Genomic DNA, 62035 nt, shown 5'->3' with positions numbered 1-62035 from the left:
GTATATAGCTCCACATTGATCTGGTACCGGTACTCCCTGTATATAGCTCCACATTGATCTGGTACCGGTACTCCCTGTATATAGCTCCACATTGATCTGGTACTCCCTGTATATAGCTCCACATTGATCTGGTACTTCCTGTATATAGCTCCACATTGATCTGGTACTTCCTGTATATAGCTCCACATTGATCTGGTACTTCCTGTATATAGCTCCACATTGATCTGGTACTCCATGTATATAGCTCCACATTGATCTGGTACTGGTACTCCCTGTATATAGCTCCACATTGATCTGGTACTCCATGTATATAGCTCCACATTGATCTGGTACTGGTACTCCCTGTATATAGCTCCACATTGATCTGGTACTCCATGTATATAGCTCCACATTGATCTGGTACTGGTACTCCCTGTATATAGCTCCACATTGATCTGGTACTCCATGTATATAGCTCCACGTTGATCTGGTACTGGTACTCCCTGTATATAGCTCCATTGTGTATTTCATTCCTCTTGTTACTATTATTTTTAAACTGCGTTGTTGGGGGGGCTCGCAAGCATTTCACAGTAAAGTCTACACCAGGTGTATTTGGCGCATGTGGCAAATAAAATTTGATTTGAAATATATCTGTTTGGGCTTCTTACGGTCAAATTGCAGTCTACAAATATATATATTTTTATTATCAGCCCGCAACTGAATCTAGTTGATGATCCCTGGAATAGAAGGATGAAACCGAAGACGAGAAAGTCAAACTAACTGAAGGCGAGGCACCAGTTGTCTCATATCTCGCCTTGATATTGTTTGTATCCCAAACGGCACTCTAGTCCCTATTTAGTGCACTACTTTAGACCAGGACTGGCACCCTGTTCCCTATATAGTGCACTACGTCTGAACAGAGTCCATAGGATCCATAGTGCTCTGGTCAGAAGTAGGGCACAATATAGGGATTAGGGTGCCATTTGAAACACCGAAATAGTCAGCTGACCTCCCAGGGCGGTACTCTACCCTGACCTGGCTCCTCACATGGCTCAGTCTCACTGCCGTTCCTCTTTACTATAAGACACTGGCTACTGCTGTCTGCCGTTCCTCTTTACTATAAGACACTGACTACTGCTGTCTGCCTTTCCTCTTTACTATAAGACACTGGCTACTGCTGTCTGCCGTTCCTCTTTACTATAAGATATAAGACAATGGGCTTTATATATATCTCTCCACATAAATCACAGACAAGTTATAAAACATTAGCCACAATCCTTTATTTAACCAGACAGGTCACGTTGACATATTTTCCAAGTGAGCCACGACAGCAGTATACATAGTTAACGCAACATAAAACACATAAATCTAATAGATCATCAGTACTTGTTTTAGCTGACGTTTTCAAATATCCAGAACGAAATAACACATTCTATGATACAGTATTTTACAGTAGAAATCGGATTCTGATTTGAGCAGGGTTTGCCAGTAGTAGCAGAGTACTGAGTTGTGTCAGGGAGGGGAGGTGTCGGTCGCCATCGAGCTGTAATGTCGGGTGTCGCTGGCTGACTCACGTGACGGTGCTGGGTGGTTCTAAAGCTTGGTTCACGTGACTGGACGTTCCCTCCTCGTATTAAGGACATGAAAGGGAGCGATACTGTCCGACTTCTGCAACCTGCTCCGAAAACAGGACCACGAATATGAAAAAATATTAAATAACGGCCAAATAAAGGGGACAGAATAAGAGTTAAAGGAAGGTCGATCTTTACTTTTCGGGGCTGTTGTTGCACTGCCTGGACAGCTGCTTTGGACAAGCGGTTTGTGCTATCCATTAAACTGAACTCTGGACTTGAAACATGACTCGAACATGTCCATTCGTTGTCGGGATCGCCTGCTTTGCGATTCTTGGTAAGTGTTTACTATAGTGGTGGTCGATCGAGGACTGTTACTGAGACGGAGGGGGAAATGAAACGACGCCATAATCTCCGCTAGTGTTTTACTATCGTGTAGTATGGTGGCTTGTTAATTCGGCATAAGGAAGTTAGAAATACATATATACATCTATAGGAGCCTATAGCATAAAGAATATTCGTGTATTATGTTTTTGGATATACGTTATATTTATGGACGTTTCAGTGTTACGTGTTATTTTTTTTCTCTCTGTCGTATTTGTACACAACATGTTGATTTCGTCATGTTGTCTAGGACATGTTGTGTGACAGACGGTAGAAGGTCAAGTGAATCAAATGGGAACAGACAAACGGGCAGTTTGTTTTCCTAAAATCAACAGCGCGTTCTGTCTCTCTGTCAACCCATTGTTCCGGGAACGCTTCACGTGACCGTAGAGGTGCTTTGTGTGTTGAAACACTGGATTCTCTATGACCGACCATTAGCTGGCCGGTGGCCGCGCATACTGAGTGACACGAACACACAGATGTGTTGTCACAGCACTGTCAAGTCAACCGACTATAAGCTATAGGCCTCATGTAGTTGTGGTTAGGATTTGTTTCTACTGTTTTGTGGACAGTTTGTGTGCTGTGCTGCTATTCATGGGCCAGGTCACAGGTTCATTGACATTTGAAACATTGTCCCTTGCCTTTATTTTGTATTTAATATTGATAAGATCCAGGCCTACATAAGAAAGGGAATCGGGTTGGTAAGGTGTGTGTGGTAGTCAACCTGTGATTACAGTGTTGAGTCACATGTCTTCTCTCTACTGCTGTGGAAACAGTGTTATAGTGTGGTTGCTCTTTGTTTCAGTGTTGTCTGTTTTGCTATCTCTTTCTGTGTGTGTGTGTGTTATGGAGGATGTGAGGCAGGCAGGGTCATGTTCAACTACTGGAGTAAAACTCCCTGAGTCATCATCACACTGGTGCATGATGGAAGCACAGCAGGGCCTGTTGCTCTCTGCTCTCAACCAGGACAGATAGTTAATGGACCCAATAACCCAGTAAATTCAGTTTTCCTGGGACCCAAGCTTAGGAAAATATGCAACTATACATAAATAGGCTTTTTGATAGTGAAACCCTAAGTAACAGTACAGATGAAAAATTATCAGGCCTACGGTACATCTTACTGTAAAAATGATCAGACCTACGGTACATCTTACTGTAAAAGTGATCAGGCCTACGGTACATCTCACTGTAGAAATTATTGTTGAAAGTAAGTCTAGGTTGGAACTGTTGCTGTTAAAATACAAGTCATTTTTTATTCTGAACTGGAATAAACTGATTGATCACATCACACAGATTTAGACCAGAAAACACACACACAGTCCTTTTCTGGTCTATATCTGTGTGATGTGATCAATCGGTTTATTCCAGTTCAGAATATAAAATATGTATTTAACAGCAGCAGGTCTATTCTGGGCTCTGTTTTAGACAGTGTAACACTGAGGTCATTCTCAGCCTTGACTTTTTCTGGACTTGTTTTTTAAGTAATCCAGAGTTGAGAACCCTGACTCACATCGGTACGTGGTGCCAAACAGGACCAGAACATCTACTGCTATCTCAGTCAGGCAGGAGACCACTTCCTGCTGTAGATGAGCAACCCAGAACTGTGTGGGTTTGCCTCAAACAACATCTTGCTTCAATCAGTTTATTCCAGTAAAGAATAAAAATGATGACTAGTCTTTTAACAGCAACAGTTCCAACCTTAACTAGTTTTCAACAATCATTTCTACAGTAAGATGTACTGTAAGATTAAACATGTATTGTAAATGTTTATCAGCACAGCATTATGACAGTATTTTCTGAACTGCAGAGGGGGTTCTTGCTATTATTTTGTAGGTTTCCTATACCATTATCTTCTGTAGAATGCATTGATCATTTTCATCTTCATCTGTACTGTTACTACGGCTGCACTATCAGTAGCTAACTTGCTTTGGCGAATGTTAGCTATTAGCTGTGTACAAGGCCAGGGGATTGTTTGAAAGAGAAACTCACATCTACTACTATAAGAGTTAGTTAGTACTCCCTTATTTCTGCTTATCATCACCTGTTATAAAATGACAATGCCTTGCTAGCTGACTTACTTTTCCACTGTCGAAGTGATGTTTCCTGAAGCATTCCGCCCTGTTCTGAAAGAACTTCCTGGGTTTACCGTAATGCTGTGGATGTTTGGTCAGGACATGTCGGTTCATTAATTTGTTCCTTATGCGAGACTCATTACTAAGCACTTCCACACACAAAAGACATTGTTGGTGCTCCTCGTTATACGTTTGTATGAAAGAGAGAGAAACTCATCGCTGTATATGCGTTTCATGACAATTGAGCTCAGTCAGAACTTGTTGTGGCTAGCATGAGTCTATTTGATGACAGCGGCGAGTGAGAATAACAAGTCATTGGCTGACAGCGCATCATCTGCTGCTGAACGACAGCTCTGCATCGTGAGGGTCGCGGAGTGATCTTCAAGAAAACTGCAACCAGGGCCTATAGGGGATAGTGCACTACTTTTGACCAGGACCTATAGGGGATAGTGCACTACTTTTGACCAGGGCCTATAGGGGATAGTGCACTACTTTTGACCAGGGCCTATAGGGGATAGTGCACTACTTTTGACCAGGGCCTATAGGGGATAGTGCACTACCTTTAACCAGGGCCTATAGGGCTGCTCAAAAATAGTCCTGGTCAAAAGTAGTGCACTATATAGGGAATAGGGTGTAATTTAGAATGCACTCTTAGTTTATCTGACATTCATTCTGTCTGAACACTAGGGCTGGATTTGGATGAACTGATCCTCTGAGGAGAGAAAGGAAGCCAGTCTACACTATTGAGACACGCCCTCTGGTCAGGCACTCCTTAGCCACACACTAATAACCTGACCTTTAACAGTATGTCCCTAGACACATATTTAACCCCTCGACCTCTGTGTCTGTTGTGGTAGCCAGCAGGTGTAAATCAGTCTGAATAGTGCACTATATAGGGTGTGCCATTTTGAAACATAGCAGGTATTAATAGTCTGTCGTAGGCTGTGTGTGCCGACTAGAGGGTTGGTAATAAAGGGTTTGGTAATTGTACATGCGAAGGAGGTGGGAGGGACCTGCCAGTTTTACATCTGTACTGTCATTACATCATCACGGGAAACATTCTAGAACTCCTCCCATGCTTGGAACTGAACTGCTAGAACTTATTCTGGTCGTACGTACAGGTGGGGATGCTTCTCAGCTGTAGACGTGAGGGTTCTGGATTATGTTGTAGACGTGTGTTCAGGCTGTGAAATCACTTATCTGTCTATCTGGATTGATATGTGACCTGAGTCCCTGTCTCAACTCTAGATTGATATGTGACCTGAGTCCCTGTCTCAACTCTAGATTGATATGTGACCTGAGTCCCTGTCTCAACTCTAGATTGATATGTGACCTGAGTCCCTGTCTCAACTCTAGATTGATATGTGGGGCGGCAGGGTAGCCTAGTGGTTAGAGCGTTGGACTAGTAACCGAAAGGTTGCAAGTTCAAATCCCCGAGCTGACAAGGTACAAATCTGTCGTTCTGCCCCTGAACAGGCAGTTAACCCACTGTTCCTAGGCCGTCATTGAAAAATAAGAATTTGTTCTTAACTGACTTGCCTAGTTAAATATAAAAAAAAAAGGTAAATTTGTAAGTCGCTCTGGATAAGAGCGTCTGCTAAATGACTTAAATGTAAATGTAATATGTGACCTGAGTCCCTGTCTGAACTCTAGATTGATATGTGACCTGAGTCTCTGTCTCAACTCTAGATTGATATGTGACCTGAGTCTCTGTCTCAACTCTAGATTGATATGTGACCTGAGTCCCTGTCTCAACTCTAGATTGATATGTGACCTGAGTCCCTGTCTCAACTCTAGATTGATATGGGACCTGAGTCCCTGTCTCAACTCTAGCCCTCTACTACCCTCTGCTGGTCATTGCTTAGTACTGATATGTTTCCCTGCACTGGATGGAGTTTGCTTGTTGTTGTCTCTCAGGTTGTACAGCAGCTGTGAGATGAGACTAGCACCACAGAATTTCTAAACCAAGAGGCGCAAGACTGCTTACGATGTGCGTCACACAGGAATGCTTGCGAAACAGACCAGGCCGAGGTTTGGGGTTTGAGAAGTCAATAAGAGAAGTGAAGAATTCTTCCTTAGTAGTTGGTTTTCTCTAAATCTTGAGTCACAACCTAGATATCACTTATAAGCGTGATCGTGGATTTCTATTGGAGAAGCAATTTCTGCCTATCTTCATACTGTACTGTCTTTGATAATACTACTCAGGTTGTTGCTCAAGTGATGGTGCTGCTGATGGTGATGATGATGATGTCTCTCCCCAGGTTGTGTGACAGTAGTCCAGTCTCAGGTCACTCTGGAGGTGACAGAGGGAAACTCCACCTGTATAAAAGCTGAACTCTCCGCCTCCTTCTCCATCACCTATGACACCGCCAACGGCACGGTAAACTACATCCCCCACAATCCTCTCCGGCTTAGAGAAACACAGATTGTACTTTTGATAATGTCCTGAACATAAGTCTCTCTTCCCAGGACCACTGTGTGCATGAGTTTGGGCAAACGGTACTATCCTGAACATGTTTTAAATGTACAACTTCTTCTTCTCTCCAGCGTACGGTGATGGTGCCCCTCCCAGGGTCGGCGGTGGTGGGTGTGGCCAGCTCGTGTGGGGGTGACGGCCGCTCCCCCTGGCTCGTGGCGTTGTTCGGGGATGGCCACACCCTGGGCCTCAGCTTCTCATCCAATGACACTCTGTACAGCGTCGCTAACCTCACCCTGCAGTACAACCTCAGTGATGTCGCTACCTTCCCAGAGGCCAACGGCACCGGTTAGAAAGAGACAGACACACACACATATACACACACACACACACATACTAACACACTTTGCGCGTACACACACACGGAATGGATTATTATTTGATTTCTGACCAATGTGTCTTGTCTGTTTTTCTACAGATGTGGTAACTGTGGAGACGACCTCTGTAGGGATGGTTGCTAGGGTCAACACCACCTACAGATGTATCAGCGCCTCATCTGTCATAGTGGGAGGAGCCACCGTCACCTTCTCAAACGTCACGATGGAGGCCTACATGACAGGAGACGATCTGAGCCCCGACGGTACTGTCACCAACACCTGGGCTGAGCCCCCAATCCCACCCTCTTCCCTAGATAGTGCACTACTTTGGACCGGGGCTAATTTGGGACGCACTCTTATTGTTCACCACTGACCATCAACCATTAACAACTGTACACTGACCATCAACCATTAACAACTGTACACTGACCATCGACCATTAACAACTGTACACTGACCATTAACCATTAACAACTGTATACTGACCATAAACCATTAACAACTGTACACTGACCATCAACCATTAACAACTGTACACTGACCATCGACCATTAACAACTGTACACTGACCATCAACCATTAACAACTGTACACTGACCATCGACCATTAACAACTGTACACTGACCATCGACCATTAACAACTGTATACTGACCATTAACCATTAACAACTGTACACTGACCATCAACCATTAACAACTGTACACTGACCATCGACCATTAACAACTGTACACTGACTATCGACCATTAACAACTGTATACTGACCATCAACCATTAACAACTGTACACTGACCATCAACCATTAACAACTGTACACAGACCATCAACCATTAACAACTGTACACTGACTATCGACCATTAACAACTGTATACTGACCATAAACCATTAACAACTGTACACTGACCATCAACCATTAACAACTGTACACTGACCATCAACCATTAACAACTGTATACTGACCATCAACCATTAACAACTGTATACTGACCATCAACCATTAACAACTGTATACTGACCATCAACCATTAACAACTGTACACTGACCATCAACCATTAACAACTGTACACTGACCATCAACCATTAACAACTGTATACTGACCATCAACCATTAACAACTGTATACTGACCATCAACCATTAACAACTGTATACTGACCATCAACCATTAACAACTGTACACTGACCATCGACCATTAACAACTGTACACTGACCATTAACCATTAACAACTGTATACTGACCATCAACCATTAACAACTGTATACTGACCATCAACCATTAACAACTGTACACTGACCATCAACCATTAACAACTGTACACTGACCATCAACCATTAACAACTGTACACTGACCATCAACCATTAACAACTGTACACTGACCATCAACCATTAACAACTGTACACTGACCATCAACCATTAACAACTGTACGCTGACCATCAACCATTAACAACTGTACGCTGACCATCAACCATTAACAACTGTACACTGACCATCAACCATTAACAACTGTACACTGACCATCAACCATTAACAACTGTACACTGACCATCAACCATTAACAACTGTATACTGACCATCAACCATTAACAACTGTACACTGACCATTAACAACTGTACACTGACCATCAACCATTAACAACTGTACACTGACCATCAACCATTAACAACTGTACACTGACCATCAACCATTAACAACTGTACACTGACCATCAACCATTAACAACTGTACACTGACCATCAACCATTAACAACTGTACACTGACCATCAACCATTAACAACTGTACACTGACCATCAACCATTAACAACTGTACACTGACCATTAACAACTGTACACTGACCATCAACCATTAACAACTGTACACTGACCATCAACCATTAACAACTGTACACTGACCATCAACCATTAACAACTGTACACTGACCATTAACAACTGTACACTGACCATTAACAACTGTACACTGACCATCAACCATTAACAACTGTACACTGACCATCAACCATTAACAACTGTACACTGACCATTAACAACTGTACACTGACCATTAACAACTGTACACTGACCATTAACAACTGTACACTGACCATTAACAACTGTACACTGACCATCGACCATTAACAACTGTACACTGACCATCGACCATTAACAACTGTACACTGACCATCGACCATTAACAACTGTACACTGACCATCGACCATTAACAACTGTACACTGACCATCGACCATTAACAACTGTACACTGACCATCGACCATTAACAACTGTACACTGACCATCAACCATTAACAACTGTACACTGACCATCAACACTTTGGTTATTCCTTTACATGTTTGACTTTGACCACTTACCTTATGGTGTTTAAATGAACAGTATGAGGGTATTGACCCGTGTTGTGTTGTGTGATAGCTGGTCTGAACAGTATGAGGGTATTGACCCGTGTTGTGTGATAGCTGGTCTGAACAGTATGAGGGTATTGACCCGTGTTGTGTGATAGCTGGTCTGAACAGTATGAGGGTATTGACCCGTGTTGTGTTGTGTGATAGCTGGTCTGAACAGTATGAGGGTATTGACCCGTGTTGTGTGATAGCTGGTCTGAACAGTATGAGGGTATTGACCCGTGTTGTGTGATAGCTGGTCTGAACAGTATGAGGGTATTGACCCGTGTTGTGTGATAGCTGGTCTGAACAGTATGAGGGTATTGACCCGTGTTGTGTTGTGTGATAGCTGGTCTGAACAGTATGAGGGTATTGACCCGTGTTGTGTTGTGTGATAGCTGGTCTGAACAGTATGAGGGTATTGACCCGTGTTGTGTGATAGCTGGTCTGAACAGTCTGTTCTGTTCTTCCCAGAGAGTGTGTGTACTGCTGACCAGAGCTTCACCACAGCCCCGCCTCCACCCCCCTCCACCACCACAGCAGCCCCCGCCCCCGTCCCCACCCCCCCTGGAACCCCCAACCAGGGCAGCTACTCTGTCTCCAATAGCAACGGGACCGTCTGTCTGCTGGCCCGCATGGCACTGCAGCTCAACATCTCCCACTTCTCTGCCTCACAGAATAAGGTAACCCACACACACACTCATGTACACACACACACACACTCATGTACACACACACACACACACTCATGTACACACACTCATGTACACACACACACACACACACACACACACACACACACACACACACACAGACACACACACTCATGTACACACACACACACACACACACACACAGACACACACACTCATGTACACACACACACACACACACAGACACACACACTCATGTACACACACACACACACTCATGTACACACACACACAGACACACACACTCATGTACACACACACACACACACACACACACACACACACACACACACACACACACACACACACACATGTACACACACACACACACACACACAGACACACACACTCATGTACACACACACTCATGTACACACACACCCACACACACACACACACACACACACTCATGTACACACACACACACACACACACACACACACACACACACTCATGTACACACCCACACACACCCACACACACACACACACACACTCATGTACACACACACACACACACTCACACTCATGTACACACACTCATGTACACACACTCATGTACACACACTCATGTACACACACACACACACACACTCACACTCATACACTCATGTACACACACTCATGTACACACACACACACACACGTACACACACACACACACACACTCATGTACACATACACACACACACACTCATGTACACATACACACACACACTCATGTACGTATACACACACACACACACACACATGTACACATACACACACACACACACACACACACACACACACACACACACACACTCATGTACACGTGTGCACACACACACACATTGTCCCAGTAACACACCATAACCTGTCCCTCTCCTCCTCATTGACAGACTATCCAGGAAGTAGTAAACCTGCTGCCCAATCAGACGACCAGCTCAGGATCATGTGACCCCACCAGCGCCACCCTGGTGCTGACGCAGGGCAGTGCCACCAACCTCAGCTTCCTGTTTACTCTGGTGACATCATCACTCTACCGTTTACCTGTCTGTCAGTCTTTTACACTTTTGTCTGTCTGTCTGTCTGTCTGCCTCCCTGCCTGTCTGGTTATCAGTCTGTCTGTTTACCTATTTGTCTGTCTCCGTCTGTTTACCTGTCTGCCTGTCTGTCGGTCTCTTTACCTGTCTGCCTGACTGGTTATCAGTCTGTCTGTCAATTCTCTCTCCTCTGTGACTGATGTTCTTTCTTGTCTTTACAGAACACCACGTCTAACAGGTACCACCTGACTGGTCTGTCTGTGGTAGCAGCTTGGTCTGATATGACAGGTTAGTGTTTCCTCTGTTATCAATAGTGTCCATATAGACCTAACAGTAACAGTATGTTACACTGATGATCGGTCTCTTCAGGACTGAGATTATATATACTACCCCTCACCTTTACCACTTCTCTCTCTCTCTCTCTGTCTCTCTCTCTGTCTCTCTCTCTGTCTCTCTCTCTGTCTCTCTCTCTGTCTCTCTCTCTCTGTCTATCTCTCTGCTGGAGATTTACTGTTCCATAACAATGTCTGGATCTCTGTTCACCTCTACCTCTCTACACTTTCTCTCTCTCCCTCCGTCCTGTCTCTCCCTCCGTCCTGTCTCTCCCTCCGTCCTGTCTCTCCCTCCAGCCCCGTTCAACACCAGTAACAGTAGTCTGGACTACCTGCGTGGCTCCCTGGGGCGTAGCTACATGTGTATTTCAGAGCAGACTCTGGCTGTAGACCAGAACTTCTCCCTCAACACCTTCCAGCTGCAGGTCCAGCCCTTCGGCATCACCAGAGGACAGTTCACACAAGGTACTGGACACGATCTAATCTAGTGTTCTCTCTCTCTACCCTTTCATATGATCTATCCATCTCTCCTCTCTCTCTCTCTACCCTTTCATATGATCTATCCATCTCTCCTCTCTCTCTCTACCCTTTCATATGATCTATACATCTCTCCTCTCTCTCTCTACCCTTTCATATGATCTATACATCTCTCCTCTCTCTCTACCCTTTCATATGATCTATACATCTCTCCTCTCTCTCTCTACCCTTTCATATGATCTATCCATCTCTCCTCTCTCTCTACCCTTTCATATGATCTATACATCTCTCCTCTCTCTCTCTCTACCCTTTCATATGATCTATACATCTCTCCTCTCTCTCTCTCTACCCTTTCATATGATCTATACATCTCTCCTCTCTCTCTCTCTACCCTTTCATATGATCTTTTCATCTCTCCTCTCTCTCTCTCTCTCTACCCTTTCATATGATCTTTTCATCTCTCCTCTCTCTCTCTCTCTCTACCCTTTCATATGATCTTTTCATCTCTCCTCTCTCTCTCTCTCTCTACCCTTTCATATGATCTTTTCATCTCTCCTCTCTCTCTCTCTCTCTCTACCCTTTCATATGATCTATACATCTCTCCTCTCTCTCTCTCTCTCTACCCTTTCATATGATCTATACATCTCTCCTCTCTCTCTCTCTCTCTCTACCCTTTCATATGATCTATACATCTCTCCTCTCTCTCTCTCTCTCTACCCTTTCATATGATCTATACATCTCTCCTCTCTCTCTCTACCCTTTCATATGATCTATACATCTCTCCTCTCTCTCTCTACCCTTTCATATGATCTATACATCTCTCCTCTCTCTCTCTACCCTTTCATATGATCTATACATCTCTCCTCTCTCTCTCTCTCTACCCTTTCATATGATCTATACATCTCTCCTCTCTCTCTCTCTCTCTCTCTACCCTTTCATATGATCTATACATCTCTCCTCTCTCTCTCTCTCTCTCTCTACCCTTTCATATGATCTATACATCTCTCCTCTCTCTCTCTCTCTCTCTCTACCCTTTCATATGATCTATACATCTCTCCTCTCTCTCTCTCTCTCTCTCTCTCTACCCTTTCATATGATCTATACATCTCTCCTCTCTCTCTCTCTCTCTCTCTCTCTACCCTTTCATATGATCTATACATCTCTCCTCTCTCTCTCTCTCTCTCTCTCTCTCTACCCTTTCATATGATCTCTCCATCTCTCCTCTCTCTCTCTCTCTCTCTCTCTCTACCCTTTCATATGATCTCTCCTCTCTCTCTCTCTCTCTCTACCCTTTCATATGATCTATACATCTCTCCTCTCTCTCTCTCTCTCTCTACCCTTTCATATGATCTATACATCTCTCCTCTCTCTCTCTCTACCCTTTCATATGATCTATACATCTCTCCTCTCTCTCTCTCTCTCTCTCTACCCTTTCATATGATCTCTCCATCTCTCCTCTCTCTCTCTCTCTCTCTCTCTCTACCCTTTCATATGATCTCTCCATCTCTCCTCTCTCTCTCTACCCTTTCATATGATCTCTCCTCTCTCTCTCTCTCTCTCTCTCTCTACCCTTTCATATGATCTATACATCTCTCCTCTCTCTCTCTCTCTCTCTCTCTCTACCCTTTCATATGATCTATACATCTCTCCTCTCTCTCTCTCTCTCTACCCTTTCATATGATCTATACATCTCTTCTCTCTCTCTCTCTCTCTCTCTACCCTTTCATATGATCTATACATCTCTCCTCTCTCTCTCTCTCTCTCTCTACCCTTTCATATGATCTATACATCTCTCCTCTCTCTCTCTCTCTACCCTTTCATATGATCTATACATCTCTCCTCTCTCTCTCTCTCTACCCTTTCATATGATCTATACATCTCTCCTCTCTCTCTCTCTCTACCCTTTCATATGATCTATACATCTCTCCTCTCTCTCTCTCTCTACCCTTTCATATGATCTATACATCTCTCCTCTCTCTACACTTTGTCATTGTGTTCTATGGTTGTCCTTGATTAGAAGTTCTCTATTTGTATCAATGACCTTTACATAATTTTTTCTGTTTGTGTTTCTCTCTCCCTCCACATCCCTCCTCTCCCTCCCTCTAGCGGATGAGTGCCAGTTGGATCAGGACAACATGTTGATTCCCATCGTCGTGGGAGCCGCTCTGGCCGGCCTGGTTCTCATCGTTCTCATCGCTTACCTCATCGGCAGGAAGAAGAGCCATGCTGGATACCAGACTATCTGAGAACACTGACACACAACCTGTGTGTATCAAACGCCACCCTATTCCCTATGTAGTGCACTACTTTTGACCAGAGGTCTATGGGGTAGTGCACTACTTTTGACCAGAGGTCTATGTGGATTCTGGTCAAACTTAGTGCACAATATAGGGAGTCTTTTCAGACAAGACTGCAGAGAGACGGACGCTCCAACTGGACCATGTACAAACCAAGCCCTCTCTGCTGTGTGTGTGTGTGTGTGTGTGTGTGTGTGTGTGTGTGTGTGTGTGTGTGTGTGTGTGTGTGTGTGTGTGTGTGTGTGTGTGTGTGTGTGTGTGTGTGTGTGTGTGTGTCCTCTATATATTGTTATTCACAGCAGCTCATCCTCTGCTACCTACTAACAGACTACTGCCTGGTCAAACCTACCATCCCCCTCGTCTCTAGCCCATCTCTACTGCAGCTGGCTCAGTATACCTTTTTAGTTCTGATATCATTTCATGTTTGACTTGGGTGGATTCTCGCTTTAATAGGAATTGAAAGATTTTTTTTTTTTTTTTGCAGTTTTTGTGTAAATTTAAACTGATATTAAATGATATAGTATTCAACTCTTATGGAAGAGTGGGTCTTTCCTAGAACCACGTTTTGTGATGGACTCAACAAGCTTCCCTTCCTTCCTCATCTCCTTTCCTTCAGGACCACCATCTTTTCTATGACATCACCTAGGGAGGTCCGAAGACTCCTGTGGGGGAAAAAAAGGGAAACTTGAATGTCGAACAACTCCTCTGGTCAGAAATACTGACCGGATTATCTTGTAGGTCACAAGAACATTTGACAGGCCTTGTGGTGGTGGTGGGAGTTGTGTTTACTGCATTTCAAAACAAAGGCTTGTGGACGACGTTAGACTGAGGAACAAGGTTAAGGTTGTTACATGATGGATGTGTTGAACTGGTGTGAAATATAGTTCAACTCCTCCCATGAGATTGTGTTGATATCGATTGTAGCTAGTTAATCTTTTTATTTTTGTAGAGAATGCTTTGATCATTTTTCTATTATGCATCTTGCTAAGGTCAATAAAAGACATTTGAAACTTTCTTCTGCTTCCTGAGTTGAGAATAGATGGGGTTTGTAGTTCCCAGCACTAGAGATTACAGGGACTACAAAAGTATCAGAAAGAACAGACGGGGGGGGTCATGTCACATGATTGTGAAGGAGGAAAGAGTCAGTAGTTTATTTAATAGTGTCTGGTGTACAAAGAATCAGGCTCGTTTATAGTGCACTACAACGGACACTCGTTCATGTACGACAACGGACCATATGCTTCAAGTCTACTTCCCAACGTCATCAGTGATCTCATCACTCAGGAGAAAAGTGCAGAGTCATAGAATCCAAATCTTGTTCTTAAATAAATGTTTATTCCAGTTAAGATGAGCTTCAGTCAGCAACATGAATCTCACACGAGTTACATCTCAATTGGCACCCTATTCCCTATATATAGTGCACTACTTTTGTAGGACAAAATGGGATCCTCAGTTAGCAGAGTTAAGACATTACACTCCATCTATCTAGCTACATGTGTACATTCAGGTCTACATGAACCAATACGTCCAGGGCTGGTTAACACCAATGCTGGACTAAACCTCATGTTGGATTCCTGCATCTGTGCAGCCGCCATTTGATGAATGACACCCAGCGACGTCACTCATTAGTTCGACATCAGTCTGGTAACCTCACCGAGTCCACTGCTGTCCGCGCGTCTCGGCCAATCACCTTATTACCAAACCACACCACATTTGAGCGTATTCCATGTTTTCAAGTCCATTCACTAAATATATTTATTTCATGTGACTTTCATACAGTAATGATAATAGTGTAATAGCCAGAAGGTTTCAATGGCGTCTTTGTTGTTAATTATTGTGATGGGCTCATGTTTAACCAGTACAGCATACCCCCACAGGATAGTTACTAATTAATTTGTCGGTACTCGTAACACCTTCTTTTCACCCCTAGTAGTCTACATACATGGTAGTCATGCTAAAGAGTACAAAACAGTCTAGGGTACTGTCCCAACAGTGAGGGATAGGATCCGAGGAGACCATTAAGGAGTGTTGGGACCCAGCCCGGAATGTGCAGTGTGTTTGATTGACAGGTCAGGAGGATGGGGTCAGGACTCCTCAGCGATGATGCGTGCTCGACACGTCTCCCGGAGCTTGGTGATTGTTGCCATGGAGAGGCTTCCGGGTTCCGTGAAGATTTTCTAGGAAAGCGGAAAGACAAAGGATTACAGAGGGATGAACAGAGATCATTATGGTGTACACACACACAGTCTTGTACAGCTAACCTTGTGGGGACACACAATTTAGTCCCACTCAAAATCCTATTTTCCCTAACTGTAACCCGTACTCTTACACAAATATCTAATTCTAACCTTAACCCTAAACCCCCTAGAAATAGCATTTCACCTCGTGGGGACCAACAAAATGTCCACTTTTTGTTTCTTTGCTAATAGTTAAAACACATCCACACACACGTTCATTTCAGTGTGTGTGTGTGTATACCTGCATGAAGGTGTGGCAGTCCTCTACATAGGGGCCTCTGGTCATGTGTTTGAAGCTGTCACAGACGTCAGGCAGGGAACCGGCCTGTTGGACCTCAGCCTGCTGGTTCCTTATCAACGTCAGAGCCACACGGAACAGTATCTTAGAACCCTCGTAGAACAGACAGTCCCAGATACGCAGAACCGTCTAAGGACGAGAACCAAGGAGAGAGACGAGAGTCAGGTTTAATGGGCCGCAGGACAGTCAGGCTTAATGGGCCGCAGGACAGTCAGGCTTAATGGGCAGCAGGACAGTCAGGCTTAATGGGCAGCAGGACAGTCAGGCTTAATGGGCCGCAGGACAGTCAGGCTTAATGGGCCGCAGGACAGTCAGGTTTAATGGGCCGCAGGACAGTCAGGTTTAATGGGCAGCAGGACAGTCAGGCTTAATGGGCAGCAGGACAGTCAGGCTTAATGGGCAGCAGGACAGTCAGGCTTAATGGGCCGCAGGACAGTCAGGCTTAATGGGCCGCAGGACAGTCAGGCTTAATGGGCAGCAGGACAGTCAGGCTTAATGGGCAGCAGGACAGTCAGGCTTAATGGGCAGCAGGACAGTCAGGCTTAATGGGCAGCAGGACAGTCAGGCTTAATGGGCAGCAGGACAGTCAGGCTTAATGGGCCGCAGGACAGTCAGGCTTAATGGGCCGCAGGACAGTCAGGCTTAATGGGCCGCAGGACAGTCAGGCTTAATGGGCAGCAGGACAGTCAGGCTTAATGGGCAGCAGGACAGTCGGGCTTAATGGGCAGCAGGACAGTCGGGCTTAATGGGCCGCAGGACAGTCGGGCTTAATGGGCCGCAGGACAGTCAGGCTTAATGGGCAGCAGGACAGTCAGGCTTAATGGGCAGCAGGACAGTCAGGCTTAATGGGCCGCAGGACAGTCAGGCTTAATGGGCCGCAGGACAGTCAGGCTTAATGGGCCGCAGGACAGTCAGGCTTAATGGGCCGCAGGACAGTCAGGCTTAATGGGCAGCAGGACAGTCAGGTTTAATGGGCAGCAGGACAGTCAGGTTTAATGGGCAGCAGGACAGTCAGGTTTAATGTTGTGGGGCTGAGTACCCATTCTGCCCTGTAAACCTGATTCAGTCCTGTTGTGGGGCTGAGTTCCCATTCTGCCCTGTAAACCTGATTCAGTCCTGTTGTGGGGCTGAGTTCCCATTCTGCCCTGTAAACCTGATTCAGTCCTGTTGTGGGGCTGAGTTCCCATTCTGCCCTGTAAACCTGATTCAATCCTGTTGTGGGGCTGAGTTCCCATTCTGCCCTGTAAACCTGATTCAGTCCTGTTGTGGGGCTGAGTTCCCATTCTGCCCTGTAAACCTGATTCAGTCCTGTTGTGGGGCTGAGTTCCCATTCTGCCCTGTAAACCTGATTCAGTCCTGTTGTGGGGCTGAGTTCCCATTCTGCCCTGTAAACCTGATTCAGTCCTGTTGTGGGGCTGAGTTCCCATTCTGCCCTGTAAACCTGATTCAATCCTGTTGTGGGGCTGAGTTCCCATTCTGCCCTGTAAACCTGATTCAGTCCTGTTGTGGGGCTGAGTTCCCATTCTGCCCTGTAAACCTGATTCAGTCCTGTTGTGGGGCTGAGTTCCCATTCTGCCCTGTAAACCTGATTCAATCCTGTTGTGGGGCTGAGTACCCATTCTGCCCTATAAACCTGATTCAGTCCTGTTGTGGGGCTGAGTTCCCATTCTGCCCTGTAAACCTGATTCAGTCCTGTTGTGGGGCTGAGTTCCCATTCTGCCCTGTAAACCTGGTTCAGTCCTGTTGTGGGGCTGAGTTCCCATTCTGCCCTGTAAACCTGATTCAGTCCTGTTGTGGGGCCGTGCCCCATTCTGCCCTATAAACCTGATTCAGTCCTGTGGTGGGGCTGAGTCTCTGATAAAGCTCAGCACTGATAAAACATGAATAGCCCTTCTACAACAGATCACTGACCCAAACCTGACTGGGTGTTTACATGTTCAATAGTTACATCAACTTAGTATTAGTACTCAAACAACAACAAAGATTTGGCCAAAGTTCTCTCCTTGCTTTTCAACCCCCTAGTCCCCCGTCCCCCCCCCTCACCTCTACAGGCAGGACGTCTATGTAGAGACAGATGAACCACCTGGAGACCACCAGGGTCCACATGACGTTGTGTTGCCCCATGGCCTGCCACACAACTGGGGCTTTGGTCCTCACAAGCTCCCCTAAAACCTCCTGGTCCATCTTCAGACCCAGCATGGCCGGGGAGTAGTAGTCTGGACAGGAGACAGACAACTTAGTATCAACACTCCCTTTCATTACACTGTTGGTTTTTTACTGTCGTCAAGGGACAGTACACACACACCTCAAAGATATGAGCCCTGAACACAGTGACGAATGTGATCTCAGATCAAATCCACCTGTTTGTCAGAGTGGAGCCTGACTATGCCAGAACAGGAAGTGAGGTAGGTCTCCCGGGTGGCGCAGTGGTCTAGGGGCACTGCATCGCAGTGCTAGCTGCGCCACCAGAGTCTCTGGGTTCGCGCCCAGGCTCTGTCGCAGCCGGCCGCAACCGGGAGGTCCGTGGGGCGACGCACAATTGGCATAGCGTCGTCCGGGTTAGGGAGGGTTTGGCCGGTAGGGATATCCTTGTCTCGGTATGTAAAAAAAAAAAAAATTCATAAAATTTATGCACTCTACTGTAAGTCGCTCTGGATAAGAGCGTCTGCTAAATGACTAAAATGTAAATGTAAATGTAGTGAGCTGGGGCGTGATGTAATTTCCTGTGTGACATCATAGGATTACCCCCTCCCTCCCCTCCGTGTGACATGGGTCTTAAGGAGGCTCAAGACCATGTGACCTCCGCTGGGTTATACATAGACCCACGGCAGGGAGAGAGCTGCTGTACCTCACACACCTGGTAGTATCCTGCCTAGTAGAGCGTCCATCAGCCAGAATGATTTCTCCTCATCTTTAGTGATGATGATGAGGTACCCAGCGATGAAGTTCATGCCCTGAAAACAAGACAGTTATTAGATACATATGAATATTACATTTCAGCCACAATAAATTGCTAATAGTTTTGCAACAGTGTTTTCAAGATGTTGTTGTCTGTAGGTTGTAGACATCCTCTCCTTGACAGCTTAGTGAGGGGCACAACCCATTCTAATACTACAGCCCTCTCTCTCTCCCTTTGCCTGGCCAATACATTCTAATTCAACAGCCCTCTCTCTCTCCCTTTGCCTGGCCAACCCATTCTAATTCAACAGCCCTCTCTCTCCCTCTCCCTTTGCCTGGCCAACCCATTCTAATTCAACAGCCCTCTCTCTCTCTCTCCCTTTGCCTGGCCAATACATTCTAATTCAACAGCCCTCTCTCTCCCTCTCCCTTTGCCTGGCCAACCCATTCTAATTCAACAGCCCTCTCTCTCTCCCTCTCCCTTTGCCTGGCCAACCCATTCTAATTCAACAGCCCTCTCTCTCCCTCTCCCTTTGCCTGGCCAATACATTCTAATTCAACAGCCCTCTCTCTCTCTCTCTCTCTCTCTCTCTCCCTTTGCCTGGCCAATACATTCTAATTCAACAGCCCTCTCTCTCCCTCTCCCTTTGCCTGGCCAATACATTCTAATTCAACAGCCCTCTCTCTCTCTCTCTCTCTCCCTTTGCCTGGCCAATACATTCTAATTCAACAGCACTCTCTCTCTCTCCCTCTCCCTTTGCCTGGCCAACCCATTCTAATTCAACAGCCCTCTCTCTCCCTCTCCCTTTGCCTGGCCAATACATTCTAATTCAACAGCCCTCTCTCTCTCTCTCTCTCCCTTTGCCTGGCCAACCCATTCTAATTCAACAGCCCTCTCTCTCTCTCCCTCTCCCTTTGCCTGGCCAATACATTCTAATTCAACAGCCCTCTCTCTCCCTCTCCCTTTGCCTGACCGATACATTCTAATTCAACAGCCCTCTCTCCCTTTGCCTGACCGATACATTCTAATTCAACAGCCCTCTCTCCCTTTGCCTGCTAATACAGCCTGTTGCTAAGAGGGAGAGAGAACAGGTCTGTGTTCTGGTGAATGAGTTCAAAGAGAGGGAGAGATGAAAAGGTGGACAGAGATACACTAAGCGTCCCAAATGGCACCCTATTCCCTATATAGTGCACTACTTTTGACCAGGACCCATGGTAAAAATACATAGTCTCTAGTAAGTAACTATTGGAAATGATGTGATTAAATGTGTCTTTGATAGTCAAAAAGACAGACTAATAAACAGAAAAGCTGACAATACGAGAGGCAGACAGAGAGGACTGACTGTACACACACCAAACCTTCATCCATAATGCTGCTTCTTTGCATTGCAAAATACTGAAAATCTCCCTATCAAATCACACACAACCACACAGTAGCCTTGTCTATTCGACATGCCATTCCAACTATAGAATTCCCATTTAGGAACAAAAGCTGATTGAACGATCGAGGAAGGGTTGAGATTCCTGAAAAGGCTAGCAGGTAATGCCTGGACCAGCCACAGGGGGCACTGTGAACACGGTGCAGTAGCAGTGAGGGCTGAGAAACAATGGAACAGTGTTTCCCAACTCCAGTCTTCCAGGACCCCCTGATCCAACTCAATCAGGTGTGCTGGTCCGGGGCTACAACAATAAGGTGTACTGTTGGGGGTACTGGAGTTGGGAACCACTGGAGTAGAGTACTGGAGGACTGGAGTTGGGAACCACTGGAGTAGAGTACTGGAGGACTGGAGTTGGGAACCACTGGAGTAGAGGACTGGAGTTGGGAACCACTGGAGTAGAGGACTGGAGTTGGGAACCACTGGCGTAGAGGACTGGAGTTGGGAACCACTGGAGTAGAGGACTGGAGTTGGGAACCACTGTAATAGAGTACTGGAGGACTGGAGTTGGGAACCACTGGAGTGGAGGACTGGAGTTGGGAACCACTGGAGTAGAGGACTGGAGTTGGGAACCACTGGAGTAGAGGACTGGAGTTGGGAACCACTGGAGTAGAGGACTGGAGTTGGGAACCACTGGAGTAGAGGACTGGAGTTGGGAACCACTGGAGTAGAGGACTGGAGGACTGGAGTTGGGAACCACTGGAGTAGAGGACTGGAGTTGGGAACCACTGGAGTAGAGCGGTAAAAGGTGACTGAGCCTATAAAGTGGAATCTGAGGCTGCCTGTGGGCTCTGGTCTAAAGTAGTGCACTATATAGGGTATAGGGCCCTGGTCTAAAGTAGTGCACTATATAAGGGATAGGGCCCTGGTCTAAAGTAGTGCACTATATAGGGGATAGGGCCCTGGTCTAAAGTAGTGCACTATATAGGGGATAGGGCCCTGGTCTAAAGTAGTGCACTATATAGGGGATAGGGCCCTGGTCTAAAGTAGTGCACTATATAGGGGAATAGGGTGCCATTTGGGATGCAGATGCAGCCAAAGAACCAGCAGGTGTAACAGGGTAAACGTACTTGACAGTAGCCCACAGCTGGGTTGTGGTGTCCGTACGCTAGCAGCACGTTGTACAGGGTTTTCTGGAGACATGGGTTCGACGTCTTGCGGAACTGGACGTTGTCAGGAAATGTTCTGTTCAGGTCTGCCAGGGAGGGAGGGATGGAGGTGGTTAATCACTACTAAATCACCACCAAAATTAACCTGCTGCCAACTCCACAAACATCCCGAACCCTTTCAGCTATTTGTCAAAGCCGAGTACATACAGAGAGAAATATCTCAGAGCTCAAGCTCCCGTGTTCAGGTAGATATCAGCTAACCCACGATGATCTATATCAGCTAACCCACGATGAGGTATATCAGCTAACCCACGATGATCTATATCAGCTAACCCACGATGAGGTATATCAGCTAACCCACGATGAGGTATATCAGCTAACCCACGATGAGGTATATCAGCTAACCCACGATGAGGTATATCAGCTAACCCACGATGAGGTATATCAGCTAACCCACGATGAGGTATATCAGCTAACCCACGATGAGGTATATCAGCTAACCCACGATGAGGTATATCAGCTAACCCACGATGAGGTATATCAGCTAACCCACGATGAGGTATATCAGCTAACCCACGATGAGGTATATCAGCTAACCCACGATGAGGTATATCAGCTAACCCACGATGATCTATATCAGCTAACCCACGATGATCTATATCAGCTAACCCACGATGATCTATATCAGCTAACCCACGATGAGGTATATCAGCTAACCCACGATGATCTATATCAGCTAACCCACGATGATCTATATCAGCTAACCCACGATGATCTATATCAGCTAACCCACGATGATCTATATCAGCTAACCCACGATGATCTATATCAGCTAACCCATGATGATCTATATTAGCTAACCTGTGCGTATGGAGTCCACCAGCTTGGGGTCGTGCTGTTGCTTCGTAGTGTCCAGTAGAGAGTGATAGTAGCCTGGGTTCTTCTCCAGGTGCTCCTGGGCCCCGCTGGCTGACATCCAGATCAACCCTCGGTGCTCGTTGGGCACGCCCTTACGCACATACCGCTTCACTGTGGGAGTGCTTCATGAGTCAGTTATGCAACTTAAGTCTCTTTTTCACTCTCTCACACACACACACACACACACACACCCTAGAAGCAGCATGAACAAAAACACTGATTTGACATGAACACCTGCCAAACGTATAAGCTGGAAGTGGAAGCCTAAGTATTGTCCATTTGTTTACTCCAATTGGGGGGAGGGGTGGTAGGGTTAAGGGAAAATAATAAAAACATTTTCTTTTTTTAAATAACATATTTACAAATCAAAAATAATAAAATACAATACCAGTCAAAAGTTTGGACACACCTACTCATTCCAGGGTTTCTATTTATTTGTTTTACATTGTAGAATAATAGTGAAGACATCAAAACTATGAAATAACACATATGGAATCATGTCGTAACCCAAAGAAAGTGTCAAACAAATCAAAATATATTTTATATTTGAGATTCTTCAAAGTAGAAAAGTTGAATCTTTGCCTTGAGAACAGCATTGCACACTCTTGGCATTCTCTCAACCAGCCTGGTTAGAGAAGACAATGATTCTACTAGTCAAGACTCAATCTCACAGGCACAAACATGACTCGAGTTGGGCTACCACGGTAACCGTGAACATTTTTGTCTAATCTGTGATATTTTGGCTAAAAGACTTGGGATACAAAAACTCTAATTAAACAAAATACCACATTACTTCTTAGATGTATTGTTTTAGAAACATTACAATGCATGCTCATCTGTTTTTTTGTGTTTTGTTGGTGTCATTTTAGACGATTTTTTATTTATTGTCGCTGGTAAAAAAATATCTAAAAAGTTTATTTTATGCTCTGGCTCCGATGAAGTCCCACTCACCCTTGATGCTCTTCTCCAGCCGTCCCCGGCCCTGCAACAGCTTGGACCACCTGATGGACCTCCTGGTGAGCACGGCCAGGTACTCTGACATCAACTCCTCATACGACTCATAGTCAAAGTCCTCCAACCGCTCAAAGCCATACGGGTCCACACTGAAACAGAGTCACAGCCATACGGGTCCACACTGAAACAGAGTCACAGCCATACGGAGTCCACACTGAATCAGAGTCACAGCCATACGGAGTCCACACTGAAACAGTCACAGCCATACGGAGTCCACACTGAAACAGAGTCACAGCCATACGGGGTCCACACTGAAACAGAGTCACAGCCATACGGAGTCTAGCTAGCAGGAGTCAGAAACTAAGTCAATCTAAAGGGGATAGTGAGCGACGAGCGTAGTGAGACTGGTGAGTAGTAGTAGCATGTTTGGCAATCTGTTGTTTGCTATGGAATCCGGACAGACTGGTCCTTTATAAGACCAGACACATTCTCCATTCAGCAGGATTGTTTTTTCCAGAGGACTAGATTTAATAAGAGCTTAGAGCAATGACATCATGTGGATTAGTGACCTAATGGTATTTTCCCACTTGTAGCTGGGTGAATACTGAAAGGTGGTTGAGTAAGACCACACTATGGAAAGGAGGAGATGAAAGGAAGGAGGAGGAGAGGAAGAATGAGGAAAGGAGGAGAGGAAAAATGAGCCCTGAGAGACAACCAAGGTTATTATAGTAAACTAAATCATGAAAAAAAGTTTGACAAACTAAAAAACGATTATATTTTACTTCAAAACAAACGAGTATAAATAAAAAATATATTTTTTAAATCATGATGTGTGTTAACTAATAGAAATAAAAACGAATATAAAAACACTAAACTATAATAACCTTGGGGGCCACAATGTGTACCCTATCACGTAGAACGATACAACCTAAAGAAAACTTCAGTGAACTTCAACAAAGCGTTGCACTGAGAAGAAGTAAGTAGCCTAGGCCTAATGTTTTGGTTGGGAACTTTCCTAGCCTGCAATGTTCATCGATTGCACTGTGTTTCAATTTTCACAACAGCGGAGGACTCCTGTGCATAGCACAACACGTGTGACTAGCTACTAAAACGTGTGTAATCTCGATGGTGGGGGACGGGGTGTCGGGTGGAGGTTGTGAGGCAGTTTGGAATAGTGCACATGCCATTACGAAGGACTGAGTCCAACGGTCCTCGCATTCTCAACACATCCACTTAGCTTGCTAACTACTGTATGAGGTAGCTTTGCAAAACACAAGTACAACCAACACCTGCCATGGTTTGTCGTTAGCCAGATTGACTAGCTAGCGTTGGCCATTTTTTTTTACATAACTCTCCCTAAAAGTTGTTTTAACTTTTGTGTAACGCTAAGAACATTTAATTGCCAGGTGTATGGTGGTAGGGACGGGGGAAAAAATATGCGAAGCTTCGTAGCCAGCAACGTTAGTTTGTTAAATTGGCATGTAACTTTTGCTGGCTATAAGAGTGGCTACCTGTGCACTCTCTCTTTGGCGCTGCTGCCACTGGGAGGAGAGTTGATAGTTGAGTTCGGGCTCCGAAGTTGCGGCGAGCGAGCCCTGTTCGCTTTGTTGTTTTTCTTTTCCATGAGTGAACCCAAATATATTCCAAATATGCCGTGGAAATATGGCCTAAACGTTTGGTTAATTGCAGTAGGCTATTCTGTAGTCCAAAAGTTGAAACGATATCGCTGTTCTCTCCATGAAGCGAGTCCCACAACTGCAAATCCCAGGCGTGGACTCGGATGCCGATCAGGGACAGTCGAAGAGTCACTCGATGTCCCAGACAGTCAAACAACGGGGAGTTGTATTGACCGACCCGAGGCACAAGCTAATTTAGCTGGAAGATGAGAGTAAAGTGTCTCGATCTTTCATCCTATCTGGAAGAGAGAAACCCGTTTATGCACCTGGATGTTTTACTTTGGTGGCTGGAACTGGAGAACAATCGCAACCTGGTAACAACAATGTTAAACGCGATCGGCTGACTCCACAGCGTCTCGAAACATGGTCCATCATTAATAAATATATTGAAATGTCTATGAATCCGCCGGGTGGTTTCTTTCCATGTTTTCCAAGGTAGAACGCCTGACTGTGCGTGAGCTCCGCTTAGCCTCGGGGCACATGTCAATCAAGCATGAGCGGGAAATAGAACCGCCCTCTCATAAATATTCTAGGTACGCAACTCCAAAACGATCCGCGATGAAATAATTAACCTATTCAATTATATATAATCACATCTAATTTTCTTAAATTAATCTTCGTAATATACTTGGTTTACAAAATGTCCACAATGCCACGTCATGATAACGGAATGGGGAAACCCTTCTGATGATTACCTTTAGCCACTCCCCCTGACAGGTGATTTTTACAGTCGATGACGTCATGCATCACACATGCCATGACAAAATCCTTGTTAAAAAATCAATGTTAAATTTCTAAAATTAATATTTGAAGTAGCGACATCTTCAAATTAATATTAATCTAAGGACTTTAAGGACATATCCTCATACCCATTTCTTTCCAGAAACGAATGTGTGTCTTTGTGTGTGTATGCATGTGTGTTTGAGTTTAACCCATCAATAAAAGTGCACATCGACCATTTCTTAGCATAAAATAGTGTGTTTAGGGCTGTTTTTCCAACCGTCAGTAAAAGGCGACTGGTGTGAATAGTATGAGATAAGTGGGTTATTTCCCCAGGTTATAGTCCATGTCTGTAGCCAAAACACTGGCAGTGAGGGCACATTTACCGTATGGTGGTAGTAGAACATCTAGCTGGCACAAAAACAACCTGTGTGGGTGTATCTGGAACCTTGGAACATTCCAGAAGAAAATTAACCTTCTGGTGTCAACATTTGAACAAAGATTCTCTTGTAAACTTCATTGATACATGTAGTGGCCAAATATGTCCCTGATCTCTGAGATTATTCTAATGATATTAAATGAAATGTATGGTGCCTTAGTTCCGGTTTACTTGTGATAACGACAATAGTCACGAGCCTTAGGGAGAGTATAGATACGCCAAGGTCAGTAGAGATAACTCAAACAGGCTAATGAATGAGAGGTTGATTAGAAGGGAACAGTAAAACTGTTTCAGATTGATCACAACAACAACAATACAATAACTACAAGATAAGGGATTGAGCTTCTTTAATCTGATAAAGAGCAGAGGTTCATTTGACTCGGTTGTCATAGCTACAGTTTAAGTCCTGATATTATTGCTTCACATTGTTTTCCACGAAAATCCCATTCTAAAGATTAGGCTTAGTCAATGTTTAACACCGCTGTTCTGTTTGTCTTTCCACTGTTACAGTACGGACGACACACACACACGCACACACACACTACTCTACTTAGAGCATTACACAGCTTCTGAGTAATCACCACATGTAGAGCGTAGGCTGCTTCCTGCAACACCACAGCTTTCAGAGGACAGCAACACATGGGATAGCTAGCATGACCTTGAAGGTGTGTTGTGTTTCACTGTGAGGAGAGAGAAAGTTCAGAAAGCTTTTATCTTTCACAGACGGACGCATCACTGAAGTCAGAGTGAGTGAACGAGTGACTTAGAAATTAAAGGTATCTGTGAATCGGATGATTTTGGGTTTATAAATCAGTTTCGCTGAAGGGTCGCCGTAGTTTAACGTCCTGTACTTTGGTCTCTCCTGCTTTTCTGTCTGTAGTCTTTCTGGCTCTGCACCACTTGAACCACTCATAGTGATGACATCATCTTTGTGTGACATCTCAGCGCTACCCTGCCCCTCCCCCTCCTGACATGTCACCTCCCCACTTTGCAGTGCCATGGGGACATTTACTTCCTGTTTGGCTTCATGTGGGAGGGGCTCCTGGTTGGACGTTGTGGGCGCTGATGGCAGGAAGCAAAGGTCAAGATCAAGGGTTGTGGGGACAGAGGTCATGACATCAGGGGTCGTAGATTCAGAAGGTGGGGGTGAGAGGCTGGTGTTATGGGCCTGGCCCAGTTCCGATGGTTCTGATTCTGAGCCGTGGGCCCCCCTAGGGATGGGGTATCTGGGCTGGCCTCTCTGGGTGGACCGGGGTTGGGGTGGATCCATATACTGTTTTCTCCAGGGGTAGGAGAGATGTGAGCCTTCCAGGGTCCTGGTTTTGGACCCTAACCCTGAGTATTTCTGTGCTGGTGGATCCACAGAGGAAGCTAGGGCCCACACAGGAGGACAAGGGAGCAGCGTTGCCAGGTACCCAGACTGCAAGGCCTCTACCTCAGGCATCTCTACCTGGGGTGCTGGGGGAGACCACTGGACCACTGCAGCAGAGCAGAGCAGCTCTACCTGCACATAGCTGAGCTCCTGTACCTTTAATTCCTGATCTGAAACCTGTGCCTTGACCTCCTGACCTGTAACCTGTGCCTTGAACTCCTGACCTGTAACCTGTGCCTTGAACTCCTGACCTGTAACCTGTGCCTTGACCTCCTGACCTGAAACTTGATTCTCCTGATGTGAAGCCTGTACCACCACTTCCTGACCCACTGAAGCCTTAACTTCAATGTTTTCACTCTGAACCTTTAGCTCCTTGTCAACCTCTGAACCATGGCCTTCTAGTCTTTGACCTGAGCTAACAATCTGTTCTTGGTTCGTATCCTGAATCTCTACCTGTTGGTTCGTACCAAGAGTCTCTACCTGTTGGTTCATACCTAGAGTCTCTACCTGTTGGTTCATACCCAGAGTCTCTACCTGTTGGTTCGTACCTAGAGTCTCTACCTGTTGGTTCATACCCAGAGTCTCTACCTGTTGGTTCATACCTAGAGTCTCTACCTGTTGGTTCATACCCAGAGTCTCTACCTGTTGGTTCATACCCAGAGTCTCTACCTGTTGGTTAGCGCCCCAAACTTCTACCTCCTTAATTGAATCCTGAATCTGACCTTCAGCTTCTTGATCTGAACCCGGACCCCTTATCTGCTTATTGACTACAGAGTGACCTTTCACCTTCTGATTCCAGTTCCTCCCTTTTTTGTGTTGAGGTGAATCCTTCAGAGCAGCTACTGTCTTCTCTGACCCTATATCTCCTCCCTGCACTCCAGAGGGGTTCTCTTTCCTCTGCTGTCCCCAGCCTTTACTCTTAACCTGCTGCTTCACTGAACTCTGACCTTTGACGGGTTGACCTGGTTGACCTAAGCACTGTTGTCCCTCTTCTTCCTGACGACTCACTAATTCTTTGACACGAACACCGGTCCCTTTGACTTTACCAGGTGAGCTGGTACCAGGAGAAGAGCTTTTCTTCAGGCAACTCACGTCACTTCCCCGTTGCACCGTCGCCATGGTTTCAAACTTGTCCATTATGGCAGACAGTAGCTGCCCCTTGCCGATCGGTCGGGGTCTTTTCGACGCTCCTCCCCCCTGTGTGGCCCCTCCCCTCTCCTTCTGCGTTGCTGCGGCAAACCTGGCCAGCACATCCTTAACAGTGTTCCCCTTTCTCACTCCACGTCCTGTTTTGGGAATGCAGCCCTCAACCTGTCCACTAGGGGTCTCTCTGATCCCACAGCCTCCCCCTCTACCCTCTCTGGAGGACAGTGCCAGGGCCCCCACCTCCCGGCGGTGAGTGAGCGGAGGGTTGGGGGTGTTCCTCAGGAACTTGGCCTGGAGAAGCTGGAAAGAGGTGAGGCGCCTTGAGACGTCGCCCCCTGCTGGTCGACCTCCACACCTGCTGAACTGGGGCACCTCCAACCCCACACTGACCTCCGGCCCTAACCTCTCAGGGGGCCTCGCGGTGGGGCTCCGGCTGGGCAGGTCCTGGGTTAAGTAGTGGAGCAGGCTCTCCAGAACCCCTCTGAGCTCCGGGCGGGTCGTCCGGTCCCAAACCAGTTTCTTCAGGGCGCTGGTGTCCACAATGAGGCCTGATGGCCCTGCATTCACTGCTCTCTCTGCTCTGTAGGGAAACAGAAGGGCCTAGCTTTGTTCTCAGGACAGAACCGGGACCATAGAAATAGAATCTAGATTCTATTTCTATGACGGAAACATCCTGTGATAGGGCTGACTAACCTCGACCATCTCTGTACTACTATAACCTCTACCATCTCTGTACTACTATAACCTCTACCATCTCTGTACTACTATAACCTCTACCATCTCTGTACTACTATAACCTCTACCATCTCTGTACTATAACCTCTATCATCTCTGTACTATAACCTCTACCATCTCTGTACTATAACCTCTACCATCTCTATACTACTATAACCTCTACCATCTCTGTACTACTATAACCTCTACCATCTCTGTACTACTATAACCTCTATCATCTCTGTACTATAACCTCTACCACCTCTGTACTACTATAACCTCTACCATCTCTGTACTACTATAACCTCTACCATCTCTGCACTACTATAACCTCTACCATCTATGTACTACTATAACCTCTACCATCTCTGTACTATAACCTCTACCACCTCTGTACTACTATAACCTCTACCATCTCTGTAGTACTATAACCTCTACCATCTCTGTACTACTATAACCTCTACCATCTCTGTACTATAACCTCTACCACCTCTGTACTACTATAACCTCTACCATCTCTGTACTATAACCTCTACCACCTCTGTACTATAACCTCTACCATCTCTATACTACTATAACATCTACCATCTCTGTACTATAACCTCTACCATCTCTGTACTACTATAACCTCTACCATCTCTGTACTACTATAACCTCTACCATCTCTGTACTACTATAAGCTCTATCATCTCTGTACTATAACCTCTACCATCTCTGTACTATAACCTCTACCATCTCTATACTACTATAACCTCTACCATCTCTATACTACTATAACCTTTACCATCTCTGTACTACTATAACCTCTACCATCTCTGTACTACTATAACCTCTACCATCTCTGTACTACTATAACCTCTACCATCTCTGTACTACTATAACCTCTACCATCTCTGTACTACTATAACCTCTACCATCTCTGTACTACTATAACCTCTACCATCTCTGTACTATAACCTCTACCATCTCTGTACTATAACCTCTATCATCTCTATACTACTATAACCTCTACCATCTCTGTACTATAACCTCTACCATCTCTGTACTATAACCTCTACCATCTCTGTACTATAACCTCTACCATCTCTATACTACTATAACCTCTACCATCTCTGTACTATAACCTCTACCATCTCTGTACTATAACCTCTACCATCTCTGTACTATAACCTCTACCATCTCTGTACTATAACCTCTACCATCTCTATACTACTATAACCTCTACCATCTCTGTACTATAACCTCTACCATCTCTGTACTATAACCTCTACCATCTCTGTACTATAACCTCTACCATCTCTGTACTACTATAACCTCTACCATCTCTGTACTACTATAACCTCTACCATCTCTGTACTATAACCTCTACCATCTCTGTACTACTATAACCTCTACCATCTCTGTACTATAACCTCTACCATCTCTGTACTATAACCTCTACCATCTCTGTACTATAACCTCTACCATCTCTGTACTATAACCTCTACCATCTCTATACTACTATAACCTCTACCATCTCTGTACTATAACCTCTACCATCTCTGTACTACTATAACTTCTACCATCTCTGTACTATAACCTCTACCATCTCTGTACTATAACCTCTACCATCTCTGTACTATAACCTCTACCATCTCTGTACTATAACCTCTACCATCTCTGTACTATAACCTCTACCATGGACAATGAATTCTTTATACATGACAGAATATTCATTCCTTGCTCAGTACATTAGCTGCAGCAGCAGATTTAGGGATGATTTACATTTCCAGTGAGTGTTCTAGCAGTGTAGGACTGTTTAGTTGATCTGTAACAGGGACTGTTTAGTTGATCTATAACAGGGACTGTTTAGTTGATCTATAACAGGGACTGTTTAGTTGATCTGTAACAGGGACTGTTTAGTTGATATATAACAGGGACTGTTTAGTTGATCTATAGCAGGGACTGTTTAGTTGATCTGTAACAGGGACTGTTTAGTTGATCTATAACAGGGACTGTTTAGTTGATCTATAACAGGGATGGTTTAGTTGATCTATAACAGGGACTGTTTAGTTGATGTGTAACAGGGACTGTTTAGTTGATCTATAACAGGGACTGTTTAGTTGATCTATCAGGGACTGTTTAGTTGATCTATAACAGGGACTGTTTAGTTGATCTATAACAGGGACTGTTTAGTTGATCTATAACAGGGACTGTTTAGTTGATCTATAACAGGGACTGTTTAGTTGATATATAACAGGGACTGTTTAGTTGATCTGTAACAGGGACTGTTTAGTTGATGTGTAACAGGGACTGTTTAGTTGATGTGTAACAGGGACTGTTTAGTTGATCTTTAACAGGGACTGTTTAGTTGATCTGTAACAGGGATGGTTTAGTTGATCTATAACAGGGACTGTTTAGTTGATCTATAACAGGGACTGTTTAGTTGATCTATAACAGGGACTGTTTAGTTGATCTATAACAGGGAGGTGGGGGTAAGTAGAGAAGAGAGAGAAACAGACTATTGGTGGTTTCTAGGGTCCTGGTACAGTGAGGTGGCTATATCCCAATTATCTATCCTTCCTCCCAGAGTGTGCACTTGTTCACTTCCCTTCACTGATTTGAAAGGAAATGAATGGTATAAGAAATATGGTGGACAGAATATGGTGGTGGAGTGCACACTTCAGCAGAAAGGAGATATTATTGGGACACGTCACCGGTGTTAGTTAGGATTGACCTCTGACCTCTACAGCATTATAAAGACAGTAGCAAAGAGAGACACGGACCTCAGAGGTGATATATAGATATCCACTTTAATCTGATAATAACACAATTATTATCATGACAGGCACCATGTCACTCGTGGTGAATCCACAGCAGACAATAATAAACCAAAACATGAGATGAGTGCAAATAACAGACTAAGAGTGGATCCCAAATAGAACCCTAGTGCACTACCTTTGACCTGGGCCCATAGGGTTCGGGTCAGAAGTAGTGCACTATATAGGGAACATATACTATATGGGGGTACAGACTAATAACAAGCCTGTTGTTTAAATCTCATTTACACAGGACCGTCTTCTTTGTCTACAATCACATGTTTTAAACCCAGGACTGGCGTATGTACAGTAGGTAGGGATGTTAGTTCATCCATGTTCATCTATAGATGAGAACACGTTGGGCCTCTGGAATCTATGGAATAGTTACATTACATATCCAGTTCAGGAGTTCTGATTCTGATTCTGATTCTGATTCTGATTCAGTTTCACATGAATGACTTTAGTTTTTTTTAGAAACACTTAATGGAACTGGACCGGAACTATTCCAGAGACCCCAGCAGCAGCAGTTGAGAGAGAGACAGAGAGGAGGGTACAGGCCGAGCTAGGGGGGCTGCAGTGCTGTGGGATAGGTAGGTAGCAGAGGAGGCTGGTAGGAGGAGATATAGAAGGACAGGCTCATTGTAATGGCTGGAATGGAATAAATGGAACAGTATCAAGCATATGTATTCCCCTTCAGCCATTACATTGAGCCGTCTTCCTATAGCTCCTCCCACCAGCCTCCACTGGTAGGTAGGTAGGTGAGCAGCCAGTAGCCAGCCATGGTGGAGTCATTCATGTGTAGTTCCTATGTCGGCCAGAAGAGGGCGGTGTGGGCAGGGTGGTGTTGTTACTTTTCTGTGCTCCTCTCTGCGGAGGCTGCCTTGTACAGCTCGGCTCCGAGCTCCTCCAGCCGCGTGCGTCGGTCCACATCCTGGTGCAGCCCTTCAGGGACCTGGGACAGGCCGAACAGGAGACCGTACAGACAGCCTGCTATCAGTCCTGTGGCACTGCTCTCCCCTGGGGGACACAATGACTAGGTCAGAGACGATACTAATGGCAAGGACACACACACACACACAAATAAATATACAAACACAACAAGAACACACACACACCTACACAACTCTTATGTAGACTACTTGCACGGACAACAAACAAATGCACACACACACAGCCCACCTCCGTGGAACATGGCGCGGCGGCAGAGCTGGGTCCAGTCGGAGCCTGAGGCCAGGAGAGCATCGTAGGCTATCATGGGAGCATCATGACCCCTCCGTCCAGCCCGGCCCTCTGAGCTCCAGCGCTTATACACCTGTAGAGAGTAGAACACACCTGAGTTAAATACTTCTACACCTGGAGAGAGGAGAACACACCTGAGTTAAATACTTCTACACCTGGAGAGGAGAACACACCTGAGTTAAATACTTCTACACCTGGAGAGAGGAGAACACACCTGAGTTAAATACTTCTACACCTGGAGAGAGGAGAACACACCTGAGTTAAATACTTCTACACCTGGAGAGAGTAGAACACACCTGAATTAAATACTTCTACACCTGGAGAGGAGAACACACCTGAGTTAAATACTTCTACACCTGGAGAGGAGAACACACCTGAGTTAAATACTTCTACACCTGGAGAGAGGAGAACACACCTGAGTTAAATACTTCTACACCTGGAGAGGAGAACACACCTGAGTTAAATACTTCTACACCTGGAGAGAGGAGAACACACCTGAGTTAAATACTTCTACACCTGGAGAGAGGAGAACACACCTGAGTTAAATACTTCTACACCTGGAGAGAGGAGAACACACCTGAGTTAAATACTTCTACACCTGGAGAGAGGAGAACACACCTGAGTTAAATACTTCTACACCTGGAGAGAGGAGAACACACCTGAGTTAAATACATCTGTCAAATATCTTTAAATATCCAGTTTGCCAGGTAGAATGGAACCAATAGATGACCTTGTCTGTCTCCTCAGCGCTGTAGGTGTCAGGAAACAGTGGCTTGTTCTGCCCCTCCTCCTCCATGCCTCTCTCCTCCAGGTAGAACTGCCACTTAGCCTCGAAGTAGAACCACTTCTCCTGGTACTCTGCAGTGGACACAACATACACCACCATTTAATCACACACACACACAGTCTATTTTTCTCACACACACACACACACACACACACACACACACACACACACACACACACACACACACACACACACACACACACACACACACACACACACACACACACACACACACACACACCTGCCATGTGGCGTATGGTCTTCTTACAGTACTCCTCGGCCTTGGGGAGGACCTTCATGAGGTCGCGACCCCAGGTCACCAGCGGTTTGCCCTGCACCGCGTACGACGCAAACAGAGCCGTGGTCAGAGAGCCCAGGAAACCTGTTGGAATCAGCCAGGTCAGTATTATGTGATTATAGATGGTAATACCAGGTAAATCCAGTGAACCTGCTCCCAGACCTGTTGCTGTTGTCTTGCCTATAGGAGTTGGTAAGACACTAACCTCGTCCCCAGGCTAATCACTAGAGCAAGACAACACAAACAGATGTGGGACCAGGCTAGTTAAATAGCAGGCTATACTATAATGTCTAGCCTATGGTACCTGTAGGGTGGTTGGGTCATGGTCTATGGTACCTGTAGGGTGGTTGTGGGTCATGGTGTATGGTACCTGTAGGGTGGTTGGGTCATGGTGTATGGTACCTGTAGGGTTGTTGTGCGTCATGGTGTATGGTACCTGTAGGGTGGTTGGGTCATGGTGTATGGTACCTGTAGGGTGTATGGTACCTGTAGGGTGGTTGGGTCATGGTGTATGGTACCTGTAGGGTGGTTGGTTCATGGTGTATGGTACCTGTAGGGTGGTTGGGTCATGGTGTATGGTACCTGTAGGGTGGTTGTGGGTCATGGTGTATGGTACCTGTAGGGTGGTTGTGGGTCATGGTGTATGGTACCTGTAGGGTGGTTGTGGGTCATGGTGTATGGTACCTGTAGGGTGTATGGTACCTGTAGGGTGGTTGGTTCATGGTGTATGGTACCTGTAGGGTGGTTGGGTCATGGTGTATGGTACCTGTAGGGTGGTTGGGTCATGGTGTACAGTACCTGTAGGGTGGTTGGGTCATGGTGTATGGTACCTGTAGGGTTGTTGTGGGTCATGGTGTATGGTACCTGTAGGGTGTATGGTACCTGTAGGGTGGTTGGGCCATGGTGTATGGTACATGTAGGGTGGTTGGGTCATGGCGTATGGTACCTGTAGGGTGGTTGTGGGTCATGGTGTATGGTACATGTAGGGTGGTTGGGTCATGGTGTACAGTACCTGTAGGGTGGTTGGGTCATGGTGTATGGTACCTGTAGGGTGGTTGTGGGTCATGGTGTATGGTACCTGTAGGGTGGTTGTGTGTCATGGTGTATGGTACCTGTAGGGTTGTTGTGGGTCATGGTGTATGGTACCTGTAGGGTGTATGGTACCTGTAGGGTGGTTGGGTCATGGTGTATGGTACCTGTAGGGTGGTTGTGGGTCATGGTGTATGGTACCTGTAGGGTGGTTGGGTCATGGTGTATGGTACCTGTAGGGTGGTTGTGTGTCATGGTGTATGGTACCTGTAGGGTTGTTGTGGGTCATGGTGTATGGTACCTGTAGGGTGTATGGTACCTGTAGGGTGGTTGGGTCATGGTGTATGGTACCTGTAGGGTGGTTGGGTCATGGTGTATGGTACCTGTAGGGTGGTTGTGGGTCATGGTGTATGGTACCTGTAGGGTGGTTGGGTCATGATGTATGGTACCTGTAGGGTGGTTGTGGGTCATGGTGTATGGTACCTGTAGGGTGGTTGGGTCATGGTGTATGGTACCTGTAGGGTGGTTGGGTCATGATGTATGGTACCTGTAGGGTGGTTGTGGGTCATGGTGTATGGTACCTGTAGGGTGGTTGGGTCATGGTATATGGTACCTGTAGGGTGTATGGTACCTGTAGGGTGATTGTGGGTCATGGTGTATGGTACCTGTAGGGTGTATGGTACCTGTAGGGTGGTTGGGTCATGGTGTATGGTACCTGTAGGGTGGTTGTGGGTCATGGTGTATGGTACCTGTAGGGTGGTTGGGTCATGGTGTATGGTACCTGTAGGGTGTATGGTACCTGTAGGGTGATTGTGGGTCATGGTGTATGGTACCTGTAGGGTGTATGGTACCTGTAGGGTGGTTGGGTCATGGTGTATGGTACCTGTAGGGTGGTTGTGGGTCATGGTGTATGGTACCTGTAGGGTGGTTGTGGGTCATGGTGTATGGTACCTGTAGGGTGTATGGTACCTATAGGGTGGTTGTGGGTCATGGTGTATGGTACCTGTAGGGTGGTTGGGTCATGGTGTATGGTACCTGTAGGGTGTATGGTACCTGTAGGGTGGTTGGGTCATGGTGTATGGTACCTGTAGGGTGGTTGGGTCATGGTGTATGGTACCTGTAGGGTTGTTGTGGGTCATGGTGTATGGTACCTGTAGGGTGTATGGTACCTGTAGGGTGGTTGGGTCATGGTGTATGGTACCTGTAGGGTGGTTGGGTCATGGTGTATGGTACCTGTAGGGTTGTTGTGGGTCATGGTGTATGGTACCTGTAGGGTGTATGGTACCTGTAGGGTGGTTGTGGGTCATCGTGTATGGTACCTGTAGGGTGTATGGTACCTGTAGGGTGGTTGTGGGTCATGGTGTATTGTACCTGTAGGGTAGTTGTGGGTCATGGTGTATGGTACCTGTATTGTGGTTGTGGGTCATGGTGTATGGTACCTGTAGGGTGTATGGTACCTGTAGGGTGGTTGGGTCATGGTGTATGGTACCTGTAGGGTGGTTGTGGGTCATGGTGTATGGTACCTGTAGGGTGGTTGTGGGTCATGGTGTATGGTACCTGTAGGGTGGTTGTGGGTCATGGTGTATGGTACCTGTAGTGTGGTTGTGGGTCATGGTGTGTGGTACCTGTAGGGTGTATGGTACCTGTAGGGTGGTTGGGTCATGGTGTATGGTACCTGTAGGGTGGTTGTGGGTCATGCGCCCCGTCTCAATGCTGACCTCCACTAGGTTGTCTATCCTCTCAGGCTGCCAGTACTTCATCCCCACACACATGGCCTTGGTGGCTGCTCCAAACCCAGAACCTGGAGAGAACCCACCAGAACAATGACTACATGGTGAGAACCCACCAGGACAATGACCACATGGAGAGAACCCATCAGAACCCACCAGAACAATGACCACATGGTGAGAACCCATCAGGACAATGACCACATAGAGAGAACCCATCAGAGCCCATCAGGACAATGACCACATGGTGAGAACCCACCAGGACAATGACCACATGGTGAGAACCCACCAGGACAATGACATTTAAGTCATTTAGCATTTGACCACATGGTGACCACATGGGTTCTCTCCATCAGAACAATGACCACATGGTGAGAACCCATCAGGACAATGACCACATGGAGAGAACCCATCAGAACAATGACCACATGCTGAGAACCCATCAGGACAATGACCACATGGAGAGAACCCATCAGGACAATGACCACATGGTGAGAACCCATCAGGACAATGACCACATGGTGAGAACCCATCAGGACAATGACCACATGGTGAGAACCCATCAGAACAATGACCACATGGAGGGAACCCACCAGGACAATGACCACATGGTGAGAACCCATCAGGACAATGACCACATGGTGAGAACCCATCAGGACAATGACCACATGGTGAGAACCCATCAGAACAATGACCACATGGAGGGAACCCACCAGGACAATGACCACATGGTGAGAACCCATCAGGACAATGACCACATGGAGGGAACCCACCAGGACAATGACCACATGGTGAGAACCCATCAGAACAATGACCACATGGTGAGAACCCATCAGAACAATGACCACATGGAGGGAACCCACCAGGACAATGACCACATGGTGAGAACCCATGACCACATGGTGAGAACCCACCAGGACAATGACCACATGGAGAGAACCCATCAGAACAATGACCACATGGAGAGAGAAAGAGAGAGACGGCACATGTGCAGGTTGAACTGAACCCTACTAAACCATGTCACCATCACACCTCACACATCTGTTGTGACCTCTGACCTTTCTCATTGAAGGGCGTGTGCCAGGCCAGCAGGAAGTTGTTGGGTTTGAGGTGAGCACATCCCTCCACGGTGACTGGGTCAGGAGGGCGACCCTGGAGAGACACCATGGCCTCAACATACACCCTGACCAGCTCCCTGTAGAGGTCCTCCAAACACCAGTAGTCTGGAACAACACAGAACAGATCACCGTTTATACATAGTTAACGCACCACAGTTTACACACAGCATAGTTAACGCACCACCGTTTACACACAGCATAGTTACCGCACCACAGTTTACACACAGCATAGTTACCGCACCACAGTTTACACACAGCATAGTTACCGCACCACAGTTTACACACAGCATAGTTAACACACCACAGTTTACACACAGCATAGTTAACACACCACTGTTTACACACAGCATAGTTACCGCACCACAGTTTACACACAGCATAGTTACCGCACCACAGTTTACACACAGAATAGTTACCGCACCACAGTTTACACACAGCATAGTTACCGCACCACAGTTTACACACAGCATAGTTACCGCACCACAGGTTACACACAGCATAGTTAACACACCACAGTTTACACACAGCATAGTTAACGCACCACTGTTTACACACAGCATAGTTAACGCACCCCCGTTTACACACAGCATAGTTAACGCACCCCCGTTTACACACAGCATAGTTAACGCACCCCCGTTTACACACAGCATAGTTACACACAGCATAGTTAACGCACCACCGTTTACACACAGCATAGTTACCGCACCACCGTTTACACACAGCATAGTTACCGCACCACAGTTTACACACAGCATAGGTAACGCACCACAGTTTACACACAGCATAGGTAACGCACCACAGTTTACACACAGCATAGTTACCGCACCACAGTTTACACACAGCATAGGTAACGCACCACAGTTTACACACAGCATAGTTAACGCACCACCGTTTACACACAGCATAGTTAACGCACCACCGTTTACACACAGCATAGTTAACGCACCACCGTTTACACACAGCATAGTTAACGCACCACTGTTTACACACAGCATAGTTAACGCACCACTGTTTACACACAGCATACGTAACGCACCACAGTTTACACACAGCATGGTTAACGCACCACAGTTTACACACAGCATAGTTAACACACCACTGTTTACACACAGCATACGTAAAGCACCACAGTTTACACACAGCATAGTTAACGCACCACAGTTTACACACAGCATAGTTAACACACCACTGTTTACACACAGCATAGTTAACGCACCACAGTTTACACACAGCATAGTTAACACACCACCGTTTACACACAGCATAGTTACCGCACCACAGTTTACACACAGCATAGTTACCGCACCACAGTTTACACACAGCATAGTTACTGCACCACAGTTTACACACAGCATAGTTAACACACCACTGTTTACACACAGCATAGTTAACGCACCCCCGTTTACACACAGCATAGTTAACGCACCCCCGTTTACACACAGCATAGTTACACACAGCATAGTTAACGCACCACCGTTTACACACAGCATAGTTACCGCACCACCGTTTACACACAGCATAGTTACCGCACCACAGTTTACACACAGCATAGGTAACGCACCACAGTTTACACACAGCATAGGTAACGCACCACAGTTTACACACAGCATAGTTACCGCACCACAGTTTACACACAGCATAGGTAACGCACCACAGTTTACACACAGCATAGTTAACGCACCACCGTTTACACACAGCATACGTAACGCACCACCGTTTACACACAGCATAGTTAACGCACCACCGTTTACACACAGCATAGTTAACACACCACTGTTTACACACAGCATAGTTAACGCACCACTGTTTACACACAGCATACGTAACGCACCACAGTTTACACACAGCATGGTTAACGCACCACAGTTTACACACAGCATAGTTAACGCACCACAGTTTACACACAGCATAGTTAACGTACCACAGTTTACACACAGCATAGTTAACACACCACTGTTTACACACAGCATAGTTAACGCACCACAGTTTACACACAGCATAGTTAACGCACCACCGTTTACACACAGCATAGTTACCGCACCACAGTTTACACACAGCATAGTTACCGCACCACAGTTTACACACAGCATAGTTACTGCACCACAGTTTACACACAGCATAGTTAACACACCACTGTTTACACACAGCATAGTTACCGCACCACAGTTTACACACAGCATAGTTAACACACCACTGTTTACACACAGCATAGTTAACACACCACAGTTTACACATAGTTAACGCACCACCGTTTACACACAGCATAGTTAACACACCACAGTTTACACAACACAGTAAACAACAGCAAATCGATCAGTCTGGAAGCTTGTCATTAAATACACCTGCAAAGGGCCAACTATGCATCATGATGCAAACCGTGAAAAGTTAACTCTCTCTCTCTCTCTCTCTCTCTCTCTCTCTCTCTCTCTCTCTCTCTCTCTCTCTCTCTCTCTCTCTCTCTCTCTCTCTCTCTCTCTCTCTCTCTCTCTCTCTCTCTCTCTCTCTCTCTCTCTCTCTCTCTCTCTCTCTCTCTCTCTCTAAAACACACACACACACACAGAGAGGGTAGTCAGACGCTGTCTGTCCGTGGGGGGCTGTGGCATGTTTGACGTACCAGCCAGATGAGAGTCTATGTTTAGATGTCCAGCCTGCTGTGCTTACATTATACCATGTGATCTGCTGGGGGGGGGGGGGGGCTCCACACGTGTGAGTCATGGGTTTGTGCTTGTGTGTGTCATTGATGTGGTGTGTGTGTGTTTGTCACCTTTGTTTCAGGAGCAGAGGGCTTTGGGGATGAACCAGACGGGTGTCAGGGAGAGAGGGATGGGGTGTTCCAGTTAGTGTGGGCTTAAGTAACTGAATGAAAATCATTCATTCCGTCTTCTCATCCTAGTTTACCAGACAAGACAAGCGGTGTGAATACCCTTCACTACACTGTCTACCTCCATATTAGAACCCTATTCTCTACACTCTCTACCTCCTAAATAGAACCATATTCTCTACACTGTCTGGCTCCTAAATGGCACCCTCTATTATAGTTCATTACTTCTGACCAGGGCCCATCTGGCTCGGCTCAAACGTGGTGCACCATGTGGAATAGGCCCTAGTCAGAAATAGTGGACTATGGGAAAAGGGTACCATTTGGAACAGAACCTGTGTTTAGAACCAGTTGCCTGCAATCTAACCGGTCATGTCTTGATGTATCATCTCTGAAGCCCTTTCCCCTTGTTCCAGGACAATTGTTCCTATCCGTCTCTTTTTCATGGTCCTTCGAGCCGGATAGGGTTGTGTACATCCCTACTTTATCAAGGAGGGGTTTGATGTTGGGTACTTGTTGCTGTTTGACCTATGCTTTGTTACACATCAGGTTTGATATTTACAAAGCATCTCAAAGTAAGAGCACTGATCTAGGACCATTTCTACGTGTTAGGTCATAATGAAAAAGATAACATGGACAGATAACATCCTTCTTTGGGATGCTTTAAAAATACATGCCCAGAATCACTGTTCTCATGATACATGAGAACAGTTCCACCAATGGTGGAACAAACTCCCTCACGACGCCAGGTCAGCGGAGTCAATCACCACCTTCCGGAGACACCTGAAACCCCACCTCTTTAAGGAATACCTAGGATAGGATAAAGTAATCCTTCTAACCCCCCCCCCCCCCCTTAAAAGAGTTAGATGCACTATTGTAAAGTGGTTGTTCCACTGGATATCATAAGGTGAATGCACCAATTTGTAAGTCGCTCTGGATAAGAGCATCTGCTAAATGACTTAAATGTAAATGTAATACATAGGCTGGCCTAGGCTGTAATAAAGGCCTATACTTGCGTAGGCCAAGATATACATTGACATCCCCCTCTTCTCTCTGTCCCCTGTGGTAGATGGATCAGGGACGGTGTGTATTAAGCGTTTCAGAGTAGGAGTGCTGATCTAGGATCATTTCCTATCTGTCCATTCATTATAATCTAACAAGAAACACGGATACCACATCAGTACTCCTACTCTCAGATGTTTTGTGAATATGGACCCAGATCAGAGTTTATAACATAGGCCTTTACCTGCGTGGGCCAAAACTAGATACACTGAAATCTTCTTCCCCTCTTCCTCTCCTCCCCTCTCCTCTTCCTCTTCCCTCCCCTCCTCTCCCATCACCCTCCTCCTCTCCCCTCCCCCTCCTCCTCTCTACTCCCCATCTCCCCCTGTCCTCCCTCCTCCTCTCCCTCTCCTCATCCCCCCTCCTCCTCTCCCCCTCTCCCCTCCTCCTCCTCTCCTCTTCCTTTCCTCCCTCCTCTCCTCCCTCCTCTCCTCAGCTCCTCCTCTCTCCTCCTCCCCTCCCCCTCCTCTCCCCACCTCCTCTCCTCCTCCTCTCCTCCTCTACCCCCCACCTCCTCCTCCTCTCCTCTCCTCTCTATGAGCTGTGCTATAGATCAGATGAGTATTGTTTGCTTCCAGCTCCTGTCAGTGTCAGTGATTCATGGTGGTTCTCTGGCCTGACTTGGTGAGAGTCCCAAATTACACCCTATTCCTTATATAGTGCACTACATTTAACCAGAGTCTTATGGAGTGGGAGCCTGGTCTAAAGTAGTGCACTACATAGGGAATAGGGTGCCATTTGGGACACATACCGGGCTGTGTTGTTGGAATGCGGCTAAGCAGCAGGCTTATCCGTAAGGCTGTCATCTCTCTACAGGAGCACTGCTGGCTTTGAACACAATCCACCAGCCAAATACGATACAGGATCACCAAGGGGGATAGCTACTGTGATGTGATGAGACCTGGTCTCTCTATTGTTCTCCTCTGCCTGAGGACAGGCTCATGTTCTCCTCCCTAGTTCTATTTTGGACTTATCTGATCTGGCAGCTCCAGACGTCCAGGCCAGCGGTCGCTAGGTGACATGCGTGTTGTCCTGTCAGGCTGTCCATCTATAGAACTCCAGCCTGGTCCCAGATCTGCTCCTGTTGTCTTGCTAACTCCCAGTTGTGTAAAGTACTTCAAGTAAAAATACTTCAAAGTACTACTTAAGTAGTTTGTACTCAAGTAGTCTATACTTTAATTTACTATTTAAATTTGACAACTTTTACTTCACTACATCCCTAAAGGATATTATATACTTTTTACACCTTACATTTTGAATGCTTAGCAGGACAGAAAAAAGGTCTAATTCACACACTTATCAAGAGAACATCTCTAGTCATCCCTACTGCCTCTGATCTGGCGGTATATTTCAGCAAATATGTTTATTTTTGAAACTGAAGTATATTTAAAACCAAATACTTTTAGACTTTTACTCAAGTAGTATTTTACTGGGTGACTTTCACTTGAGTCATTATCTATTAAAGGTATTTTTTACTTTTACTCAAGTATGACCATTGGGTACTTTTTCCACCACTGTTATCTCCTGCCAATTCCATTGCCATGACCATAGGAGTTGGCAAGACAGCACAAACAGATCTGGGGACCAGGCTAGACTCCAGGCTAGACTCCTCTGATGAAGAGATGAAGAGTAGATGTGATGACATGTGAAGAAGGTGTTTGGGATTACGGCCTGCGCTGAGTCATTTCTGACTGCTATAGGGATTATGGTGTAAGCCAAGCATTGTCCAGAAGAAATATGTCCCATTGAGTGATTAGGAGTTTCCACAGACTGCTATTCTCGTCTCTCTGTAAAATCAGACTGGACAGGTGTGTGTGATTGAGGAGATAGGAGGTTTAGGTGGGTGAAGAGAGTAAATGAGTGAATGTGTCAGTGTGAATGAGGAGATAGGAGGTTTAGGTGGGTGAAGAGAGTACATGAGTGAATGTGTCAGTGTGAATGAGAGAAACACCAAACTACTGGTGTTCTCACTGTCTCTGAGACCTCTACAACCATGGCAATCATTCTACTGCTATTCTATTTGAGTTCCCTTTACTCGTTTCCTTTACTAGGCTTACACAGGCACTGTATCATAGATACAGATGTATCATAGATGATAATATCATTGGAACCAATGAGGAAGTACTATTGATTGGTCAATGTTACTGTTTAGTTAGTATACATCCCTTCTAGCATGGTCGACTAGCACCAACTCTCCATGTCCCCTAACCCTCCATGTCCCCTAACCCTCCCTGTCCCCTAACCCTCCATGTCCCCTAACTCTCCATGTCCCCTAAACCTCCATGTCCCCTAACCCTCCATGTCCCCTAACCCTCCATGTCCCCTAACCCTCCATGTCCCCTAACCTTCTATGTCCCCTAACCCCCATCTACCAATCCCTCCTCTAACCTCCGTGGGTATGTCCTGTCCTCACCTGTGATGAGGGCCTCCGCGGTGGTCATGTGCATCAGGGCTCCATCGCTGAGGGGCCAGTTGTCAGGGTCCAGTTTCAGAGCCCCAAGGCCCCCCAGAGAGGCCAGCTCTTCCTGGATCTGTGGCCCAGAGGGGCAGCTCTCCCAGCGGCCCTTACGGTAGCCCAGGGCGTCCCCCACCCCCGCTAGGACTATACCAGCCTGGAACTTCTCCATGAGGGTTAGGGTTCAAGATGCCCACCAACCCGGACTAAAACAAAGGACTGTAATGTAGGTTTCAACAGGAAGACTAGTTCAGTCCTTCTCTATACCGACTGGGGGGGACACAGGCTCCAGGTAGACAGTCTCTACGGGTTATAGAGGACACAGGCTCCAGGTAGACAGTCTCTCTACGGGTTATAGAGAACACAGGCTCCAGGTAGACAGTCTCTCTACGGGTTATAGAGGACACAGGCTCCAGGTAGACAGTCTCTCTACGGGTTATAGAGAACACAGGCTCCAGGTAGACAGTCTCTCTACGGGTTATAGAGGACACAGGCTCCAGGTAGACAGTCTCTCTACGGGTTATAGAGGACACAGGCTCCAGGTAGACAGTCTCTCTACGGGTTATAGAGAACACAGGCTCCAGGTAGACAGTCTCTACGGGTTATAGAGGACACAGGCTCCAGGTAGACAGTCTCTACGGGTTATAGAGGACACAGGCTCCAGGTAGACAGTCTCTCTACGGGTTATAGAGGACACAGGCTCCAGGTAGACAGTCTCTCTAGGGGTTATAGAGGACACAGGCTCCAGGTAGACAGTCTCTACGGGTTATAGAGGACACAGGCTCCAGGTAGACAGTCTCTCTACGGGTTATAGAGGACACAGGCTCCAGGTAGACAGAGTCTCTCAGAAACAGTCTGACTCCCAAGATACTATAGTCCTCTTCTAGAAGCCTGAGATAGTGTTCCTCTGGTTAAACAGACAGAGCTTCTAGAAGCCTGAGATAGTGTTCCTCTGGTTAAACAGACAGAGCTTCTAGAAGCCTGAGATAGTGTTCCTCTGGTTAAACAGACAGAGCTTCTAGAAGCCTGAGATAGTGTTCCTCTGGTTAAACAGACAGAGCTTCTCCTCAGCCTGCTGGCAAACAAAAACAGTCCACTGTCCGTCTGGTCCACCTATCCTCAGGGGACGTATAAGGGTCTCCGACGCTGTCACACGCTGTGTTGCTCTCTGGTCTGGTAATCTAATGGTCTAGTGGTGTGTCCTTCCTAAACTGGATGGGGTCGTGGTTGGATCTCTCTTTTTAACTGTGAATGGTAGCAGTCCAGTTCAGTCCCCACCCCCATAGCTCTGAGCTCATCTATCAGCCTAATCACCAGTCACTCTCTCTCACTCAGTCTAACACACAAGGACACACACATCTTTATCAGCAGCCTCTGTGTGTGTGTAGAGGCTCTGGGCTGTGATCAGGTGTCTCCTAAAAAGGCAATACCCTCGTCCCCAGAACTCCAGGGCTACAGCCAGGGCTGGAGGGTTAGAGGGCTGGATTAGAGGGCTGGAGGGTAGGATGGTTAGAGGGCTGGAGGAGGGGAGGGCTGGAGGATTAGAGGGCTAGAGGAGGGCTAGAGGGCTGGAGGAAGGGAGGGTAGGAGGGTTAGAGGGCTGGATTAGAGGGCTGGAGGAAGGGAGGGTGGGATGGTTAGAGGGCTGGAGGAGGGGAGGGCTGGAGGATTAGAGGGCTAGAGGAGGGCTAGAGGGCTGGAGGAAGGAAGGGTAGGAGGGTTAGAGGGCTGGATTAGAGGGCTGGAGGAAGGGAGGGTGGGATGGTTAGAGGGCTGGAGGAGGGGAGGGCTGGAGGATTAGAGGGCTAGAGGGCTGGAAGAGGGTCAGACTTTGGTTTCCAAACTTCGGCTTGCCTCCAGAACAATTTTTGTGTGCCCAAACAGCTGAAAAAACCAGGGCTGGTGGGTTAGAGGACTGGAGCTCCAGGGTTATAACCAGGGCTGGAGGGTTAGAGAACTGGCGCTCCAGGGTTATAACCAGGGCTGGAGGGTTAGAGGACTGGAGCTCCAGGGTTATAACCAGGGCTGGAGGGTTAGAGGACTGGAGCCCCAGGGTTATAACCAGGGCTGGAGGGTTAGAGGACTGGAGCTCCAGGGTTATAACCAGGGCTGGAGGGTTAGAGGACTGGAGCTCCAGGGTTATAACCAGGGCTGGAGGGTTAGAGGACTGGAGCTCCAGGGTTATAACCAGGGCTGGAGGGTTAGAGGACTGGAGCTCCAGGGTTATAACCAGGGCTGGAGGGTTAGAGGACTGGAGCCCCAGGGAAATAACCAGGGCTGGAGGGTTAGAAGACTGGAGCTCCAGGGTTATAACCAGGGCTGGAGGGTTAGAGGACTGGAGCCCCAGGGTTATAACCAGGGCTGGAGGGTTAGAGGACTGGGGTCTAGTAGGTCCAGTAGGTCTAGTGTTGAGATCCCTTCCTTCCTTCCCCCCCACTGGGGCAGGATAAGAACCAGTAGGTCTAGTGTTGAGACCCCTTCCTTCCCTCCCTCCCCACTGGGGCAGGATAAGAACCAGTAGGTCTAGTGTTGAGACCCCTTCCTTCCCTCCTCACTGGGGCAGGATAAGAACCAGTAGGTCTAGTGTTGAGACCCCTTCCTTCCCTCCCCACTGGAGCAGGATAAGAACCAGTAGGTCTAGTGTTGAGACCCCTTCCTTCCTTCCCTCCCCACTGGGGCAGGATAAGAACCAGTAGGTCTAGTGTTGAGACCCCTTCCTTCCTTCCCCCCCACTGGGGCAGGATAAGAACCAGTAGGTCTAGTGTTGAGACCCCTTCCTTCCTTCCCTCCCCACTGGGGCAGGATAAGAACCAGTAGGTCTAGTGTTGAGACCCCTTCCCCCCCACTGGGGCAGGATAAGAACCAGTAGGTCTAGTGTTGAGACCCCTTCCTTCCTTCCCCCCCACTGGGGCAGGATAAGAACCAGTAGGTCTAGTGTTGAGACCCCTTCCTTCCTTCCCTCCCCACTGGGGCAGGATAAGAACCAGTAGGTCTAGTGTTGAGACCCCTTCCTTCCTTCCCTCCCCACTGGGGCAGGATAAGAACCAGTAGGTCTAGTGTTGAGACCCCTTCCTTCCCTCCCCACTGGGGCAGGATAAGAACCAGTAGGTCTAGTGTTGAGACCCCTTCCTTCCCTCCCCACTGGGGCAGGATAAGAACCAGTAGGTCTAGTGTTGAGACCCCTTCCTTCCTTCCCTCCCCACTGGGGCAGGATAAGAACCAGTAGGTCTAGTGTTGAGACCCCTTCCTTCCTTCCCTCCCCACTGGGGCAGGATAAGAACCAGTAGGTCTAGTGTTGAGACCCCTTCCTTCCTTCCCTCCCCACTGGGGCAGGATAAGAACCAGTAGGTCTAGTGTTGAGACACCTTCCTTCCTTCCCTCCCCACTGGGGCAGGATAAGAACCAGTAGGTCTAGTGTTGAGACCCCTTCCTTCCTTCCCTCCCCACTGGGGCAGGATAAGAACCAGTAGGTCTAGTGTTGAGACCCCTTCCTTCCTTCCCTCCCCACTGGGGCAGGATAAGAACCAGTAGGTCTAGTGTTGAGACCCCTTCCTTCCTTCCCTCCCCACTGGGGCAGGATAAGAACCAGTAGGTCTAGTGTTGAGACCCCTTCCTTCCCTCCCCACTGGGGCAGGATAAGAACCAGTAGGTCTAGTGTTGAGACCCCTTCCTTCCTTCCCTCCCCACTGGGGCAGGATAAGAACCAGTAGGTCTAGTGTTGAGACCCCTTCCTTCCTTCCCTCCCCACTGGGGCAGGGTAAGAACCAGTAGGTCTAGTGTTGAGACCCCTCCTTCCCTCCCCACTGGGGCAGGATAAGAACCAGTAGGTCTAGTGTTGAGACCCCTTCCTTCCTTCCCTCTCCACTGGGGCAGGATAAGAACCAGTAGGTCTAGTGTTGAGACCCCTTCCTTCCTTCCCTCCCCACTGGGGCAGGATAAGAACCAGTAGGTCTAGTGTTGAGACCCCTTCCTTCCCTCCCCACTGGGGCAGGATAAGAACCAGTAGGTCTAGTGTTGAGACCCCTTCGTTCCTTCCCTCCCCACTGCGGCAGGATAAGAACCAGTAGGTCTAGTGTTGAGACACCTTCCTTCCTTCCCTCCCCACTGGGGCAGGATAAGAACCAGTAGGTCTAGTGTTGAGACCCCTTCCTTCCCTCCCCACTGGGGCAGGATAAGAACCAGTAGGTCTAGTGTTGAGACCCCTTCCTTCCTTCCCTCCCCACTGGGGCAGGATAAGAACCAGTAGGTCTAGTGTTGAGACCCCTTCCTTCCTTCCCTCCCCACTGGGGCAGGATAAGAACCAGTAGGTCTAGTGTTGAGACCCCTTCCTTCCCTCCTCACTGGGGCAGGATAAGAACCAGTAGGTCTAGTGTTGAGACCCCTTCCTTCCTTCCCCACTGGGGCAGGATAAGAACCAGTAGGTCTAGTGTTGAGACCCCTTCCTTCCCTCCCCACTGGGGCAGGATAAGAACCAGTAGGTCTAGTGTTGAGACCCCTTCCTTCCTTCCTTCCCTCCCCACTGGGGCAGGATAAGAACCAGTAGGTCTAGTGTTGAGACCCCTTCCTTCCTTCCCCACTGGGGCAGGATAAGAACCAGTAGGTCTAGTGTTGAGACCCCTTCCTTCCCTCCCCACTGGGGCAGGATAAGAACCAGTAGGTCTAGTGTTGAGACCCCTTCCTTCCTTCCCCACTGGGGCAGGATAAGAACCAGTAGGTCTAGTGTTGAGACCCCTTCCTTCCCTCCCCACTGGGGCAGGATAAGAACCAGTAGGTCTAGTGTTGAGACCCCTTCCTTCCCTCCCCACTGGGGCAGGATAAGAACCAGTAGGTCTAGTGTTGAGACCCCTTCCCTCCTTCCCTCCCCACTGGGGCAGGATAAGAACCAGTAGGTCTAGTGTTGAGACCCCTTCCTTCCTTCCCCACTGGGGCAGGATAAGAACCAGTAGGTCTAGTGTTGAGACCCCTTCCTTCCCTCCCCACTGGGGCAGGATAAGAACCAGTAGGTCTAGTGTTGAGACCCCTTCCTTCCCTCCCCACTGGGGCAGGATAAGAACCAGTAGGTCTAGTGTTGAGACCCCTTCCTTCCTTCCCCACTGGGGCAGGATAAGAACCAGTAGGTCTAGTGTTGAGACCCCTTCCTTCCCTCCCCACTGGGGCAGGATAAGAACCAGTAGGTCTAGTGTTGAGACCCCTTCCTTCCTTCCTTCCCTCCCCACTGGGGCAGGATAAGAACCAGTAGGTCTAGTGTTGAGACCCCTTCCTTCCTTCCCCACTGGGGCAGGATAAGAACCAGTAGGTCTAGTGTTGAGACCCCTTCCTTCCCTCCCCACTGGGGCAGGATAAGAACCAGTAGGTCTAGTGTTGAGACCCCTTCCTTCCTTCCCCACTGGGGCAGGATAAGAACCAGTAGGTCTAGTGTTGAGACCCCTTCCTTCCCTCCCCACTGGGGCAGGATAAGAACCAGTAGGTCTAGTGTTGAGACCCCTTCCTTCCCTCCCCACTGGGGCAGGATAAGAACCAGTAGGTCTAGTGTTGAGACCCCTTCCCTCCTTCCCTCCCCACTGGGGCAGGATAAGAACCAGTAGGTCTAGTGTTGAGACCCCTTCCTTCCTTCCCCACTGGGGCAGGATAAGAACCAGTAGGTCTAGTGTTGAGACCCCTTCCTTCCCTCCCCACTGGGGCAGGATAAGAACCAGTAGGTCTAGTGTTGAGACCCCTTCCTTCCCTCCCCACTGGGGCAGGATAAGAACCAGTAGGTCTAGTGTTGAGACCCCTTCCTTCCTTCCCCACTGGGGCAGGATAAGAACCAGTAGGTCTAGTGTTGAGACCCCTTCCTTCCCTCCCCACTGGGGCAGGATAAGAACCAGTAGGTCTAGTGTTGAGACCCCTTCCTTCCTTCCCCACTGGGGCAGGATAAGAACCAGTAGGTCTAGTGTTGAGACCCCTTCCTTCCTTCCCCACTGGGGCAGGATAAGAACCAGTAGGTCTAGTGTTGAGACCCCTTCCTTCCCTCCCCACTGGGGCAGGATAAGAACCAGTAGGTCTAGTGTTGAGACCCCTTCCTTCCCTCCCCACTGGGGCAGGATAAGAACCAGTAGGTCTAGTGTTGAGACCCCTTCCCTCCTTCCCTCCCCACTGGGGCAGGATAAGACTGGAGTGTTATTCAGCCCCCCTCCATTGTTACCCCTCATCACCCCTAAACCCTCTCTCATTCTCACCAACAACAAACCAACCCCCCTCTGCCTCAACCCCTCCCTCACAACCCCCCCCCCCCTCCCTCAACCCCTCCCTCACAACCCCCTCTGCCCCAACCCCTCCCTCACCCCCCCCCCCCCTCCCTCAAACCCCCCCCCCCCCCCTCTCTCTCATCCTTTGCACCTAAACTGTCCCTAAAAGCTTCCCACCCTCATTCTCAACGGCGCTGCCCGTGCGCTCACAGACGCTGTGATGGGACAGAGACATTGTTGTGATCTCTTACCATCTCTGTGTTTGGGGCACATTCTCTGTGATGCACTAATCTTTATGAAACCTTCAACAAAACAGATGGATACAAAGTCTCTCGTTTCATTTTCGTTAAAAACAACATGCTTTATTGACGGGACCTTTGCCAAAACAAAGTCATGTATAATGTCTCCATACAGAAAGATGGCAAATGTTTAATTTAAATAATACTGACGTGATGAGCTGAATATGACTAACGCACAGAGAGTCAACACATTGGACACTCAGTGCGTACCGTAGTGTACCACGTTGGACACTCAGTGCGTACCGTAGTGTACCACGTTGGACACTCAGTGCGTACCGTAGTGTACCACGTTGGACACTCAGTGCGTACCGTAGTGTACCACGTTGGACACTCAGTGCGTACCGTAGTGTACCACGTTGGACACTCAGTGCGTACCGTAGTGTACCACGTTGGACACTCAGTGCGTACCGTAGTGTACCACGTTGGACACTCAGTGCGTACCGTAGTGTACCACGTTGGACACTCAGTGCGTACCGTAGTGTACCACGTTGGACACTCAGTGCGTACCGTAGTGTACCACGTTGGACACTCAGTGCGTACCGTAGTGTACCACGTTGGACACTCAGTGCGTACCGTAGTGTACCACGTTGGTTGTGTAGGAGGTTCAGAGGAGAAACATGGACGTCTCTCTCTTCTCTTCCATAGTCTCAGTCTTCTCCTGTCGGTACAGGTCAACACTGAACAGAGGGTTTTTATTACCTCCCCCAGATGGGAGTACAATTGTCTAAGAACATGTGACATAACAAGTGTAACTTAGACACACCTCCCAGACAGCACCCTATTCCCTCCATAGTGCACAACGTTAAGGTGCCATTTGGGAGACAGACGAGGTGCAGCCCAAAATCTCAGGAACATTTCCAGAGAATGAAGGAGAACTTCTATTACCTGCTGCGTTAGAGGATACATGTCTGTTACTGAGATGTTCCGTGTGTGTGTGTGTGTGTGTGTGTAGTAGCTAGTAGACGTGTCTCAGTCTGGTGATGTCCTATAACCACACAGAGAGAGAGAGTGTGTGTGTGTGTGTGTGTGTGTGTGTGTGTGTGTAGTAGCTAGTAGACGTGTCTCAGTCTGGTGATGTCCTATAACCACACAGAGAGAGAGAGTGTGTGTGTGTGTGTGTGTGTGTGTGTAGTAGCTAGTAGACGTGTCTCAGTCTGGTGATGTCCTATAACCACACAAAGAGAGAGAGAGTGTGTGTGTGTGTGTGTGTGTGTGTGTAGTAGCTAGTAGACGTGTCTCAGTCTGTTCTGATGATGTACTATAACCACACAGAGAGTGTGTGTGTGTGTGTGTATATGTGTGTGTGTGTGTGTGTGTGTGTGTGTAGTAGTAGCTAGTAGACGTGTCTCAGTCTGGTCTGATGATGTACTATAACCACACAGAGTGTGTGTGTGTGTGTGTGTATATGTGTGTGTGTGTGTGTGTGTGTGTAGTAGCTAGTAGACGCGTCTCAGTCTGGTCTGATGAAGTACTATAACCACACAGAGAGTGTGTGTGTGTGTGTATATGTGTGTGTGTGTATGTGTGTGTGTGTAGTAGCTAGTAGACGCGTCTCAGTCTGGTCTGATGAAGTACTATAACATTCACTTCACTGGGCTGGCTAGCAGTAACCCATGACGACCAACCAAAACAACACTAACAACTGAAACAGTTTAAAAACAAAGAACTGGGGTGTGTTGACAAGCATTTCACTGCACCTGCAATAACATCTGCTAAACACCTGTATGTGACCAATAACATTAGATTTAAACTGCTGCTGTAGACTGAATACGATTCATAGATTCAACTATATACAGTGTTGTAGACTGAATATGATTCATAGATTCAACTATATACAGTGTTGTAGACTGAATAAGATTCAACTATGAACTATATACAGTGTTGTAGACTGAATAAGATTCAACTATGAACTATATAGTGTTGTAGACTGAATACGATTCATAGATTCAACTATGAACTATATAGTGTTGTAGACTGAATACGATTCATAGATTCAACTATGAACTATATACAGTGTTGTAGACTGAATACGATTCAACTATGAACTATATACAGTGTTGTAGACTGAATAAGATTCAACTATGAACTATATACAGTGTTGTAGACTGAATACGATTCATAGATTCAACTATGAACTATATACAGTGTTGTAGACTGAATACGATTCATAGATTCAACTATGAACTATATACAGTGTTGTAGACTGAATACGATTCATAGATTCAACTATGAACTATATACAGTGTTGTTGACTGAATATGATTCATAGATTCAACTTCCTGTGCTTTGCTTGTGAAAATAAAATAAATGACAGACCAACATTCAAGGTCTCTGGTGATGTCAACAGTTACACCCAAACAAACAGAAAGCTTGGAGACATGGTGCATCCCAAATGGGCAAACCTGTTCCCTATATAGTGCACTACTTTTGAGCAGTACTATATAGGGAATAGGGTACAGTTTGGGACGCGGCCTAGAAATCTGAGGACCTCGTACGCATTTCAAATACGTCTTCCCCTCTCTCATGATTATAAATGTCATCGTGTCCTCTTTATATTGTATCATATTCATTATTCTAAAATGGTATATCTATACATGAATCCTATGGTTACAGTCTGTTCCAACTGTAGCAATAGTATTTCTGCTGGTGTTTGAGCTTTAAAGCATGCTGCTCTGTCGGTCGGTCCGGTTCTATCTGAATACCAGTGGATCTGAACTGGGCCTGTATTCCTAAAGCGTCTCAGAGTTGTTGTGCTGATCTAGGATCAGGTCCTCTCTGTTCATGTGATCTCACTCATTATGATCTAAAAGGCTAAACTGATCCCAGATCAGCACTAGGATCTGGTCCTCTCTGGTATTCATTATGATCTAAAAGGCTAACCTGATCCCAGATCAGCACTAGGATCTGGTCCTCTCTGGTATTCATTATGATCTAAAAGGCTAAACTGATCCCAGATCAGCACTCCCACTCTCAGACGCTTTGTTTATATAGACTCTGAACCTCACATATTAACAACAAAACTGACCCAACTTTTACACGTTAGATTGAAATGGAAGCAGAACATTACACTGACGTTGGATTGGATGAGAACATTGGATGACGACCACACCCCTCACCTCTGATTCGATGAGAACAAACTCATTGATAATAATAAAAAAGTTGTTGTCGTTCCGTCCAGCCGCTTAACGCTCAACCAGAAACACATGCAGAACCTCCAAGCTCCTAGTTCATTCACCATGGGCCGGCAGAGAGGACACGTCTTACTACTGTGGGAGCAGACCACAGGAGGTTGGTGACACCCGAATTGGGGAGGACAGGTTCATGGTAATGACTGGATCTGAATCAGTGGAACGGTATCAAATACATCAAACGCATGGTTTCCAGGTGTTTGATGCCGTTCCATTCGCTCCATTCCAGCCATTATTATGAACCGTCCTCCCCTCAGCAGCCTCCACTGGATCAAATATCACACCCTCCTGCAGAGAGCAAACCGTCCCTCTCTGCCGTTCTGTTTGCTCTCCCTGGTCCTTCTTTAGTAAGGAGGGGGCGGGGGGGTGGGACCAGAGCACCAGTTCTAGAATCTATAGACACCCCCACTGATCTGATGGTGGCTGGTGTATGGGTACTGTAGTCGTTGGCCGATCAGTCTGATCCAGCCAGCCAATGGGAGCAGAGCTCATAGCTCCGCGACGATCCCACCCCCTGCTGACAGCCCGCCTCCCGGAGTGACTCAGTCCCAAAACAAAGAAAAAGATAACTTCCTCTTCCTGTTTTCCTTCTCTCCGATTGGCTGTCATGTCGCTCCCCGGCCCCTGATTGGCAGCTCAGTCTCACAAACTTGGACAGTCTTGTAGAAGTCTCTTTTTGGCTGGTGTGTATAAAATCCTCAGCCCCTGCTGGGAACTGGGTATAACCTATATGGTTTTACGCTTGCCCCCTGTCACGATTGGCCGGGCAAATTCCACAAAGTCGTCTATGAGGACAGGCCAAGCACCTGAGTGGGCAGAAAAGGGTCACATGATTAGCTGCATGGTTAGTGATTGGCAGAAATGTTTTAATAGTGATTGCGCTATATGGTAGTAGGTAGAAGTCAAGTCCCAATCCCTAACTGCTGACTCCAGGTCAGATCTTAGTCATACGTCTAGTGGTTATGGATATGGGGGTAGAGGAATCCTGGATCTGAGGTCAGGGTGGGCAGGGTGTAGGCTAGTGTATGTTTTATTGGTCCTACAGAAATATTTGGCAGCGTTTCAAATGGCACCATAATCCGTATCTAGTGCACTATGGGCCCTGGTCAAAAGTAGAGCACAGGAAAAGTTGCCATTTGGGACCCACCTTCCTCGTCGTAGTTGGACATGTCGTCTGCGATCATGTTGCCAAAGTCCAGTAGCAGGTTCCACGTGTCTTTGGGGATCGACCGCTTATGATGCTCCTGCATTAATCACACAGATAGATGACATCAGAGATTATGATGCTCCTGCATTAATCACACAGATAGATGACATCAGAGATTATGATGCTCCTGCATTAATCACACAGATAGATGACATCAGAGATTATGATGTTCCTGCATTAATCACACAGATAGATGACATCAGAGATTATGATGCTCCTGCATTAATCACACAGATAGATGACATCACAAGAGACTATCGATACATGGAGGAAACACCTAGACTCTGTCCAGAGTAGTATATTATTTAGGGAATAGCCATTAAATACAGACTGGCATCCACTCCACTCACCAATAGAAACCTGTTCCAGAGGTCCAGGAACTTGAATCGACCTGTTAGAACCAGGTTCCAGTAGGCTACAGCCATCTCCAGGTCTGATACAGAGAGTAGAGGGGTTAGTAACACCATCAGTAGACTACAGTCATCTCCAGGTCTGATACAGAGAGTAGAGGGGTTAATAACACCATCAGTAGACTACAGTCATCTCCAGGTCTGATACAGAGAGTAGAGGGGTTAGTAACACCATCAGTAGACTACAGCCATCTCCAGGTCTGATACAGAGAGTAGAGGGGTTAGTAACACCATCAGTAGACTACAGTCATCTCCAGGTCTGATACAGAGAGTAGAGGGGTTAGTAACACCATCAGTAGACTACAGTCATCTCCAGGTCTGATACAGAGAGTAGAGGGGTTAGTAACACCATCAGTAGACTACAGTCATCTCCAGGTCTGATACAGAGAGTAGAGGGGTTAGTAACACCATCAGTAGACTACAGTCATCTCCAGGTCTGATACAGAGAGTAGAGGGGTTAGTAACACCATCAGTAGACTACAGTCATCTCCAGGTCTGATACAGAGAGTAGAGGGGTTAGTAACACCATCAGTAGACTACAGTCATCTCCAGGTCTGATACAGAGAGTAGAGGGGTTAGTAACACCATCAGTAGACTACAGTCATCTCCAGGTCTGATACAGAGAGTAGAGGGGTTAGTAACACCATCAGTAGACTACAGCCATCTCCAGGTCTGATACAGAGAGTAGAGGGGTTAGTAACACCATCAGTAGACTACAGTCATCTCCAGGTCTGATACAGAGAGTAGAGGGGGAGACAGGGAGGTTAAAGCTCATCACCAGGGTCTCCTGAGTGGCACAGCTTTCCAAGGCACTGCATCACAGTGTTGAGGCGTCACTACAGACCCGGATTCGATCCCAGGCTGTGTCGCAGCCGGCTGCGACCGGGAGGCCCATGGGGCGGCGCACAATTGGCCCAGCGTCGTCTGGGAGGGTGTGGCCGGCAGGGATGTCCTTGTGCCATCGCGCACTAGTGACTCCTGTGGCGGGCCGAGAACAGTGCACGCTAACACGGTCGCCAGGTGTACGGTGTTTCCTCCGACACGTTGGTGCGGCTGACTTCCGGGTTAAGAGGGCTGGCTTCCGGGTTAAGGGGGCTGGCTTCCGGGTTAAGGGGGCTGGCTTCCGGGTTAAGGGGGCTGGCTTCCGGGTTAAGGGGGCTGGCTTCCGGGTTAAGGGGGCTGGCTTCCGGGTTAAGGGGGCTGGCTTCCGGGTTAAGGGGGCTGGCTTCCGGGGTTAAGGGGGCTGGCTTCCGGGTTAAGGGGGCTTTGTGTCAAGAAGCAGTGCGGCAACTCCCATACGGACTGAGGAGAGGTGAAGGTCGAGAGCCGTGCGTCCTCTGAAACACAACCCAGCCAAGCTGCTTCTTGACGCAATGCCTCCTTAACCCGGAAGCCAGCCGCACCAATGTGTCAGAGGAAACACAGTACACCTGGCGACCATGTCAGCGTGCACTGCGCCCGGTCCGCCACAGGAGTCGCTAGAGCGCGATGGGAAATGGACATCCCTGCCGGCCATACCCTCCCCTAACCCAGACGACGCTGGACCAAACCCTCCCCTAACCCAGACGACGCTGGGCCAAACCCTCCCCTAACCCAGACGACGCTGGGCCAAACCCTCCCCTAACCCAGACGACGCTGGGTCAAACCCTCCCCTAACCCAGACGACGCTGGGCCAAACCCTCCCCTAACCCAGACGACGTTGGGCCTATTGTGCGCTGCCTCATGAGTCTCCCGGTCGCGGCCGGCTGCGACACAGCCTGGGATCGAACCCGGGTCTGTAGTGACGCCTCAACACTGCGATGCCGTGCCTTGGAAAGCTGTGCCACTCGGGAGGGTGTTGTTTTTCTGTTGTTTCTATGGAGTCGGAATAGTTTGAGAACATAACTGCTGACCTTGGAGTTAGTGTGTGAACGAGTGAGAGAGCGACAGAGAAAGAGATTGAGGGGGTGGCATTTAGGGCCGGGACAATACCAGCATCACCATAGTCGTTAGTATCGTCACAAGAAAACAAAACACGAAGCGGATTTAACTTGTTTAGGAAAACAGCCCTGATGTTGGAATCAAACATCATTATGTTGTCATCCAGTCACATGTTTTTATTACCCAGCTATAGAACACTATATCTGACACACAGCAGGTTATTAAAGGACCAAAGAGTTGTCTGCTTCCTGTTTTCATTTTTGCCATGGAAAATGTACTGCGATACTGGTATCATCACAGCCCTAGTGACATTACAGTGTCCGACAGAGTTACAGAGAGAGAAAATCATTACAGTCAGATGAGTTTTGACAATGGGCCCTACTGTTGTTCCAGGAACTTAGCTGGGTCACCCACTCCGGTCATCATAACAACAAAGACCAGCAGAAACAACAACCAGAACAAAGTTGTCCCATCCAGGGGATCCCCTGGGTAGCGTCTCAAATGGCACCCAGTTCCCTAAATAGTGCACTAGTGGGCCCATAGGGCTCTGGTCAGAAGTAGTGACTATACAGGGAATAGAGGTCTATTTAGGACGCACCCTGGTCTCTGTTTAGCATGATAGGTGATCTATCCGTAAACCTGTTATTACACAGTAACGATCAGACTCCAGGCCCTCTCCTCAGCATGGCTCATAGAACAGCAGTAGCCAAACTAGAGGCAGTGTTGTGAAGGGGGAGCTCTTTACTTACCTGAAAGGACAATTCATTGTTTTCCATCTAAAAGCCATTCTTCCTGTTTGCTGCCTGGCTGGTACCGACTGAGACAGAACTACACCGCTGATGCCAAACCACCATAGCTGTCTACCAATGTTCCCCAGGAGGAATTCAACACCAGGGTTAGGAAAACTACACCAGGGTGAAAGACCGTCTCCTCAAACACAGTGCTGGACCAACCAGGGTTTGACTAAACCTCTCTGTCTGGACACAATATTTACCAAAACCTCTGTTCCCACTTTCAGAGCATTTATCCAGAAAGAAATGTGAAATACTTACCTAGTCCCTTCTGTCCAGGGTTCTTGGCGAAGTTGAAGGTGAACTGATAGAAGTCTTTAAACTTGGCCGTGTCTTTGACTTCCTGTTCTAGTCTGGGGAGCAGAGACTTCAGCTTCTCTGGACTGTCACAGCTAGGGAGCGCGCACACACACACACACACACCTTCTTATTGGAGTCCAGCTAATACCTGCTTGACCTCCGTTTCAAAATGTTTAGTTGTCCAATAACAACATTTGTTTACATTTTACATTTCAAAACATTTTTCAAAATGTTTCCTACTGAACACAACTGCGTGGCGCAGAAAGATGACATCACAGAAAGCTAGCTCACCCCAGCTCGGCCATGCCGTCGAGGAACTCCTTCCTGCTGAACTCACACTGTGTGGCGGCACGGAACTTCCAGGCCACCACCAGAACACTCCTACTGGCCGGGTCCAGGGTGAGGTCATCACAGAACTGCTGGATCCCATCGATACCGATCTTATTGTCATCCTGGGGGTCTGGAGAGGAACAACACAACACTGAAACAGGACTACAACACAGAGCTGGTACATTACACACACACACGTCATTAAATGTTTCCTTTGTTCTTCATATACACCCACAGAGCACAGTACCCACCTAATCCTAACACTCTCCACCTCTTCCCAGTACACACACACACTACACCCCCTCTACCATCCCCTCTCCTCTCCCCAGTACACACACTACACCCCCTCTTCCATCCCCTCTCCCCTCCCCAGTACACACACTACACCCCCTCTTCCATCCCCTCTCCCCAGTACACACACTACACCCCCTCTACCATCCCCTCTCCCCTCCCCAGTACACACACTACACCCCCTCTTCCATCCCCTCTCCTCTCCCCAGTACACACACTACACCCCCTCTCCTCTCCCCAGTACACACACTACACCCCCTCTCCTCTCCCCAGTACACACACTACACCCCCTCTTCCATCCCCTCTCCCCTCCCCAGTACACACACTACACCCCCTCTTCCATCCCCTCTCCCCAGTACACACACTACACCCCCTCTACCATCCCCTCTCCCCTCCCCAGTACACACACTACACCCCCTCTACCATCCCCTCTCCCCTCCCCAGTACACACACTACACCCCCTCTTCCATCCCCTCTCCTCTCCCCAGTACACACACTACACCCCCTCTTCCATCCCCTCTCCTCTCCCCAGTACACACACTACACCCCCTCTTCCATCCTCTCTCCCTTCCCCAGTACACACACTACACCCCCTCTTCCATCCTCTCCCCCCTCCCCAGTACACACACTACACCCCCTCTTCCATCCCCTCTCCTCTCCCCAGTACACACACTACACCCCCTCTTCCATCCCCTCTCCTCTCCCCAGTACACACACTACACCCCCTCTTCCATCCCATCCTCTCTCCCCAGTACACACACTGCACCCCCTCTTATATCCCCTCTCCTCTCCCCAGTACACACACTAAACCCCCTCTTCCATCCCCTCTCCCCAGTACACACACTACACCCCCTCTTCCATCCTCTCCCCAGTACACACACTACACCCCCTGTTCCATCCTCTCTCCCCAGTACACACACTACACCCCCTGTTCCATCCTCTCTCCCCAGTACACACACTACACCCCCTCTTCCATCCTCTCTCCCTAGTACACACACTACACCCCCTGTTCCATCCTCTCTCCCCAGTACACACACTACACCCCCTCTTCCATCCTCTCTCCCCAGTACACACACTACACCCCCTCTTCCATCCTCTCTCCCCAGTACACACACTACACCCCCTCTTCCATCCTCTCTCCCCAGTACACACACTACACCCCCTCTTCCATCCTCTCTCCCCAGTACACACACTACACCCCCTGTTCCATCCTCTCTCCCCAGTACACACACTACACCCCCTGTTCCATCCTCTCTCCCCAGTACACACACTACACCCCCTCTTCCATCCTCTCTCCCCAGTACACACACTACACCCCCTCTTTCATCCTCTCTCCCCAGTACACACACTACACCCCCTCTTCCATCCTCTCTCCCCAGTACACACACTACACCCCCTCTTCCATCCTCTCTCCCCAGTACACACACTACACCCCCTCTTTCATCCTCTCTCCCCAGTACACACACTACTCTTCCATGCCCTCCCCTCTTACCTTTGTATCGGTTGTAGAGCTGTTCTAGCTTCTTGCGGTCCACAGAGGTTTTCATGGATTCTTTATAGTAGAGGTCGGGGTTCTGGAAGTAGTTGTCTGTGGCCACCTCTAGTTTCCAGTCATTCTGGGTCAGGCAGTACACAGCTGTCCTCTCCCCAGACTGAGTAAAGGTCATGAACTGACGAACCTTGTCCTTTTGAGACGACTTCAGCTTATGCTGCAGGAGAGGAGACACACACAGTTGAGATATTGACAGGTATATACACACATATATACACACACACACATACATATATATATATATGTATA

General features: G+C 47.4%; 4 protein-coding genes across 7 annotated transcripts in view; 1 reads left to right on the top strand and 3 right to left on the bottom strand.

The window, feature by feature from the left end:
- Positions 1-1589: 1589 nt before the first annotated feature.
- LOC120041292 (lysosome-associated membrane glycoprotein 1-like) lies at positions 1590-15037 on the top strand. Its single transcript, XM_038986229.1, has 9 exons — positions 1590-1887; positions 6268-6386; positions 6554-6770; positions 6901-7062; positions 9655-9863; positions 10774-10899; positions 11139-11205; positions 11547-11714; positions 13833-15037. Exons 1-9 carry the CDS (start codon positions 1836-1838, stop codon positions 13970-13972), a joined length of 1260 nt encoding a protein of 419 aa, XP_038842157.1. The 5' UTR covers positions 1590-1835; the 3' UTR covers positions 13973-15037.
- Positions 15038-15336: 299 nt separating this feature from the next.
- Positions 15337-26218, bottom strand: LOC120041300 (growth hormone-regulated TBC protein 1-A-like). 2 transcript variants are annotated; one of them, XM_038986238.1, is made up of 8 exons: positions 25385-26218; positions 23871-24022; positions 22863-23030; positions 21963-22087; positions 19416-19512; positions 18602-18774; positions 16502-16687; positions 15337-16200 (listed from the first exon to the last, which is right to left on the bottom strand). In XM_038986238.1, exons 1-8 carry the CDS (start codon positions 25495-25497, stop codon positions 16108-16110), a joined length of 1107 nt encoding a protein of 368 aa, XP_038842166.1. In that variant the 5' UTR covers positions 25498-26218; the 3' UTR covers positions 15337-16107. The 2 variants fall into 2 exon arrangements, with proteins under 2 accessions (XP_038842166.1, XP_038842167.1); XM_038986239.1 differs by having other exon boundaries at positions 23871-24054; positions 25385-25500.
- Positions 26219-32772: 6554 nt separating this feature from the next.
- Positions 32773-46463, bottom strand: LOC120041299 (protein ADP-ribosylarginine hydrolase-like protein 1). The gene is made up of 7 exons (XM_038986236.1): positions 45230-46463; positions 38877-39041; positions 37767-37892; positions 35006-35146; positions 34708-34835; positions 33918-34050; positions 32773-33755 (listed from the first exon to the last, which is right to left on the bottom strand). Exons 1-7 carry the CDS (start codon positions 45441-45443, stop codon positions 33586-33588), a joined length of 1077 nt encoding a protein of 358 aa, XP_038842164.1. The 5' UTR covers positions 45444-46463; the 3' UTR covers positions 32773-33585.
- Positions 46464-54823: 8360 nt separating this feature from the next.
- The window catches only part of LOC120041291 (DCN1-like protein 2), a 9226-nt gene continuing 2014 nt past the window's right edge, over positions 54824-62035 (bottom strand). For all 3 annotated transcript variants that reach the window (XM_038986227.1, XM_038986226.1, XM_038986228.1), the window contains exons 2-7: positions 61727-61943; positions 59905-60073; positions 59575-59705; positions 56543-56625; positions 56133-56229; positions 54824-55791 (exon numbers count right to left, since the gene is read on the bottom strand). In XM_038986227.1, coding sequence (XP_038842155.1) covers positions 55712-55791; positions 56133-56229; positions 56543-56625; positions 59575-59705; positions 59905-60073; positions 61727-61901 — 735 coding nt within the window. In that variant the 5' untranslated portion in view covers positions 61902-61943 and the 3' untranslated portion in view covers positions 54824-55711. The remainder of the gene's footprint in view (positions 55792-56132; positions 56230-56542; positions 56626-59574; positions 59706-59904; positions 60074-61726; positions 61944-62035) is intronic.

This window comes from Salvelinus namaycush, unplaced genomic scaffold (genome assembly GCF_016432855.1).
Source record: "Salvelinus namaycush isolate Seneca unplaced genomic scaffold, SaNama_1.0 Scaffold431, whole genome shotgun sequence".
NCBI lineage: Eukaryota > Metazoa > Chordata > Actinopteri > Salmoniformes > Salmonidae > Salvelinus > Salvelinus namaycush.
This window is presented reverse-complemented; position numbering and strand designations above follow the sequence as displayed.

Excerpts from the sequence above, each read along its gene's own strand:
- LOC120041292 (XM_038986229.1), top strand. The coding sequence starts at position 1,836 with ATGACTCGAACATGTCCATTCGTTGTCGGGATCGCCTGCTTTGCGATT. Across the intron at positions 6,771-6,900 it reads CCCAGAGGCCAACGGCACCG|ATGTGGTAACTGTGGAGACG; the intron begins GTTAGAAAGAGA and ends GTTTTTCTACAG. Across the intron at positions 9,864-10,773 it reads TCTCTGCCTCACAGAATAAG|ACTATCCAGGAAGTAGTAAA; the intron begins GTAACCCACACA and ends CCTCATTGACAG.
- LOC120041300 (XM_038986238.1), bottom strand. The coding sequence starts at position 25,497 with ATGGAAAAGAAAAACAACAAAGCGAACAGGGCTCGCTCGCCGCAACTT. Across the intron at positions 22,088-22,862 it reads GGTGGACTCCATACGCACAG|ACCTGAACAGAACATTTCCT; the intron begins GTTAGCTAATAT and ends CCTCCCTGGCAG. Across the intron at positions 16,688-18,601 it reads TAGACGTCCTGCCTGTAGAG|ACGGTTCTGCGTATCTGGGA; the intron begins GTGAGGGGGGGG and ends TCTCGTCCTTAG.
- LOC120041299 (XM_038986236.1), bottom strand. The coding sequence starts at position 45,443 with ATGGAGAAGTTCCAGGCTGGTATAGTCCTAGCGGGGGTGGGGGACGCC. Across the intron at positions 39,042-45,229 it reads CGCGGAGGCCCTCATCACAG|ACTACTGGTGTTTGGAGGAC; the intron begins GTGAGGACAGGA and ends GTGTTGTTCCAG. Across the intron at positions 34,051-34,707 it reads GCGCTGAGGAGACAGACAAG|GTGTATAAGCGCTGGAGCTC; the intron begins GTCATCTATTGG and ends TACTCTCTACAG.